The 72,089-nt window shown below is 41.9% G+C and overlaps 2 protein-coding genes and 2 long non-coding RNA genes across 29 annotated transcripts in view; 1 reads left to right on the forward strand and 3 right to left on the reverse strand.

Annotated features, from left to right (window-relative positions):
- Positions 1 to 574, reverse strand: part of LOC111271485 (muscarinic acetylcholine receptor DM1-like) — a 2,502-nt gene extending 1,928 nt beyond the window's left edge. Inside the window, exon 1 of the mRNA XM_086972938.1 lies at positions 1 to 574. This exon is cut by the window's left edge and continues 515 nt beyond it. Within this exon, the coding sequence (XP_086829064.1) occupies positions 1 to 574 (574 nt within the window).
- A 23,132-nt stretch (positions 575 to 23,706) lies between these two features.
- Positions 23,707 to 44,675, reverse strand: LOC111271486 (uncharacterized). 20 transcript variants are annotated; one of them, XR_002686895.2, is made up of 6 exons: positions 28,830 to 29,107; positions 27,140 to 27,473; positions 25,688 to 26,959; positions 25,313 to 25,396; positions 24,478 to 24,860; positions 23,707 to 23,871 (listed from the first exon to the last, which is right to left on the reverse strand). XR_002686895.2 is itself a non-coding variant. In XM_086972943.1 (5 exons), the coding sequence occupies exons 1-4, from the start codon at positions 44,438 to 44,440 to the stop codon at positions 24,559 to 24,561; spliced, it is 405 nt and encodes a 134-aa protein (XP_086829069.1). In that variant the 5' UTR covers positions 44,441 to 44,675; the 3' UTR covers positions 23,707 to 23,871; positions 24,478 to 24,558. The 20 variants fall into 20 exon arrangements, 9 of the variants coding, with proteins under 9 accessions (XP_086829069.1, XP_086829070.1, XP_086829065.1 ...); XR_002686897.2 differs by having other exon boundaries at positions 25,688 to 25,770; positions 26,804 to 27,473; XR_015315345.1 differs by lacking the exons at positions 27,140 to 27,473; positions 28,830 to 29,107 and adding an exon at positions 29,120 to 29,355 and having other exon boundaries at positions 25,688 to 25,758.
- On the forward strand, positions 30,170 to 59,296 carry LOC111271487 (uncharacterized). 7 transcript variants are annotated; one of them, XR_015315349.1, is made up of 5 exons: positions 30,236 to 30,460; positions 30,592 to 30,741; positions 33,371 to 33,594; positions 33,893 to 36,127; positions 47,377 to 48,038. It is a non-coding gene; the product is annotated as an uncharacterized LOC111271487 (long non-coding RNA). The 7 variants fall into 7 exon arrangements; XR_015315350.1 differs by lacking the exon at positions 33,371 to 33,594 and having other exon boundaries at positions 30,170 to 30,460; XR_015315348.1 differs by lacking the exons at positions 33,371 to 33,594; positions 33,893 to 36,127; positions 47,377 to 48,038 and adding exons at positions 31,449 to 31,556; positions 32,253 to 33,117 and having other exon boundaries at positions 30,237 to 30,460.
- On the reverse strand, positions 40,643 to 44,392 carry LOC147751988 (uncharacterized). The gene is made up of 2 exons (XR_015315354.1): positions 43,444 to 44,392; positions 40,643 to 41,944 (listed from the first exon to the last, which is right to left on the reverse strand). It is a non-coding gene; the product is annotated as an uncharacterized LOC147751988 (long non-coding RNA).
- Positions 59,297 to 72,089: the final 12,793 nt, after the last annotated feature.

Genomic DNA, 72,089 nt, shown 5'->3' on the forward strand with positions numbered 1-72,089 from the left:
TGATTAATAGATTGAGAACTGAGGCGTTGCTGGTCAAGTAATCCCATGCCAGCCATGTGTCGCAGATAAATGGGCCCAAGTACCAATAGTTGTAGAGCATGTAGTATGTCGATAGCGGCATAGAAATTATCCCTATCGAAAAGTCTGCTATGGCCAAGCTTAACAGAAAGTAGTTGGAAATTGTCTGCAACTGTTTATCCATCTTGAAACTAATCATCACCATAAGGTTTCCCACGATCGTAATTATTGAGAAGAATGCGCCTATGAACACGATAAGAATGAATTCAAGATGCGTGTGAACCGTTTCACTGCCAGCTGTCGTCGAGTTACTTTGCCCGGAAACGTTACCCAACAATGTATCGTTGAGCACGCCTAAGAGAGCGGTAACATTCTCGACGACAGGGCCAGGGTCTAGTATGTGTGGACCTATGTTCGTATTGTGCACCGTCTCCTCGTAGGCCGTCTTCCAAATTTTCGGTCCAGTGAAGTACAAGGGTGTTGTCACTTCTGGCTGATGGTGCGGCGGCAGCGGCGGCGCTAATGAGCTTGTCAGTTTCGTTGAAGGCGAACTCATTGTGATGGCTGGCTTACCGAGAGTAGCGCTAAGTCGGCCTGTGTCTGCTGAGAAGGGCGCTTCTGTTTGTTGGTTGATTGACGGTGTTGCTAATGGTATTGGTAGTCTGTTGGTTTAAGGAACCTTAGCGGTTGTAGCAGTAGTCGTGGTAGCCGGGCTGTTGGCCTAAATGCGCACAACCTCACCTGTCCGGACGAGCCTTGCTGTATAGTTCTTTGGCGGCAGATATCATCCGTGGGACTGCGGCCCGGCGCGCAGTCTGACCGGACCCATCCTCCTTTAAGGCTTTTAAGCCTTTAGTAGCCTAATGGCATCAACGTCATCTGAAAGTCGGAAGGAAAAAAATTATAGAAGAACATTTAGAGTAGGCTAAATATACGATTTACATGTTCACATACCGCAAACTCATCAAGCATTAATAATGCCCTCGTGTCTACCGTTTTCATGTCTTTTGTTTACGCCTATGTCTACTGCAAATAATGATAAATTTACGTGAGCATTCTCAGAATGATACTTTTGGCTTGAATAAGTGACCAAGTTACTCTCATATGAGTTTCGTATTAAACAATGCCGAACTTTTCTTATTTCTTACATTTTAACTAAACGTTATCGGTGACGTGAGTCAAAAAAGCGGTTCATACAGTCAATGTTAATTGAAAATTGGGTCGTCATTAACAGAGGTTGCAAAGCTTCTTAGTGTGCAGTTTTGAAGTCGTTAAACAGCAGAAAGTACCGCCAGCGCAAAGAACGTTTTCATAAATGCATGCCGTATGTTGTACGGTCTTAGATGTCGTTTGACTGGATTGATATGAAAGCACGTTTTTTAAGGCGTGATGCGCTTGCCAAGAAACTGTCGTGAGCAGTAGAGGGGAAAGAAGGGATCGTAGGGATGAACACAGAACGAGAGGTAGTGCTTAGCGGATAGAGGAACCAGGATAACCTATTGCGAGCACAAACAGTAATTGAGCGTTCTTGTATTAGGCATCCAATTGTTTTCTTCCAGCGGTTGTTTTGCCACCACAGCGATCGCCATGTCGCGGTCGATGTACCGCTGCTCGCCGTACCATCTCGATCATTTGCCTAATTCTTGTCTGGACAATACCGATTTTTTTTCTACCATTTACTACTAGCAGCTGAAGCAACAAACGAAACAGCGGCTATAGCGTGAAGTCAAGAGCGATCTGAAGTGCTGACGCAAGTTCAAAAAAAGGTTAGGAATGATTAACAGGCGCTGCTGAGGTCTCTTAACTCTTGTTCTTCGATAAAAGGAGAGCACTGCAAGAAATTTAGGGTGCAACTGAATTGCTGGCTGCCGGTCGGTCGTGGCTGGCCGATATCCAGACAACCATTGGATGTGGGGCTGCTTGCAAGGGGATGAATTATAGCTGGCTACACGGGTAGAAAAACAGGAGCGGCAGGAACACCGGCAGAACGGCGCGGGAACAATAACATCATCACATTGAACAGTGAGCGATAAAGGGAACCAGCAAGTGTGGTCCATTTAGAGCGTTCTCACTGATGTACAGGGCATAAGCTGTGAACGAAATATATAAATTTAGGTGTGCGTTAGATTCTTTAGGGTCGTCTATGGTAAAAGAAGTCATGTGCATTTTACGCGTTTAGCGGGACCCTTTTTCTTTTCGTCTATTAAGTCAGACATCTGCCGATAAATATTGGTTTAAATAGTTATCAGTAAATAAAATCGTTCGTTTGAAATCTTCTGAAAGAATAAAACATCTTGCAAATAACTTGCGAGTCGGCCGTTCTAAACAACCCGCACGTATTCAGCAGGGTGATGTAGTTCTTATGTCTAAAATCCCGAGAACTTCAGCTCTGTAAACGCCTAAAAACGTAAACGAAAACTTTCATCAAAATGACGATAGTGTCAGCTTTTTCACAGGTCTACAGAATGACATGAGGCATGCAAGCCAGAACTGACCGTGACGAGTGCAATATGCAAGAGGCGTAGTGAGTTAGCAATAGTCTATACCCACAGTACACGCAGACCTAATGGAAAAAAGCAGAGGAAATGTTTTTTCTTGCGACGTTTCGTCGTTCCCTCGATGTTAATCCCGCCACCCACTAATCGTAGCTATAGTAATCTAAATCGCCGGCCACTGTTGAGATTTTTGAACGCCTGCTTCGTCCTATACATGTACACACATGGGTTATCTGCACTAAGTGATGAATAATGAGTACTATAACATATCGAAATACACTATAGCTACAAATGAGGCACGATTTAAGTTACATCGTTGTATGCTACAATATGAATGTGCGTATGCTGTTACACAAATAGTAGTTGTCAGAATTTTGAGAGTCACTCGGGTTTATACTCGGGTTTACATCACACATTGAAGAAATTCCCCTTTCAATCTAAGTACTATATATGCATGATACACGGGTTTACGTAGTCGTTTGATACTTTAATTCGTGTTTTGACAAACATGAATTTCACTTACTAAGCCAAGATGAATATTTTGAATGATAGACATAAAGCTATCCGTTCTGCAGTATCGAACCCAACTCTGGAGCTGTGATGAATGGGCAACCCAGGAGCAGCGATACCTATTAGCGGTTTAAAAGTACTTTCTTACCAAGAATATAGTACTGAGGGACGTTTTTTGGCGATTTCCGTGTAGCAAACGCGTACTCTATGATATTAATTAGAAAAATATACAATTTTCGTAACTATTCTCAGCTCTTTCAATAACGACTAAAGATTTAGCGAAAGCTGTAAAGTGTAACCGTGGACGAGCTTTCAGATGGATTTAGTCATGTTAACACAATTCTATAGGTAATAATTAATAATCTCACATGAATGCATAGGCAAAAAAATTGACATAATATCCTGTTAATCGTAGATCTTACCCTCCATGTTTCTGTTTTAAATACAGATCATTTTTGGTTAAAATAACACATATAATAGTTTGCCAGTACTCGACGAATTTCGAATACTTAGTGCCATAAAACGCTCGAGGAAAAATACTATAAATTATTTTTTTGGGCAAATTTGCTTTTTGTTCTCAAAAAAGCTGCGTCAATCGTATAGCGAACGTTTGTTATATAATGAGGTTCATTTTACTGAAAACGATTAGAAGCCAAACTTGTAGCAATCTAACGAGTGCGTCTAATTTTTGGGCATATCTTAAGCAATTGAAACCGACAAACATGAAAGACCCAATCGATCCTGTCCTAACGACAAACACCGCCTTAATAGGTCATGTAAAAGTGTGAAATGCCGCTGGCATTAAAAGGCAAAGCAAAATTATGTACTTTCATATCTATAAGGTAGGCAATATGCAAGTTCCAGCGAAACACCGATCTATTTAAGGATATAGGTTATATGTTCTGTACCATGCGCCTTTATTAAGCTGTATTGCTTGCTACCTGCCCCAGAGGCGTGTTACGGTGTCCTAGATAGAAAATAGTACGCTTGGGAAAGACTGAGGTTAGAATAAAGGGTAAAACCTTTGAGGGGTATGCTACAAGCGGTTTTAGCCCATTGTCGGATTAGCTCTTTTTTCCACTTTTTCTTCTTCTTATGCTTGCCAAGCTAGCTGTGGCAAAGGCCTGCAACGGCTGAAGTACCAGCAGGCCCGCTTTTCGCATTCAGAGGTTTTACGCCCACTGGCGCGTTCGCCAGTGCTCGCGATTCTAAAAGTAATAAGGACAATGCGATGGGAGAGTAGGGTGAGCAAGCTGAAAACTTCTCCTGCCAAAACTACCTTCCGGTCGAGCAGATCCACCCGCATCAGAACGACCACGAACAGGAGGTTTTCTCGCAAATTCCCTTGAGTTTTAAGCCTATGACCTCACGCCCTTTCCTTCTGTCCGTCGTCTTCAGCAGCTGCGCTAGCCAAGAGCGCTAGACAGGATCTTACCGGCGCTCAACCAAACCTTCTGCGTAGAAAGACAAAAAAAGCTTTTCCGTGTTTCGTTGCTAGTCACCGATCGTACTTTTTACTCATGCCACGTCGCACGGGCAATGCAACGACAACTATTTACTATAACTTATTCCATTGTTGCCTTGGGCATAGTTTGAGACAGCCCTAAACCGAATGGTAGGAAAGCACGGACGGAACTGTACTAGCATTTTGCGGGTAAACTATAGAAACGTGCTTAACTGCTTGTAACAGTTTCACACCATCAATTGGTCGCCATCGCCTGGCTAACTAACAGTCCCGGAACATTTCGCCGACATAATCAGCATCGCCAAACTTCTGCTGTAGTATTACGACTGTGGTTCTTACTACAAAAACTGTACAGCCTTCTTTTCCCAGCTGCGACTATTTGCTATAGTGAACTAATCGCTTGTCTATAGAGAAAGCATCTAACTAACGGAGGTCTTGCATCGATCTATCGTTATGACTGTGTCAAAACTGCGTTAAGGCGTATACGCTCATCGACTGTGTTGTTGCTTCATCTAGTCAGTCGAAGTTCGTTGCAAAGGAAACGAACAATATGATGGAACACCAAATATAGGAAGACATCGAGAAAATGCAGAAGTTATCGTTGTAGAGCCTCTACTCGGTCGATGTCGACTGCCCAAACGGATATTTGGTTCACTCAGTAATACAGACACCGAAAGGCTCGAAGGAACTTGGCTAGCACATGCTGTCCCAGGACCGAGTGGCCTTTCGCCCAGTAGCCTTCGTTACGGTAGCAGCAGCGACAGTGGAGTCAACTAACTGAGACGGTGCTATTACGCGTTGAAGTAATTGCAGGTTGCTAGTTAGTAGATTACAAGGTAAAAACGCTTTAAGAGCTCTCGTCTGATACTTAACGTCTTCAAGCGCTATTCGCTACGCTTTTCGTTCGTTGGCTGCATGTTGCAGGGAGAGACGATCGACAGCATCGCCGCTGCTCTGCCGATGGCAAAGGAATGGAAATGCTGAATTAAATGAAATAAATATGAAGCTCTCTATTTCTGAAAGACCAAACAGCATAACTTAGCGGGAATACGACCTATGATAAGAAAACATTGAGTTGACTTCAGAAATGCCATTGAAAATGCGGACGGGCTGACTATTGTCACGCTCTCTGAGAGCTTCCTCGTGAAGTAAACATAAGTGCAATAAACGATGAACAGATCAGCAGCGGTACAACGCCTTGATCCCATTTTGGGTATCAACTACTATTAAGGAGGTCCTAATTTTCCGGAAACGTCTAAAAGTTTCGTCGACAAACGCTACCGTAACGTATATAATGTCAATGCCTGAGACGGAGAGATGGAGAGAACCAAACAAGTGTCTCCGGGTGCGGAGCAGCCCCTGGCAACTTTGCCTGAAAAACGAATTTGCGGAAACAAATAAGGTGAAGACAAAGAATAGAAATTCAACCATTCACTATGTCTTTATTAGCATACCGATATTATACCGGAAATTTATTTGAGAAACAATAACGACCAGGGACGAGAAATAGGACGTGCAGCCTGCAGGCCTCGTGCGAAAAGCGGTGCAGAACAGAATTAATGCCACCTTTCAGAGCTCTCCTAGCGCTATGGGCTGCTGAACGTCACAGGCTACAATGCCCAGTTATGAGCAGGGTGGACATCAAGAACATCCGCTATGGTCTGTAACAAAGCAGATTATTTTAATAGTTTCTCAGAGCAGTAAATAACATATCCTATTTTTATTTTTTTTTTTGCAAGAAAAAACAAGTAACCGCATGAAAGTTTCGAGGACAAACATGCACAATTTTACCACACACTTTTCTTCTTTTGGTAATAGGCCACCTGTGGTATTTTACGTAAACATATGCTACGTGAAAGATGGACATGTATACATAATAGAACGCGACGGAACAGGCAGCGAACGAGGACCAGCGCCGTTAGACCAAACCAAACCTAAACACATCAGCGAGGCTTCGGCAACGGCTAGGAAAAAAACCTCAGGTACCCGGGCCTTCAACTCGTTGCCTATTTTCACAACAACAGCAGCAGTATCATCATCAGCAGCATTATCATCGGCATCAACAATAGCCGCATTTTACTGTTGAGCGGTAAGCAAAAAAACAGCGTGTTTCCCCCCAGAGTTGCGTCCGCCTCAACATTATTGCAACTCTGGTCAAGGCATTCCAAAGCTCAATAGAGATCGTAGCAAATTCTTCTATTCGCCTGGTCGGCCAGCTGCCCAGTTTAAGCTGTAAACCATTACGTAGCAATCAGCAACTTTGCTCTCGCCAGCAGACCAGCTACCCACCAAGTCACTTATCGTAGCAATCGTCTGCTGCCATGCTCCGGGTGGCCACAGTTTGGTCCCGCCTTTCTGCGTTTTAGGCAAGGCAACCCAATCGACGGCAAAGCGAGGCAAACAGCCTTGCCATTGTCGTTCTTGGATCGAGAGAGGCATCGAATTCCGATTTGCTGGTCCATTCCCGACCGTTGCTGATTCCTCGCCTCTCCAACTTCGGCTTTCGGCCGTGTTGGATTCGGGGTAATAGCGGCGGTGAAATCGGCAGCAGTGACGATTGCCGTGTTACCGTCGTCAAGTTCCCAGTCCCATAAGCAGTCGCCTAGCGGTCTGCGAGCAATCACGTTCCTGCCAACCCGGGCCATCCGACAGTCATTCCTTTGCTCATTGCCGTTATTCGAACACGGCCATTGACGAAACGAACTACTATCACATAAAAGAGCATTTTGAATGACGTCGCCAATGACGATGACCATGAATACTGCAAACCAACAAAAAAAAGTAGACGATGCATGCTGTTGATATTACACTGTTACTACGACGACCGGTACTAATCATGCTTTTGACTAAAAATAAATGTGTGCAGTCCAGCCGCATAAATACTGCAAACCAGCGAAGTGGTCATGTTAGCTTTCGACTAGTGGTATCCTGGACCGCCTACTGGCTCTTGATCTATCCATCTAAACCGCGCAAGCATCAAGCAGCGAAGTCACAAGCTTTGATCGTCCGATTTGCTGGAAGCTTACAAAAGGCTTTTTCGATTTCAAGGCTTTATTGCCTCTGCTACTCCTCATCTCTAGCGCATTCAAACGCAAGATACGGTAAGACAAAGGGATAAAGAAAATTAAAGACGACTTAATAAGGGGTTTCTGAATCAACAGTGCCAAAGGATTCCGTGCGGGAAGTTTTCTTCATTTTCGTGCACGTATAATGTTTTTCAGCCTTTTTATGCTTAGCCCTCGTAGCCGTGTGGCCGTGTTAACGAGCTGTATTTCACAGTGAGCACCCTGAGGGGCTCTTTGTAAATCAGTGTGTGTACGTGTGTAAATACCCTCCCATACGACTCGTGCCTTTTAGGGACTCAAACTGATTATCGGGGCAGTCGTATCCGGCTTTAACTTGCGCCGCATCCCCTATCGTTGCATCCCTTTCCGCCCTCGTTGCCATTCCATGTACGAATGTCACAAGGGCAAATAACGAAGCAGCGGTCAAATGGGTTATAAGTTGCATCAAGCGGCTATTCCTTTCCATTCACAATCAACAAGGTGCAGTGAAGTAAATGGACTTTTCTCAAGTTGTTGGACTAAGGGAACCGCCCAGTTAACCTAATGAACTTGTGCCTCAGAGTCTCTCTTAAAGATCAAACGGTAACGGCTCATGACCAAACATATAGTGGGCGTTATTTTTAAAATTCCGGGACCACTATAGCCAGTTGGGTCGAACTGCATTAATAATAGCCAAGGAACCCCCATCAAAACGACACCTGCTACTGACGTCAAATTTCATGCCGCTAACGATATTTGGGTCATCTGCAACGAAACCACAAACAGTATTAAAGAGATGATTGAACACTGCAAGAGAGATTCGTTAATAAGAATAATTAGTCTGCAGTAGAAAATAAGCAAATACATACTGCAGCTGATGCCAGGAAAAAATCACTAGGCAATCTTATATAATTTACTTTTCCAACAAATCATCATATCGCTTCATCTTGGCCGACGACTTCGCATAGAGCGGCCACTATATAGATAGGCTGTATCCCAGTTAGGTTGTATTTCAATTAATACCGTTACGTGAGGCTTCTTTATCGTGAAATAGATATGTAGTAAACAGATGTGGTAGTAGACCAAGTACGAGACAAAAAATCTGGAGGCCAAACGAGAAGCCGAATGAAAACGAACGAACCTTGAGTAATAGCAACAATTGTACTATTAACGGTAGGTCTAGCGACAGCGAGTAGCGGAAGCTCTTGGGACAAAAAATAACAGAGGTTCAATACGTGAACTTTATTGGCGGTTCCACGAAGAATGCGAAGTTTATATTAAGTAATTAAGCTTAGCTGCCCTATATACCGTATGTTTTCCCTCAACGGCCTCGTTGACTCTACGACACTTCCTGCTGCAGGCCAATATAAAAAGAGCAGGCAGAGAATATCAAGGGATAGACGAACCCTCATGAGAAGAGACAAGGGCGTGTATCCATCAAGTGTGTCGTGATCCTCGCGCATGTTGCTCCATAGTTTAAGTCACTTGTGTACGTTTTACCACGCCTCGCAGAGGATTTTTAATGTGAGTCCAGGTCTCTTAGCGGGCTACGTCGAGGCGAGTCGACTGCCTTAGAATTTAGTGGGTTTTAGGAGAGTGAGGCTTCAGGGGACGAAGAGTAAACGGATAGAGGCTCCCGCCCGGCATAGCAAAGCAAGCCTAGAATGGGAGCAGGACTAGCCGGGGAAAATAACGAGCGCCTCAATGTCTTCGATACCCTGCCGACTGGCTCCATCAGGCCTGGAGGTTTGTGAGCGAGACGTCCCTGGTATCAACAACAATGACATGGGGGCTACCGTACAAATGACCGTCACGTAGGACTGGCGATGCCCTGCTCTTTGGATTGGCAATCGGCAAACAAAAATCCCTTGTCGCGTGTTGCAAGGTGAAGGACGCGGTGCCCCAGAGGTTACGGCTGGTTCCGGGCTGGCCCCTGTAAGTTGCCGAGAGCGACTAGGCCACAACCATCGTCGCGAATAAATAACGACTCTGTAGCAAATAGCTCAGATGGGCGATGGCGACCGAAAATGCGCAACAGTTATTCAGTGACTGATCGTTGACAGCCTTCGTGAAAACGAACACACTATTTGCCGTAATTAGTCATTAGTCGCTACACCCTACAACTGATTTTATTAAGCTGTAGTGAGTTAATGTGTTACGTGTCGTGTAGCAAGTATAATCTAAAAACAAGGGGGTATGTTCGTTAATATATGCGAAATTCGGGAGACACAGATACAGCCTTGAGCTGTTCGGTGGATAAAAGCAAGAACTAAAATACCGTACGATAGAAAGACTTAATGGTCTACGTGAATACGGTCGTTCCTTGAACAAACACACAATTTAACTTGAAGTGATGTCCAGGCCTACATAAGTGAAGGACAAATGGTCACGCTGATGTTCTAATTGGGACTCGCAAAAAGCACTTTTAGTATCGTCTGAATTTTATACATGCGAATGACGTAAAGGTACTATAGAGGTTAGGTTAACACCACTTTAACGAATGGCATATGACACGGGTTGAGTAAAATGGAATAAATCTTTCGTTTGTCAGGTTTAGAAAACCAAAATAACGCTGAACAAATCTAATAGAAAATACTTCTCTGCGCCGTTTGAATACATTAATCTAGACATACAAGACGTAGAAGCGTGACGGTTGGATAGAATGTAATAGAATCGATATCATCTGTCATTTGACTTGAAGGTCTAGATGAATAATGTGAGGCCAATCTAAGGTTTCAGTATAAGAGAAATATATATATATATATAAGAGAGTAAGACAGTATAAGAGAGTTTTTTGGAAACGAACGTGGTCAGTTTACTGCTAGCCGAACGTTGCATATGCAGAGTTTAAACAAGGAATAAATAAGACGAATTTTCTAGTAGATGTTGGCATCGGGTTTGTTTAAAGAGTAAAGGGTCAGGCTTCTATTCGCGGAAGTAAAGCAATACAAAAGGGTGTTTTCTAATTAGACAAGGGTTTCTCTTAAAAGGAAAAAGACTCAGAGAGAAGTGACGCTAAAGAGCGCTAGCTTATCCCGATGGTTAGCAAAGAAAAGCGTTCTCTTCAAATATCTCCCTTCCCGTAAGATAGTAAAAGAAGGGTCCTCGACGTATCGCCTTGAGGGCCTCTGGAGATAGGCCAAGGACTCTTCTTTCCGAGTTGAGCGAGGTCTAGACACGACGAAGAGAAATACGAGCTGGCCTCGGCTGCCTCTGTTTTTTTTAAGGTGCGATTAAAACAAAGTCGACGCCGACTTCAGAAAGGATTGGCTGGGCAAATCCACTAGTGGATATCGGACTTCCGAGCGACGTAAAGATTAAAGGTTTTACATTTACTACAAAACAACGTATATAAAACAGCTCGATGATAACAGACGTCGACACAAAGCCACAGGTCTCAAATAGGTAGTCCCACAAAAATTTTGCAGGAATCTTCTAAAAATGCGTCCATCACGTGTCACAGCTAATCGACAGACAGTAACCATATTGTTCTCGAATCTGTTACAAGATCCTTGTTACCAAAAGCTTTGTTAATTGTTTTGATTTTTGGAAGGACCAATTTGAGTCAGTGTTATATCTGACCTAGCCAACACGTTTAGGTATAATAAAACGTATACATTACCGAATTTATAATAGATTTCATTATCTATTATTATGTTAATCTTGTTAGGTCGCCATCCTTCAACGGAGTTAATCAGAGAAATTAGCCTCTTTGGCTGTTTAGTTATTTTTAGAAAAATATCTGAACGAAATTGCCCTCGTCAACAACTAAACAAAGAATCGTGGCCTTTTATTAAAAAAACGTAAAATCTGAAAATGAAAATTTGCTGGAACGAGCATTGATCCTCCTGAATTGTCAAATCGGAGATAGTGCTATCAAAAAAATCTATACCTGTCCCGGCTTATGCTTTTCCTGGATATAATAGACAACAATAGTGAACTAACACAGTGGACATTTTAGACAAATCGAAGCGGCCACGCGTAATCCCCGTCGGCCCGTAACCGCGGCTAAAGTATGGGAAACAGGTACTATTTGTTCAGCTGCGATTTATGGATATGATGGGGACGTACGCAACGAAACGCCGTTTTAATGAATACGGAAATTAACAAAAAGTACAATGGAAATGATCCGTGACTGTTGAAACATTTGGGTTAGTAGCCTGAGTATTTGTTCCAATCTGAAATATTGTAACACACTTGCCTAAACAGTAGTTACGTACTGCTGACGTCAATAAATGAGAGCTTATGCAGGAAAAACATATTAACGAGCATAAAACGAACATTGAAGCCTCTAGGTTTCCGGGACGATATTTCAACATCAAAATCAAAACTACTTGCGACAGGTGACCAGTATTACTAAGCAGGCAAAAATACTTATGCACTAAGCTTTTTGCCCCACTGCCCTCCAACCTTTTCAACAACCTCATTTTCATAACAAGTGGTTCAATAGTTTCCCCTGTTTACATAGGGACCTTAGTGGCGACTTGTTACAAATAACAGGTAGCGGTATCACGAACCGCGTTTTTGCTAGTACAGTGATAAGCAGGTAAAGCTTCAGTAAATTCGTGTTCAGCAATACCGGATTGTCGAAAAGGTATTCGATATTTTTCAGCCTAGAACACTTCAGAGTATACTTTTCGGTAAGTGTGAGTCGTGTCGGATGAGCTGGTGTCACTTAAAAGTTGGCATTGCCATATTTACTAAGCTTGTCTAAATACCTGTACCCAGATCAAAGTCAGAACATCTTGAATATGAGTTAAAGGTTCAGAAAAGATCGCTATGCTTGTACAGTTTTGTTACGATCAAGGCACAAATACTGACCAGGCCTATAGGAAATTGAACGGTCTGCAATCAAGGTGCGTTTACAGAGATGGTTATGTAATTGTTATACTGGATATACGTTCGACGTGAGAGATCGATGCATTACGAAAAAAGTTGATCTGTGAGTAGCCTCTGTGTCACATAGGCAACTATCTGTCATAACACGGCTTAAAAAAAGCTGGCCATAAAAAAGATTCGATATTTTGTTGCCATATGGAATTTACGCAACAAAATGGACACGACCGTATTTACAGCTGCAAAACTCGACCGACGAACAAGACAACTGAGGCATACCCAAGTGGATAATAGTAAAATAAAACAATCAATTATGCGTTCCGCGAACGTTTCTCCACGCACTCCTTATAGCTTGAGGGTCAGCCAGCTAGATAGTGGGACGCCTTCATGATATCCTGAATGGTATGGTGAAAGTTTGTTCTCTTCGTGTATGATGGATGTTGTTGGTTGAAAACATACCGTCAGCCTCATCGAAACATGGCGTCCTTAAAGTCCCTTGACGGGATCCTTTGAAAGACTAATCCCTCCACGTTGATATGTCCTTGCCGCTGCCTCGTACCCGGCGCCAGCTCGCTTGCTGGTTTAAGCCGCTTGAGAGGCGTCGGAACGATTTGCCGTCGTGCGCAGGTTACTGCAGTCGCGTACAAACTACGACCTACGATGTTGGATCTATTTATCTTTCTTTCCAACGGTTAATTCAACTTGTAGCCAAACTGTTTGGGCTAGCTTTATAACCGGCGTCGTCGAGGCACATCATCGCCGTCGCAAAGCTTGAACCTAGATGCGAGTAAACTACACTGTCTTAAACGTATCGGTCTTCTTCGATTATTTGTTTCTTTGGTCTTGGCTTCTTCACTGGGGTATTTGTTGCCGTTTGCACCAGAGTTAATCAGTTGTGTGATTGGTGTATCAGCGGTAGAATGATAATTTCCCATTCACTGCTATCGTATATCCTCATTTATTGTGTTCTTCGCACTCAGCTATCCTGGATGGGTCACTCAGTGCATAACAGCATACCAAACAACACCAACAGTGACGATTTGCTTCATGCACTTAGTCACATAGGCAGAACGACAGACGGTAGAAGATCGACGGACCGACCCACACCCCTTCCTCAACACACACACACTCACTCATCCACAGACCCCCTGGGCGGCTGGTATCACACATACATTGACAGCACAACTTCGTGAAGCATTTGTTCTTAACTACTCCACTTCGAAAACAGAACTGAAGCAAGAGACGGAATTAGAGACAGAGATAAGGTGGGCAGTAGAAGGCCAAAGGAAAAGAGGCGGCCAAAACGTTAGCGCAGGCAAACGATGCTCTCTGAACTTAAGGTGGACGTCGAGCCAAACTATCTTGTGGGCTGGTCACAGGGTATTATGTACACACGACCAGTTGTGCTAGTCATATTAGTCGAATAGTAGTAAGTAGCAGAGAATAGCAGTCAAGCTGTAACGGTGCTACCGTAATTGTCGTCACAACAGCAGAGGCAATAGAATGTGTAATTGAAGTGTTTAGAGAAAAATGTATTGCTAATAATAGAGCTGGTTGTTCTTGCAGTCGTGTCGGACTATCTCGTTCTTAGCTCCGTGGAAGTGTATCTATGATGCTGTTTCGACTGAGGTGACGACCAGCTCCATAGCGGTGTTTTCAAATCCGCGCGCTGCTTCTTCGCTCGTTTTTAGCTACCGTTCGGCGGTATAGGTGGTACTGATGACGGTCGCGGCCGTGGAGTTCGGTAGTAATAATTGAGCCAATCACTAAGCGGTTGAACTGCGCCTCCTGCTCCAACTATTGTTGCTGCTGTTGTCTACGTGGTCATCATGGCTTTCCTCTTGTCGGAGCTGGCTAGGTCCACGATTCCAAGGAGCCAGAGCTGCTGGGAGGAGATGAAGCAGCTAGTAGAAAAATGGGGCTCGGATGGGGGGGCGAAAGTACGCCGCCCCAGATCCACCCCTCGTTTAAGAGAGGGTCGTTAGAGAGGAGGGTTGTCGTATGGTTGACGACCGCGGCGGCGCCGGCGGCTGGAGCGGTGGCAAACGAGCCTCAGCAGCAGCCTAGCGTACACTGCAGGGCCCCAGGGCTGCAGGAGGGTCAGGACCACCACAGGCGAAAGGCACAACAAGCAGGCCGGAGCAGAACGGGTCACAGCCCACAGCAAAGCAAACTACAATCACGCTTTGCTATGGTAGGTTAGCGCTCCTGCCACCGGTCCAAGTATCAGCGCAAGTCTGGCAGGCTGGCACCCTTCTGACGCGACGGATGTATACTCCTATTCCTCTTCCCCGTGCTGTGTTCTGCTGTGTGAACCTCACCGCACCGACAGGCAGAAAAAGACGTTGGACAACTAACGTGTGTAAGCACGAGCATTAGTAGCCGTAACGTGAGAGAGGGTCCGTCCCTGCAACGCATGGCGGCGGGCTACTTCGAAAACCTGGCGGCATTCGAAGAAGTAGCCAGCCGCTGCAGCCGTAACGTTTGCAGCAGAGACGGATGAGCGGACAAGTGTGGCCGCTGTTCGGATTGATCACAACGCAAAAGAACACTTCTCGCTAACGCTGTCTTCCCTGCTGCTTAATGGATAGGCAGATGGACTGGTTGGTGGCTACAAACACCGCAGCATCAAGGGCTTTCTGTAGGTCATCTGTTCGACGAGCAAAACTAGCCAGTGCTTTTAGGGTGCGCGACGCTGTGGGAGATGAAGGCGGAAACGGTACAGCGGGATCGACAGCTAAACCTGGTACTGCTCAAACGACGAATGCTGATTAGTGGGGGCGGCTGGCTCTCCGTATCAGGGCGAGGAATAGCAACAAACATTAGAGAACAGAAGCTATAGCCCCCGGGAATATCACTTTACCCCTTTCCGCTAGGGCTTCTCTCTGCTCTCCTTGCATCGCACCACAATCGTAGCATCAGCCGCGCAGAGTCGGTTTCGTGTTCGTCACTGCCAGCCGTTAGCGGTCGCCAGTAATCGTCGTACCGTTTCTGCCATTATTAGTGGTGGTACTAGTGATCTTCCAGGCGAAGCAGAAGCAACGGACACGGCAAAAAGGAGAAGCCGGCGGTGTCATGCGGCGACGCAGATAGAGGTTTGATAGGTGCGTCAAAAGGAGCAAAGGGGAGAGACTAGCAGGCAGAAGAAGAGCGCTGCTGGGCATAACATCATCACCTCCGTCCCCCTCAAATGATGGACGAACATACGGACAGTGACGAAAGGGACGAGTTGCGGGGTGCAAGCAAGACAAAGGGAAAAGAGCAGGACAACAGAGAGTCAAGGGTTTTGTGTGTGGGAAGTATTTAAATAGGTAATTCTATAAGACATATACAAGTGGGAGCGCAAAGGAAGCACGATGATGCGATTTCCTAGCGTTTCAACCGGCAATCGACGGTACTGCCAACTGAAAGCTAACCAATGAAAAAATGTGGTAGATGGTGACACTGGCATCAGTTCCAATGAAGCGCTAGTCGGCGAAGGACCGATAGCCAGTGAACAAAGGGTAATGCGCCATGCAAACCTAGAGGCTTACTAAGCACTAAGCAACATTCTGAAGTTCAAGTCTCTCTAACTAAGCATTATTACTTACTATTAGTTACCGTTGCCATCAGATCAAAGAAGAGGATGGTCAATGGTAAACAACTGACTATCCAATGTAATAATGTCGAGCACATTTCTAATCTCGACAATTGTTGCTTGTTATGATCTACTATTTTCATTCCACAGTCAGTTGCTGTAGCTTTAAACACCATTCCTACAGTGTCGTACCAGTTCAACGTAAACGCCTTGGACGAGACTCGATCGCTTCTTTCTATAGATGTGCACGTACAGAATAGCTGTACACGTACGTTTGACGCTCTTCCATTAACATACGCATCGATACACCTGTCGCACGGATCCTGTACGCCGTGCCACACTAGGTGCGTAAGCCCTGTTCCGTCCTTTCGTTTAAAGGGTTTGCCCAACGAAATATTTGCGATTCAGACGAGGGGGTCGACAGGAAATGAGAAAAGACCCGGCGGTCAAAGGGAACGACCAACAGCCTCGAGTAATAGAAAGTCGTTTTATTTGCACTAGGTCCGTTGCTTAGTCATACGGCATGTCAAATGTATCTAGGTCTGTGTCAACTCATAACACCCGAGGTAACTCGAGGTTTGAACCTATATACCGATTGTTCGCTAGCGTAAGACTCGAAAGCCAGGACGAAAACACACAGAGAGGACACGCCAGAAGCGTGCCTATACGAGTAGGTAGATAAGTGCATTTGTGTGTGCATAACTTTGAGAGGACGTATTTCTTCGTGTATCTACTAGACATGATTTGTTGGTTATGGGCACCAACAGCGGGAATAAGGTAGACAAGCAACGACTGCGACGAGAGATAGAGGGGGGGGGGGAAACACGGCCTTTTAGCTGGCCACTGGTTCATATGCAACTGGCACTAACGTAATAAGGGAACCGCCTCGGTCCGCCAGTCACTCACCAGAAACAGCGCGAGAGAAAGCATCGGGGAGAAATGGGTACCAGGGACTCTACCGTGATAAATTGTACTCTGCGAAGCTATTCGTAGTACCGCCCTCTAACGTAACAATCAAAGTCACTCCTTACGTAAACATCGCCGCCTTTGCTACCGCCTTTTCTATCTCAGTCCCCACAGACGGCTAACTGTTAGTGTTACGCAGTGCAAATGCGACAGAATCGCAGATGCTCCCCGTTGCCTTTGCGTTAGCATCCACAAACACCGAACATAGACACGCTGCTTCCGTACGACAGACGGTCAGTAAAAAAGCAACAAAACGGCCTAGCGATTGGAGCAGCGAAGAAGACTGCAGCTCGAAGCGTTCAAGTGATGGAGTTCGTTCGCGCATCGAGCGCAAACTAGTTGACAGAAGAAGACATTGAGCCATTGGGAGAGGAGTGAGGCAAATGTCAATAGAGTTAAAAGAACAAATAACGGAGAGACGCGAACAAAGAAAAGACAGAGCAAGGCAAGAAGCGTCGAAGAAAGTGAAGAACGTTTATGACGTGAAGAGGTAGTACTGGCTGCTGAATATAAAAATCGCAGTATAGTTTCGCTTCTTGGCCGTGTTCGGCAACGACAACCAACTCACAGCAATGTTTCCTGCGTCCACCCAACTCTTTCACATGTCTTCCGTCTTCTTCCTTTTCCCTTGGGGGAAAAGAGGAAGCAAGCTAAAGCTTGAATTCAACCCCGCAGCAGGCGGCTGGCTACAAAAACGACAGGGTGGCCTGCTGACGATATAGTAGTGAAAAGCCCTTTCAAGTCGACCGCCAGCTGAGTTGAGACTGCGCTGATATACCAGCGAATATCGTGATACAGAAATATTAACTGTTTTCTTAAGCATCTTACACACTTGTAGCGATACGGTCGGGGACGATCTTTAGGATCTGTTAGTGGGCTGTGCGGAATACATTTAACGTCGTTATAATACCTTTATAAAAACACAAATATAACACCATCTACTTAATGTTTTTGACACAAGCCATGTCTAACAATTATACACCTGTAACAGATACAGGTTATAGAGCAGTGATACAATGTTCTAATTGTGAACACCACCATCAACGACCTCTGTAATTCGTTTGGCAATTATATCAGACAATTCTGCAAGATAAATTGCATTACAAAGTTCATAGAGGTATACGCAAACAACGATAACTTGTTTTCGTTGACGTTCTCGCAAAGTCTCTTATTTCATAATATACTGGTAGAGGCGGAACACGAGTACACTAAACACAAAAATATGCACAACTATGTTCATCTAACCCTTTTTTTTGGGATTAACATTTCCTATAAAACGTACCTGAGTAAATTCTGCCATTAAAGTCCTATACGAGTGCCTGTGTTGAACATGTACTTCGTGAATCTCAGGGCTGAACGCTTCGGGACACAAGGGCCATTCGAAGGACAATAAGGATAACCTGAGAGTATTCTGATTGACTTAACAGTCTCGACTACAAACGTAGGACAATCTGAGAAAGCGCATAACAGGCCTACATTGAGTACTTGCCATGCAATACGATGAGCTTTCTAATGCCATTATTATAATGATAGTACGATGCATTTTTACAAAATCCTTGTTAGCAACAGCTAGCGACGCCATTGGCAATCGACAAATGGGTTTTTGTCGCCAACGACCACGTCAGATGGGTTCGATGGCACCCTAATAATGAGAGATAATTGTAATGATTAGAAATACTGTTACATCTAAAATAACTGGAACTTGTAGCATGTACGTTATTAAATGGTCTTGTTTCAACACCTGGTTATATTATTATAGATTTGTGGCTCGGCTTAACAACTTGTTTTTCTTGATGTCAACTTTAACTTTAATTATTTTTCACATGTATAGACTGTAATTCAGTATCGCAATCGTATTGTTACAAAACATCGACAGTGTACAATAATTATTTCGAGCGGGTTATATTATTTACTAACGACTATGACACATACGTTTCAACACGTCGGTACATTTGCCACACAGTATGCGCTCGTATATGCAGATGCGATAAGGTGTGCCTTACGTACCATACTATCTCTTCTTAATAGCTTCTTTAGACTGGACATATCAGTTTTAAAATATAATTGTTTCTCGCATAAACCGAAAAACAAAGTCATTAGGTGAATTTGGCTCGGAACGTATAACTTTTACGAGACGATGCTCGTACTTATGCTAGGATGTTATTACACGTATTCGTAAGTTCTAGTGAAAACTATTGGGGTTGAATTGTTTCTTTGCTTCGTAAACAAAATAATTCCTATAGAAAACTTCCTAATTCTACCTTAAACTAGACTTTTTGTATGACGAATTAATAGTAGAACTATTAGCGGACCCAAACTGTATTTTTGATACATTCATTTTAATTACATAACTTTAACAGCATCTATTTAAATGAACCTTTTTTTTGTACTGCAAAATCTAGACATGCCTGCGTTTGCTGTCCCTTTGAATTATTTTTAAAAATCTGTATTACGAATTTTTCGAAAAAGGTCGTCAGATTGTCGTCAAAAAAATGTAAGAAAACATAAACAACTAAAGATGGAAAAGCGCCGACTGGGCCTTTTCTCAGTAAAGGTCATAAACTTGTCTAGGTCTTTCTTTCTTCCTTTAAACAGCGCTTGAAGTTGCAAGTTCATCCGAGATATCTTATCGGATCTTCGGGAATAGCAAGAGAATTCAAAGAAAAATATATGTATACACGACAAAAATGAACAAGAACCCCTTTGGATCTGAGCATTTTATACACGGTGCGGCAAAAATTGAAGAACACTGCTTCGCAAAAAATATTGATGGGCGTAAGCTTTACCCAAGCGCGTTAAGTTAACGCTTTCTATAAAGCTGCTGCAGTACAATAGAACACTATATCTTAAAAGATGGTGTTTTTCACCAAGAGAATGGCGCGAAAAATCCTTAGATATACATGTTTGCCAAGCCACTAGCCGCCAGGAATTCTAGCGTCTTTACTCCTAACAAATTGAAGTGTTACACGGCCATCAATGTGAAATTATTAAGATCATGAAGCGCAAAGTTTTGCGCCAGCAGACTCAACTTCAGTATACCAGAGCCGTGTGCAAAACAAAGGAATCTAAGAAGATCAAAGACGCCTCCCTATCGCCGTACCTCTCCTCTTCTGACCCTCAGTATGTTATAACCTATCGACGAAGTGACATTTAGCGAAGCTCCTTTGCGACCTCTTAAGCTGGCCAAGTTACCGAAAACCATGTATTATTTAGCATCATTATAATGTGACATGCTCCACATTGTTTTACCTAAACTTTTTAGAAACAATTCTAGACAAGAAAGACATTCATAGAGTTGTATGTAATAATACTTACTAGAAATTAGTCTCTAAGGAAGAAGTAACTTTTTCTCCGCTAGTCATCTCTGGCGACAACTGTTATGATCCTAGGTACTCAGTTTATGAGATTGGCAAGCGGAGATATCCATCTCTGCTTGCCAATCCCATAGGTAGCAGGTAAAATTTAGCAGTAAAATCTTCTTTTTTCAGCAGTACAAAGCTACTTAAGCGTATCGTCTTTGCTTTATTGTGCTTCCTGTTCTTTGCTACCAAGCTAGTTTAATCTACGCTGCAAAAAGTATAGGTCAAGGGTAATTTCATATATAATGTTGGATATCTTACGCTGTGATTCATAGCTCGGGGCAATCTACGTCGGAGAATACCAAGTAACTAAACGCTAAGATGCTTGCTTTAGGTACACTACTTGAGGCTTACATATAAACGCCTTTGCGCTTACATACATAGAGATATAGTGCGAAATGAGCTGCTCGTTATTTTAGAACTTCTCATCTGATTTTAAAGAGATTATAAGATTTTGTTGGATGAAACATTGCGGTATTTGCCAACCTACACGAAATTCGTATATACTACGAAGGACTGACAGCCTAGGAAACCCTATTATGATACTAGGAAACGATGTCACACCGTTGTACCACTCGATGAGAAAGACAAGCGAAATATAATACCAAACCTTACGTTACATAAATGGTACGTGGCTATTTCATCTGATTACGGAGCAGATATAATAATAAATCCAGCAACTATAAATATATACCTAATGTGTTCTATCACTTTCTAGTGCTATGAAACGCCGATGCAGAATGGCAAAACAACGAGCGCTGTTACCGAAGTTGTATGAAGAACTGAATGCGTTAACTCTAGTTTTACGTGAAAACCCGCGCTCTCGCTCACACCATGGAACGCGTACTCTTAATAGATCTATGACAATGAAAATAATAAGACACATATGTCGGCTGACAGCTCTCGTGTATACGCCCACATTGGCTTCTCTTGATTATATGTAGAAGAACCTTTGTTTTGCCCATATATTTCATGTGTATGTGCACAAGGCGCGGCACCCAGATCGGAAGCACTGTGGCGGGCTGTTTATCGTAGCCGACAAACGTTCGTCCGGTACTCTTGGCACTGAAACAAGTCAGTCCTTCGAGAACCAAACAGGAAACCCATCACGCCGTTTTTGCAATGTGAGCTAAGATTACCCACTATCCAATCTCTTTGTGCTGGATAAACCCTAGCAAACTTAACCACACGTTTTTCCCGAAATTGACGCTCTACATTTTCGTGCAGCTTTCCGAAAAATCCGAGGAATATGCTTATAAGGGAGACCAAAAGATCCCCAATAACGTTCGAATTCAAGGAGCTAAAAAAATCATCACAATGGCCTGAATGCTCCTTTGATACACTTGGATTTTTTATACAGGAATTAACGGCTTTCCTAGAGAGGGAAATATCAGTTGCCACTTGGGTCGTTTTTCAAGCTTTAGCGGTTTTGCCATATCTTGCACCGTCTAGACCTTTTGGCCATTCGGAATTCTTATATTTTTGGAACTTTGAAAAAGCTGCTATTATTCAAAAATGTAACTCCACTAGGTTATCTGCCGCGTATTCAGGCAACACGAACGGCTCTACACCTACCAGTTTCGTTTGGTACATAAAGATTATTGAAAAATTACTTGCGGATTAAGGGAGGATTATTCTGCAAGCAACTAACAGCCTCAAGTACGGTGGATGGTGGTTATATTGAGTACACGTGATCATCTGGCCTATTAACAAAAAAAAAATTAAAATTTTTGCGTTTGTTTAGATACAGCCTTAGAAACAAGGTATAGGAGAACGTTTCAATATAAGCGCCGTACACTGTATGTATATGTATATACATGCATATATATGCTACATATATATGTGTAGAGGAACATACATCAGGTCGTTCCGAATAAAATGCGATGTCTTTTTTCAAAATAGCGCACCTTCTATAGGGAAACGCTATTTTTGCATTGGGCACTGTATTCGAAGTGTGTTTTTACATAGGTAGCAGAAAACCGGTGACAAAGCTCTTTAACAGTGACCGCACATCGGTAAACGGATACAACTGAGCTGGTCTGGCAGCATTCTAACACCGCTGCAAAACTTTATGGTTTCTGTTTGGAGGTGTGGTGCGTGTTTTATACACACAGCTCTATACAAATCGACTATGGCCGAAATGCGCGAAACAAACTCTACATTGAACAGTCAATGTTAATGAATTGACAGTGGTAAACACCCTTCTTGCATGACACCGTTATACCTCACATCCATTATCGACGATGACAGAGACGCAGAAATTAGGGTTAAGGGCTCCCCGTGGTTTGCCAAACGTTATTTAAAAAAAAAAAATACCGTTTTTTCAATATGTCGTATTTTTCTACTTGTAAAATAGCTAAATTTTAGCATAATATTGAAACTGTTCTTCGAAATAATATAGATGCTTATTGGCCCGATTCCTATAGAAGCGGAATAAGTAAGTTACTATTCAAATGGTAGGAGATTATATATTAGTTCATATTTCGACTGAAAATGGATCAACTACGTTTGTCATGAAAGTTTGAAAAGTTAGGGCTTATTCCTAGTTGGACGACCGGATACGTATTCATTAGAAATGTACGTCCCACGCATGTATTTGTACAGGTTCTATTATCCAGGAAAATTTCTTAAAATAGCAAATCTTTGAATGTTTACTGTAAAAAAATATTGTAAAATATGAAAATGTCGGGTAAGAGTGCGACATCTTTTTATATATGTGCTTGCGTGAAGAACAGACTGTCGAATATACATTTGAATAAAAGTCATGTCTGGTCTATATGTAATAAGGGGAACGGATTTTGAGGCAAAGTCGGAAATGGCATGAAGAAATATTCGTACGAAGACCTCATGCACTTAGTTTGATCGTGTATACAATTTTGAAGATCTTGTCCTTATGAACTTAGTACCTTTTTATCTGAAAAATCTTATTATAAGAACATTCGTTGTTATATATTGTTGAAATGATAAAGCTCTAGTCAGAGAAAAAGTGTCGTTTGCATGGTACTCTGATTTGGCCATTTGTATAACTACGAGTTAATAACAACTATAACCTAATTAAGCATAAACGTAAGTACATTGCAATGGAGCGCTCGATTTGGGTTCCTAGCAAATTAAATCGACCCCTTAATCAGGTTTACAATACAAATGATCCTAACGTTATGAATGTTAATGCATTCATTAAATACACAAGTTAGTAACTAGTTTTTTTTTTTTCTTCAGATGACGACAAAGAGAAATTTTTCGGATTGATACGACATCCTGTCTGAACCATATAAACCGATATTCTACAGCTGTTTTAGGCTAGTTTTTAACATGGTTTTTATTCGTTTCATGCGCAACTAGACGCTATCATAGGTTCTGCACACAAATGTTACCTTAAAACATTTATATCGACAACCTTTTTATGCGCTGCCCAGCAGAAACAGATACAGAATGATTAAGTTCAGCATTTATTTAGCAGACGTACAAATATCTTTGTAAGTAATTGGCGACATTGTGAACATGTTACTGATTGGGTAAAAGTACACACATTCGTATCGAGTTGATGGGTGGAATAATCGGGCGTAAAACAGTCCCCGCTTTGTGAAGAATCAGAAAAGATCTGAAAGAAAAATTTGAAGGAAAGATTAAGCGTCGTTATACGACATATACAACATCCTGTTGACAATTGTTTTGCATACACGTCAAATTTCAGCATAATTTCATTAATTATTAGTGCTTCAGATACTTATATACTGGTATTAGTAACGCAAAGTCGCGGAATTGCTAACACCAATGGTAAAGCTGCTCTAATTACTGGCTTACAATTCCTTATTAAATTTTCTCAGCTGTCAGTATTTTGCAAGTTCTAGAGTCGTTTAGTCAGTGGGTATCACATGCAAACTGCTAGCAGATCAATTATATCCCTTCATAGACGATACCGCCCCTTGTGCGTTAACTCTGCCCGGTGCCGTCTCCTATGCTTCCGAGGGTTATGAGGGTTGGATTAAGTCACAGCGGAAATTTGAAAGCTGAGATGAAGACCGCTCTTTGCTTCCTCCGTGCTTTTTGCTATCGAGGAAAAAAGGCTCGGGGAGAATAGATCGCGTTCGGTGGTTGTGGCAGCCGTGTGCCATAAACCGAGTGGGAAATATTAAAAAATTCTCCGCGTCGTTTAATGACACTAATAATAAGGTCTTCTGCTGACTTGGCTTTTGGTGATTCTTACCGACACTGCCAAGCCTGTCAAGCCTCGCAATTTAGTGGCTCCATAACATACGAATCTCTCAGTAGTATTGGCGTATGGCTATTAGTGACTCAAGGACACAAAGCGCGTTAGTCGCCGCCCGACTAAGGTTGAGTAAGGGCCTGGCCTCGGGCGGCCGGACGCCGATGGCGGCGATGACCGCGGTCGCGCTAGCAGTAGCGGTGTACTGCGAGCGGTGGCTCGCACAGCTTGACATCTCCAAGGATGGTAGGCGTCGAATGAAGTCTGTATCAGCCACCACAAGCATCCTGACTAAACAGATAAACCGGACCGCGAGTATGGGGGAACGTTAGTAGAATGCGTGATAGCAACCACCAGGAGAATAAGCAACGAAAAGACGAAGCCTGAAAAAGACGAGAAGCCGAAGGGCCCCAGAAGCAAACATTAAACGGTTGAAAGGCGCTAAAAAAAAGGTACAGTCCGCGCCATGTCTTATGGGTTGAAGGAGTCGTGTGGTTGGGCACTTAACTAAGAACAACAAAAGCGAGTCGGTGATGTGCGAGTGTGTCGTCTCAGCTTATACTCATCCTATGTCGAGTTTAATATTGCCGATAAAGCAAGTAACAAGGAAAGCCGGGTTGGTTATGCATACTCACATGAGTCTGGCAAGGAGGGCAAAAGTCAGCAGAAAGATTCGCGGAAACATTGCCGCGTCAATTTAGAATGTAAACAATAAAACAGAAATACGTGATCACGTAACATCACGGCCAAAAACGGGAAACGGATATCGTATGCGTAACATAGGAACATGATCACAGGAAAGTAACAAAGATAGCGCCTCGACGAGTAGACTCACAAGAATCAAAACGAATAGAACATTCAAAAGAGGAAGGGATTTGCCCTGTCCCTGCTTTCCACGCGACGTGTAGCATCGTTCGACCTGTCGAACTCGAAAACAACAAAAACAGGTTTAGGTAGATGAGCGTATAGTTCGATAATAGAATAGTCTCAAATTTTATCCGTGTGCATATATAGGAACATCCTAATATCGAATAAGGTATCGCACTTAGACGACTATTTACCGTATAAGAAAGGACGGATGACAGAGTGCTGGAGTATATCAAATCAGCTAAGCTTTTCACCTATTCATTTTTCGGATGATCATGATAAATCTTAAAGACGCTTGGCAATCGTCTTTGACGCTAAGAGTAGAGCAATTTTTTATACTTACGCACAATATCGTGGAACGATGCGAACGTACCGATCGCCAACAGCGACACCGGGTCGCAATTTCTCCAAAACCTAGTATACGACCTAATGTTCTAATACAGTTAATGAAAATATAATATATCATCTCTGTGACCTTTCGTTGAGTTCTATTTACCCTTTTAAAGTGAAAACAAAAATGCCTAAGAAAATCTGTAATTACGTTCACATGAATAAACAACCTAACTTAGTATACTAGTTTTTCCGAAGTGGCGGTCCTAGTTTGCTGTTCTTATGCCTTTTTCTTTTTTGTTTATTAAGTGCAAGGCAAAACAGACCGCTACGAAAACCGCTCTTTCTGTGTTGTTCAAGATTTGTTGTCGTTTTTTGTTGTATTTGTCGAAAAGTATTTTTCTCGCTTTGTATACATCGAGTATAGAGAGAAAAAAACAAATTTCTGATAAATGCTTTATTTGCTATTTACAATCCGAGATATTTGTTCTGTACATGGGAAGGGGTTTGTCTAGGTTCTGTTTCAAAAGGTGCTCAAGATAACCTTCGCCGGATTCGAGAAGTCGAATGGAGTATATGTTTCAGATATTCAGAGGTGATATTTATAGATCAGATCTATCAGAGGGATAGATATAAGGCTTGGTCATACATGTAACACGTATGTGTTTTAGTAGCTGCTCTCGTTGGCTTAAGATGAATAGTGAATGTTTAAAAGGCTGTTTCTATCACCTAACGTATCCATATTCGAACGAAAAGGCAAAGTCAATCTTTTGTGATTTGAATAGGTTTAAACAGCAAAAAACGGTTCTTCTTTCAGAACATTGAAAAAAAAACAAAGTAAAACAGGAAGTGGTAAGCAACAACCTAACTTTTCAGACAACCTGATAATTATAGTGTGTTTCATTATTGGTATACTTAAAATGCCATCACCTGTACAATCTGTTTAGATTACAGGTACGCTGTTCTTTCTCCAGTGAAAGTTTTGCAAACGAATAGGACCAAATCATAGCATTTACTGTTCGGTCGACTGCGTAACATCGTCCTGCATCTCGACTATGACAAGGAAGCTAAAACGCGTTTGTCCTTCTCTAAGCGAGCGCAGCTATGGAAATGAGCCGATTATGCCTACCAATATTACTTGGAAAAGGCCTTCTTCTCCGATTCCTTCAAATGTGATTCCAGTCGCTCTTTCGAAATGTATGCGTTTATATCGAAGGCGTTCGTTGTAAAAGACTCTTGTCAGTGTCCTTGTTTGGCCACTTCATGGCAGCAGCACCAGCAGATTCTAAAAAGCAAATCTCGCTTTAACTGCGTTCGGAGTTAAGTGGTGGGATCAATATAGCGGTTCAGGGTAGTCAGAGCTTGAGAACGAAGCTGTCTCTCTGTTTACGTATATAGAGAAGTAAAACGCTCAAAGGGTCATTGCAGTGAAGATGGTCGGCTTAGAAGGCTGGAGCGGGCTTACTTTTAATAGGACGTGCTCTCTGCCTCGTTTTGAGGGCAACACAGCGTCGCGAACTGTCCACTCCTACCTCCGCGCAGAGCCTTCGCAGTATGATCATATTGTGGTTTGATCGTCCTTTGTTCTCCTTTTCTCTTTCATGACCCGCAGACCTCAACCTAAGGCTCATTTAATGTTTTTACTGAGATAGGGCAGTCTCCATAGGTGCCGAGGAAACTGGTGTCCGCCTTATATGTGACAATCTTTCCGCCACTCTTGCGAAAACGTGTCTAGCTGGCTGGAGTGAAAATTTCGGTGCTACCAGTCGTCGCTGACACTTTTCTAAAGGAACTAGGAGCTAAATTAAGAAAGAAGTGGAAGTATTACTGAGAGGAAGTGGCAACGTTATACGACTTGGTCCATATTGCACAATGTTAAGGCATTGCCAGTACTTCCGTACTGGCAATGCCTTAACTCTGTGTGCATGCAAACGTACATCAGTTGTTTAAACCTGTCTGATATGTTCATGGCATTATCAAGTGAGTCTGAGACGAAAAGCTACGACAAGAGGCTATTATATAGAGTAGGTAAGCGAGATCCACCGGTTATGTAGGATCATTTACATAGTACAAATATTTTCTTACTAAACCTGCAGCACTTGTCGTACGAAGTCTCATTGCCAGTATCAGTCAGCCAAAAATGATAGAGAAGTAGATCAATTACTGGAAAATCGAATACGTAAATTGCTACATGTATACAATAATTATCAGTATAGTTCCTCTGACTACATTAGCGGGGCACCTATCCGGAATGTCCAGTTAGCGCGGTCAAGAATTGTTCCTATAAGGCTCAATCTAAGCAGGCGACTCAATAGCCTTTTGTTTTGTCCGGAAGTGGGCACACCCTATACCCGTAATCAAATCATTAAACACAAATTATTCTGATGAAAACTATATCCGTATTATTAAAACGATTGTCAAAAATGAATTAGACAAAGCAGTAATTCTCGTAATAGCTCAGAAAATATTAGGATCGCATTATATTTTACATTATCAGTTGCGTATTGAACAAAAGTGCTTAATTTTAATAAACGAACCGCATTACGTTTTGAATGGGCACACAATGGATGTATGGCCAGATCTGAAAGTAAACTAACGAAATATATCAATTGTTTTCTCTGAGTAGCTTTTCAGCATCCTTGTAGCAGCTTTGCTACCAGTCTAAACCACTTTTCTCCTCGACATTAGCCCTGTAAGGGGCAGGCAATTACGACAGAAGGCGGTGGCAATGATCCACACAAAGCGAGATATCTAGATTCAGGATGATTTGAAGGTTTTGCTTGAGCTGTATCTAGGTGCCACTCCGTCGTTCCCTGTCGTCTTCATCTGTGCCTTTTCCTATTTCGTATCAAAATGGTCCGTGGCCGAGCGCAATGTTCACGCTGTTCAGTAAGTATCTTTTTCGTTTTCGTTCCTTGCCTGTTTTCTCTTCCAACTGCTATTATTACTCTTTGATATTCGAACTGCGGAAGCAAATTGTAGACGAAAATGGGAGAGAACGAGGACATCACAGGCAGACGACCAGCAAACTATCCAACATAACCTGGCTTGACCAGCAACTAAATTAGTTATACTCGCGTCCTCGGGCTTTTCGCCAAACACTCAATGCGTCGTAATAGCTACTTGTAGATGCTTCGTACTGAATTGTTACTCACCGACTTCTTCTCTGTTTGAAAAAAAAAAAACAGCGCCACTCAGGGTTCTTTGGCTTGATGGTTCTTAGCTTTGAACTGAACGGATAGGCCAAGAGCCTGACAAGCAGGAAGAGGAACGACCGGGGCAAACGAACGGAGAAATCCGAAACCTGGCTGCCGCTGCCGAGGCCACTCTTACCGTTAGCAAAAACACGATAGGTAACGTCGTCTAAAAAGAGCTCCCTATCTAGCACGTTTGCCATCCTCATGCTTCTGACTGCTGATGCAGTAAAACAACAGACTGTAGTTACCGGTAGTTGTTATCCCGTTGCCGCTGTCAAAGCATTGCCCAGCGGCTCGGCGATAATTTGCCAGTCGAACGTACGCGTCCACACACTGATAGTAATCGACTTTATGGGCTGACAACACTACTTTCTACAGAGTTAGTTAGTTCAGCGGAATAGGGAACCCCTCCAAATGATGATGGTATTCTACGAATAATTCAGTCTAGTTGGTTAGGCGTATGCATTTGGAGAACATTTGTGTGTGCAGCTATAGTAACGATGTTACCTTTGAACGGCATTGTAATGGAGATTTGCGTGATACCGCCTGTGGGAGTGCTTGGCTGTAAACCAGTTTTGAAAGGCAGACCGTATATGGCCAGAGCGCCCTGGTCGAAGGTTTGTTTACTGCCTTGTTAATGCGATGTCTTTAACAAAAAGTTATAGCAAAGTCAACCGGTAGACCGTGCTATTCCACAAATCCGTTACCTAGCGGAAAATATAATACTTTTGCTAACAGTTGATCTAGGCCGTTAAGGGATATCGATAAACAAAAAGAGTTGCAATATCAATGTACAGTGAATATAACGGAATAGAACGGCACTTATTTGTTATCCATAAAGGTAGACCTAACTTGAAGCCAAGTTATATTATCAGCAATAAAAAGCCATGCATGTTCTCGAAAGCTTTTATGCTGATTCGTCCTGTAAACCGTATTTGCAAAGTTCACAATTAAAGGAGTTTTAAAATAGCGATTACAAAAACGCCCATGGAGACATTGGGTTATAACTTCCTTGAGCGGTGTCTTGTGGATTAAATACTCAAGTCAGCCTTGAAAGGGACACGGATCATACGCATTTGATGGTGGGAGAGGGGGGAGGGGGGCGTATAAACGCTAGAAAGTTTTAACTTTTCCCAACAAAAATATCATGTCATAAATTGATCATTACTTTAAAATTGGACTTGTGTGCCTCTACGTTATTGTAGGGTTGAACAAACTTGAGGCCAAATCTTTCTGTCATACTGCCTTAGTCATGCTATAAGACGTCCAATTACGGAAACGTCTCATAAAGATATGACTTGGAGACAGCCATAAATTTAGCTTCGTCCTTACTATAGGCTTTTTTACTGAGTTATAAATGTGCGTTTTGTCTAACGACAGATTAAACGTCTTGTTTATGTAATATTTAAAACCTATAAGCAACGTTTACTGAATATCATTAGCCTTTCAGCATCTGTTTCACGAGATACACGAACATGTAAAAAGCCTGCTGTCCTAGGTCCTCTATACGCACGTCACATATCGTTAGCGTAAAGTGTTTCTATATCATAGAGCCACTTTTCGGGTCGGCACGATGTCCTTGCAGACTTGTAAGTAGGATTGCACTTCATTCATCGGCCTAATATAATATATATAGCGAGTTGCTTGTTTAGGTCGGTTCGTGTTTCAGCTAAAGTGATCATATCTTTGGCCTAACTGTGTGTACGTTTTTTGGATGAAGTTCCCAGGGGCTACAGTGAATGGAGCGTCGGCATGTGCTATTCCATGCAACGTCGAACAATATAAATAAACCGATTCTATCGTTGAAGAACCTGTCGACCTCGGGAAAGATCCGATCGATTCATGTCGATGTGTATACATCGTCGCCAACGTACGTATTCGTTACTTTCAGTGCCGAAATAACTAACCAATATTTTGAGCCACTGTTTACAACATTCAATTTGAAAATCACAGGCTGAGCTGAGACTTAGAGATTTTGCTGGTCCGAAGTTCTTACTATATAATCAGTGTTACATTGACCTCAGATATACGCTCAAACCATTCGTGGTCTGTATGAGTTCGTGACTAATAAGCCCACTGGGCATATTTTAATCGACGTTTAGAAATAAATCTATTTGACCACTTGAAACCAAGCATCTAGCGATAAACGATCACCCGCTCCCTTTCAACTCAACTAAAGTCTGAGCAAACTTTATCAATACAGACAAAAACGATGCTGTTGTGAAACAGATTCACAAATGCCAAATTTGAGAAAGCTCAAACGCCTTGAAATATACTCCCTCGTCGAGGCCGTCTTGTGTCAGGTGCGGTGAATACCAGGCTTTGGTTATCACTTCTCCTAACGATAATAATAAAAATAATAATTCATAAATAGAAATGCCGTGGCCGATGAGAATCCCCTACCGTAAAAATAGACATTTTTCCATTGGCAGGCACCGATAATCGTATTGTTTGCTGCCTGTTGCATATCTACTTAGACGGCATTGATTTGCAGTATCACAAGCCTGAAGTTAACTGGTATTAATAAATATTTTAAGTTCTACGTCCAATACTGTTTTTAATTGTTGCTTGAGATAGCTGGCTCCTGGCAGGAAATAGAGTGTGTCTGTGCGCGCCTTCAAACCTCGATTGTATGACGTACCCTGAAGTTTGGTGGGCGAATACGATCTTACTGCATCATATGGGGTATTTAATTTTCATTAAATTAACTCTCATAGACTCTATGTAATTCATATCCGCTAGACCGCTATATCTTTAGGCGCTAAAAAAATTCTTCCAGTTCTAGAGACGAAAGCGAAGGCGTTTAGGCGAAACTCGTTTCACTTCAGTGCATCAATCTTCCAACCAGAGCAAGAACCTGTAATTATATCTTTGTCCTAGTGACACTAAGTTATTACGTTATGCGTCTCCCGCAATTGTTCACGACTTTCTCCCACCTTTCTACCAAATACTATATAGCATCTCGTTAGCATATAGCGGCTGTGGTCCTCTCTTGAAGCCGCGTTTCAGGTCCTTGATTCGTGTCGAAATTGATTGTTTAGTGAATAGAAAAGGTGTAAATCGGTCGTGGTAGGTCCGGCAAATAGAAAGGGTACAACAGAACCTTTCATTCAAAGTTAAGGAGGGTAGCCTTAATTGCGTCTATCATATATGGCCTCGCATTATCAGACAGCAGGATGGTCTGACCTCGTTTGTCGAATCTCTTTTTTTTAATTGTCCAGTTGATTCGACTCAAACGCAGGCACGACCTGTGTACGCGTCTTTCTTTTTGTTATCGCAGTGTTCCGAAGTTTTGTAAACAACAGCATTCGGTTATCTTGTCGATATCTTTTTGTAAATACTAGTGATCATCTATGCAATTTGTAATATTATTGTTTGTAGTATGTTATCATTTCATCGCAAGGTCGCAAGGGACTAGTGTCTCCTGGAAAAACTTTGCGGAGGAGGATGCAGAGAAATCGTACCAAGTCATCAGGTCTTTCCGTATAAACCTCAGGCCGGAAAAGCGTCGGGGTAATACTACTTCAATAAGCGAAAGAATGAGGGCGCCAGGACCATTGAAAGACTACCGGGGCAGCGCAAAGTTATGAGAACGAAGGTTTGTCAGAAGGCGCAGCGGCTGCATGTACTCTGTGCTTTCGGAACACTCCGTTGCGACAGGCACGGGCATACAAGGAATAGGCGGATGCTGCTGCTATTCACGATGGCCGATTGCAACGGTTTAGAGACGTAAACCATAAATAGTTACCAATGTGGGCATTGATTGCGTGTAAAAGCTTTAGCCGAGGGCCGTCTACTAACAGGTTTTTGAGAAAAATCTGAAAAATATTAAGCGAAAAAGACAGTACAGGGACGCAGTTGGGATAATAAGTTGGGACACATGGCTACCGTTGCACTGTTATTAACCCCGGTGATTAAAGCGGCTCCCAATCAATACCATATGGTTAGTTCTTCACATGCCTCCATATGCTTCCTCTATATTTTGTCTGGCCTCTTAGGTGCATATTTATACTAACCTTTTTCGACGCAAGAGCCGGAAGCGCTGGTTGCCATTAAGGATTAATGGACAAGCGTTGGACTAGGGAAAAGCTACTGAAATACAATGGAAGCTTTCTTGACTACATGACTATTTTAGTGATGTGTAAATCACTACTGCTATGCGAAACCCAGGTTTGATTTTAGTTTCGCAATATTTATATCTGTTCGCAGTTATCATAACTATTGCAAGTCACAACGGATCTTTCTATTTCAAAAAAAAAAACAAAAAAAAAAAAAGTTTCATATAAATGACGCACCGGTATAGAGCCTTGCAAACGTTCCACGTGGTAATGCGGTAAACAAATTGCCTTCAAATACAATAAGCCATGTTTTAGTTTATGTCATAAAAGTAGAATGAGCATTCAGCTGCAATCCTCACTCCGGTAGGGTTCTCAGAGTTACCCTATGTGCGAAACTGCCAGTTAAAATTCGTTACATAAATGTTAATCCGCTGTTTTCAGGGTGTAGTTGAGATGGGTGATGATCGTCACGCACACATCTCTCAAACTGAAGGCCGTGTGTTAGGCCGAATAACAAATAACAATCTCCTATAGTCGTCAGAAAGCGTCGATGGTTTAGGTCGAAAAGTGCGGCCTCTGATGATTGTGTTACGCCCGATAGCTTCTATGAGCCTCTCTGGATACTGGATGCCGGCCCTCGGTGATCTAATTTACGCGCGTCGCAAGTACAGAACCAACATGGCAGCTAATGGCCAACTATACATTTAGGTAGCTTTATTCGGTGTCGACCTTGCTTCTTTTTACATTGTTTCCCTAGACGGGGAATGTCGACGACCGATGATCGAGTTATCCTAACAGCGACCGGAGACCAGTGCTATTTCTCGTTTCGAATTGAACGCGGACAAAGACACCAATATAACGCATAGATAGTTGTATTACAAGCCACTCCAGTTTCTCCCACCTCTATAGCTAACTACTTTTAATAAAAGTCAATTCTATTTATATAATTTAACTTTTTACCAGATCACTGTGACTGAAGATGCCATTGGATTTAGCAACGGAATACTGGTTATGGTAAGAAGTGCTTCGGCGGGTAGCCAGGCGAGACCGACTGCGACAATTGTTACGGTGGTGCTCGCTGCATTTCAACACTCTAGTGAAAAAGGACAATAAACAACGTTAATAGCACGTATATTTCTAGCGGCAAGTGCATCAGTATTCCAGATTAACTTTAAGTTTGCGGAACTATGCTTTGAACCGTTTGCGTCTCTAGAAAAGAATCCTTAGATTTGAAGTAATAAATGACGACGAACATTGAAAGGTGCTGCGTCCTAATTGAGTTCTACTTTCGATCCTTCATATCTTCAACATTCTTCTTTCTCGACGTGTTGCAAACTTATGTAAAGTGATTGGCGTATAGAAGAATAAAAACATACTTTTGTAACTAACATGGTTATTTGCTAGTGTTTTGTCTACGTCCTACGTCTACATGATAGTGTATGAAAGTGCATTTGTGACAGGCAATCGATATCATTTACTTATATCATATAGGATAGAACCGCGATAAAATATATATTTTAGGATACGGGAAGTGATCACACAGTGACTTCGTTGTCTGTGTCTTCGTTTTGTTTCATCTTAATTGTAGTTTCTTCTACAGGATGTCTTCCCTAACACAAAGTTAAAAACCACGTGCAAAAAATACATAACGGTGTTCAGGCGAACGAATTGTTTCCAATAACACCTGTCGTACTCGTAATTTCGAATACGGAGCTCCAAAGAAGAATCGTGTGCTTGGCCTCATGGGTCTAGCTCGTTAAGGTTATTGATAACGTTTCGAACACCTCTCCGTCTTGAATCACATGGTAGTTTCCGCTACTGGCAGGTGGCCTCAACTCTCCGTAATAGCTCTCTACTGGCGAAATGTTAGCTTAAGGAAAGATACCATCATTTTATTAGATGCATTATCTCGAACACAGTTTCAGTGGTCACTACCACAACTGGCAAACCACCTTTGTGTCATGCTCAAATATCTAACGGCTGTGCTATCAACCGCGGCACAAGCAGCCGATTCTGTAAATTTATGCCTACTTTTATTACTATTTTCTTTATTTTTTTTTAATATTTTTAATTATCGCAAACACATTAGTTTTATCGACTTGGAGTTACGACGTATGAGTCTCTGCACTCCGTCTTTCTATTTAATATTCTCGCTACCGCCAATAATTTGAAAAATCCTAAAATCAAAATCATCAAATTTCCACCCTCGTACCTGCCTTTGAAGAAGTTGTAAGGGTAATTACTGTGTTTTGCCAGTCTTTTTCATTTTTCATTGCCAGTCGATTTTTCTAATGTATTGGTATGTCTGTTGGCTGAGTTAACGCCGTTTCACTTCAAATCTTTCGGGTTTTTAGCAGAAATGGGCATATCTCTTAAAAGAAAAAAACTATTTACCTGCAGTATGGGGTCCTCTCATTTCCCAATTATGTAAATTAATTTTTCTATTATTGATTATATTTAGCCTAGTTGGGAACTCCTTGGGAAATAGCTGAAGGCTAATAGCAAAGATGTACATTTTAAAATGAGAACTCTGAGTTCAGAAGAGTTCTTACTAAATGCGGCTATTTGATTCTACCAGTACGAATGAAACGGTTGCGTCAATGCATACGAGTACATGTTCTTGCAGGTTAGGACCACAGGGCCTAAGGTTTCAGGACTAGGTTGCTGTCGAGGCTACCAGATAAAATACATTGTGACAAAAAAAAATGTACGCAAAAACCCTACCTCGCTCAGCAGTTCGGTTTTAACTCTTGTTTTTTAGTTTCGGACGTTGGGCTGTTTTGTATTAGATACAGTTGAGAGCTAAATTAGCCGCACAGATAGGCGTGTTGTATGTGTTACATGCTTCCATGTTTTCTCGCATCCGTTTGATGTTTCCCACCTTACGATCTTACATTCGCCCTAAGAGCCGTCGTAAATCGACATCGTATGTATGCGATTTTCAGTACACAATTGCATGAAGAGTTTATGCAGATTAGCTTGTACTAAACGAACCGAATGATATGGAAACTACGACAGAGGTATATGCTGAAAACAGCAAAAATTTTGTAGATGCCGCCGCGGCACATGGACACCTGGCTGACGCTGGCCAAATAAGTTTCAAGATAATCATGTTGTATGCATGCGTATCCGGGCACGACCGGGCATAATGCCACAGATCCGGTTCAAATCAGCCTGTAATGCAGCCTTTGACGGTCGGTAAGTCAAACCTTGTTAAAGTAGTCAACCTTATGGTACGGCAATGAAATTGCTCCTAATTTCTGTTTCCTTTCAGTTGATTAGTTTTATAATATAGGCGATGCGTAAAAGGCATATGCATATGTTGAAATTTTTGAGGTTTTGGGGGCCGCCTCTTGCGGCTTAGACTGTACTTTGTACCAACTTCTAGGAAGAAAGCGCACTCAGTTGGCACCTGATACCCTGCGTTACCGGGGGAACTCACTAACAGAAACACGTCGAGCTGGCTAATTATTACGACATGCTTATTAATATTCTCGTATAGTATCAGACTATAAAGATTCGTGCTACAATTGGCAGTATCTTTTTTTATCAGGTAGTTTTTGAAGATTATATATCGTCAAACAATCAGACCTTTCTATTAAAATACATTTTTATAGGATCTTATTTATGAACGTACAGGAGCAAAAAATAACGGGACGCTCATCGAGTCTAAGGAAGCGCTGTCTCCATGTTGGGTGGTTCCTGTCAGGTTTTTTGAACTGACGACTAATCTGAAACAGTCTGCGATATCAATTTACGAAAATAAGGTGTCATGCCACATTTAAGGTGCTAGCCGAAAAAGGGGGTCCTTTACTCTTTTAAAGGGGGAGCTACTCTGTTTCGCCTTTGTTGGACATTACATTAGCTAAATATTATCGGGGACAACATTAGTTAAATAAAGTGTTTCATGATAATTCTTTAGTTTGTTCCAACTGGCTTTAGTAGATGGCAAAGTCTTGGAAGCTTCTATGATAATGTGCAAAAAGAGTTTTCAAGCAAAGGGGCCTAAGTAGTTTTTCCTCGAGTTGCAATTGTATTTATTATATTTCAGTTCAGCCCTTTTCGTCCCAACAATTAGGCAAGATAACTTCAGGAATTCGCAACATAAATATGTAGGTCATTGGCTAAAGTGGAAACAAAAGTAAACAAGTTCAAAACTTTTTGCGAGAGAGCCTTTACACAAAGGTAACAGTTGATCTGAATAAACGCTGCCACCATAGAAAATACAAAGGATTTTTTTTAAACTAGTTTACGATCACTAATTAACTATGTTATTTATTTTTCGTATACTAAATGTCGCTGAGCTTTTATTTAGGCCTAGGTCCTCTTGTCTCACAGGGCACATGTGAACCAAGATCGTCTTGAGTTCTCAGATCCGTCAGTAGTATTGGCACTAGTGTTCCTGCTTACTCTCTAGATAGTTCATTTGTGTTTGCTGTTGAAATAGCAGCTTTGAGGGCCGATGTATGTAGGTTTACTTTCATGTACCTTCATATTCAAAAGTCTGATCAAGTCGCCAGTGAGCGGCCGTGCCTTCAGTAACGGCAGAGAAATAAGTGGGGATGTCCCCATCTGTGTGAAACTGACTTTGAAGCATATACCAGCTGGCCCATTGATCAATCATGTTAGTGTCTTCATTACATCGGTACCCAATCGTATCCGCCTTTATCATGGATCGTTTATCGTTTGTACCGGTGATATAGTTCGGCCAATTCAGCGAGAAGGTCTGTCATTTGAAACGAGTAAGGCGTGCTATAAACCGTAAAGGCAGGAATATCTTTTTGTATCCAAGCAGCGGTACACTACGCATGCGCTACTACAATAGTATCATATATATATATATATATATATATATATAGCTTAGTAGCGTATTAAACTCGTATGTACAATTACAGACCAATCTAATGTACACATGTATCCATTTAACGTACATGACCTTTTATAACTAATCCAGACGCGTCAACTGTAAGGCGGTGCACAAATAAGCTCGACAATTTAGTATATCATGTCCACTTTTCATCCACGATTGTTCTACATTAAAACTAAGCTACAAACCCATATCCATGGAACACTTTTTAACTACTTTAGTCGCTTACTTAATGATCGTATCTATCTCTGTATAGTACTCCGAAATGTTTAATCATCATCATCATTCGTATCACAATACAAACTTGATTAGCCATAGTCTACACAAATGAAAAAAAAAAAAAAAAAAGTAGGGTAAAAAAAATTAGACCACGTTTTTACATTTTTGTGGTGCATGAATGAACGGTACTTTTGAATTGGCTAAAAATCTATTATAATAAAGATTAGATTAACGCAAATAGAGAGTCAGTGGCAATTTTTTGTTATTCAATAAGTAGGCGAAATAGTTTTGTTGTCTATTACGATTATTATAGGTTTACCTCTAATATTAGTTTGGATGAATAGCTCGAATGTGTGTGTCTCCAGTACCGGGGAAAAGTGAAGCAACATTATTAACGAAATGAGCGATTTGTTCCATTTGTTATTGGGAAAATATAACCTGTTAAAAAAAATACGGCTGTTTTTTTGCATTACTGTTCGATATAATAGCGCAATGTTTGTACGGTATTAAGATCGACGGGCTAACGCCTCGGTACATCGTTGGCTGATGCTACGTTTAGGTGTTCGTCATTTAGAGTCTAGCTAACATGACAGTTATGATAGGTTTGATTTATTTTTTCCTTTTACGTAGATAATTTTAAAGAATAGACTGAATAGGTACTTTATCACAAATGTAATATCGTCGTACGTATAGCAACTATATGAAAGGCAATTTCATTGTACGTTTAAACGCATTTTTTTCTTTTTCTATCAATGAAGCTGCTTTCCTAGCTATTCGTCCTGCTATTTCGAACTGAGATACGGTTAGAGTTCATACGTATAAGACAAGGAGTTCGACTGTTTCAGAACCAGTTGCTACGGCACTAAGCGAAGGTTTGCGATTACAGACTTGTTCAGGTATGGGTGAAATATAAAAATGTATTTTGGCAAGACCCTAGCATCCAGTTACGACTATTTGCGGCGTTATTTGTTAGTATGAGCGATTAAAATCAATTCTAACGAATCAGTTTCGGTCGAAATATGGCAATACTGCCGTTTCTGTCAGGAACGTAAGAAGGATGTATGTTCCACGGATGTATGACATGCTACAGGCCAACATGAATAGATAGCTGGCTATTTATCTTTGCTATCGCATAAGGAGATCGTGAGAAAAAACAGAACCTGACACATTACCTTAACGCTGTAATATTCTATAGATTGTAGTAGGATTATTATCACTTAGCTAAAGAGGATACGTTTTCTTGAGCGATCATTTAAAACAGGCTTGTGTGTACTGGACGATGAAATGTTGAATGAACAGCTAGAATGTATAACGGCCCTGACATGTCCTAATTTCAATCGGCCTAATCAGTGCTTCATATTTTCATACTAACAGCCAATGGTGCAACGCTAGAGTAGGCCACGCCACGTTAGACCTGAGCTGATAAATACGACGGAAAATCGCCAGTATTGAGGTGAATAGTTACTCCTCTGGACGGAAAACTGATTCAGACCCTAGTTGCCATAGGGCAGCAGCATCCTATGGCCTAGCTATATTTATTGTGTTATAAATGGATGTATAATATGCCATTTCAGCTTAGTAAGAAAATAATGTACAGACAAAAACCTGTCTCTAGCTAGAGCATAGTATACGATAAGGAGTTGTATCGATCCGTCAAAATGACTCACTAATGATCTAAATCACTGCCAGCCGAGTATAAAATAGAAAAAAAAAAACTTGCACTCTAATAGCTGTAGATCTGTCTTTGATTTTGTATATAGATATTGTAGAGATATGCAGTTACATCAGATCAGATCAGATCAGATCAGATGCATTTTCTCTACAGAAATACTTCGATTATTTTTTTTCGAAAAAATAAGTTGTCTATTTTTGTAATAGATGAATTTCTATGAATGGTCGTTGGCGCCAGTGTCAAAGCTGCCCGTATTGAATAAGTGGGTACTATCGTAACTATTAACAACTTCCACTTAAAGCTCAACAAACCCGGAAACAAATTAACAAATATATCTGTTGTCTTCTGAATTGGTTCTTGCCGAATGATCAAAGGGTTTAGGTTCTGAGACAACAGAGACTATTCAATCTAGACTAAAAAATATGCAGAAGTCAGAAATAATAAGTAAAAGCGCAATGAATATTCGGTTTGTCGTCGCCAATCATAAGTAGCTATTTGGCAAAGCCTGTTTTATCTAATCTAACTTGAATAATCTACGACATAAATTACTGCTATTGATAACCCACTATTCGTTTTTTATCTTCCTGGTATTTAAGTTATTAAGCACTACTTAAGAACTCTGGGCAGGATTGCTTAGCTGTATCTCCAGTAGACCCATGAGATGGCACAGTAGCAATGTGATACATTGTGATAATTTGAATTTAGCTTTGGCCACATATCAATGATTACTATGGTAACGCTTATAGAAATCGGCGTTAGCGGCCTGCACCACGCTGCTCTTTGTTGTACTTAATTGTGTTACCTTATCTAATTACTTACTTGATTGTTTCAACATGAAAAAAACGTTCCACGCTGTGCAAAGTCATGTAGCGATTACATAAAAAAAAAAAAAAAAAAAAAAAAAAAAAGAGATAGATCCAGAATTGTTCGCTTCGACCAAACAAGACCCTGGGTGGAGACTTCCGACCATAAATTCTATTTTCATGATTGTCTACTCATATAAATTACGATCAAGCATCACCATTTTTAGTTGCTCGCCTGCGCATAACTCCATCTAGGCTCACTAGGTAGCTTGTACTGCTACGCATTTACGACAGGACGGCACGGTGGAAAGCTATTTCCGTGAAAGCTTGGTTATTGTTGCCATTCGATGTCTTCCGTTCCGTCCGAGGGCATTTCCTAAAACACTGTGCCGGATTGGCCTGCAAACGCGCACTCCTGATTGGATCGTGCATCCATTCTCTATTACATGTCGCGACTTCGTGATCATTTCGTTCTATCTCGACGACTCACAATTTTAACTAGGAAAAATTACGGAACATAACGTGACCGACATCTGGTCCCAATCGCAATACTTACTCCGGTGCCGATTTAGCTGTTTGGTCAATAGTAATAATAAACGCATCCCGGTTACTTTATTCGAAAGTTTCGTGGCGTAAGAACCTAACAGGCAGGTCCTGCTTCACCAGATCATAAATCAGAAGTAACGGATGGCAGGAGCAAGTCGATCACAAACGCTGAGACGATCGATTCTCTCATAGAGTCGCTAGGAAATTACTTGTTTGAGGGTTACTCGCAAACAATCGCATAAAGTTGCTGTTGAAAGAACAAGAGGTTTTACAATCCGTATTGTGTTTGTGTTGACAAAGCTTTCAACTATGTACACCCTTAATTTTATGCTTCATTGTTGCTATACAACATCTAACAGCTTCATTTAGAACAACCTCGCATATGAATCAGATCTAACTAGCGCTGAAAATTTGTTGACCGCAATAGATACAGTATCAGCTTTTGAGCGATTACCCATGTCCATAAAAAGTTTGAAGCGACCGACCATCGTATAAAACAGCCATACGTGTTAACAAGTATACAGGTTAACATAGACAATGCCCTCCTATTTTGCAACGAGTTTATTTATCACAAAAACCCCGTGTTGTGAGTTTGTATTTTCCGCTCAGAAGGCTGTGTGGCCCAGGCCAGACATAACACTTTCGTTCTTGAGAGTAACCAAAAAATCCTGCCAGGGTGAGATTTTCTTTCCTGAAAAACTACCACAGCATCAGTGCGTCACTCTCTGTATGACCATTTATCAATGGCTTAGGCTTGCGTCGCATTGAAACGTGTGGTAAGAATAGGTTTCCTTCCTGAACATGTTTTCATTACACTTGATTGACCTTCGGTGTTCTGAAGCTCCGCTAGGGTTGAGCAGATGCTTCCTTGTGTTCATGATAAGGCTCCAGACTTTACGCAGTTTAACCTGCGCGGAAAACAAAAGCAGGCTTTTTTTAATCGGCTGCTAGCTAAAGAGTTTTCTAACCGAGGCCTTTCATGATCGATATCATATGCCAATAACACAAGAAAAAAGTGAGTGGTCACGGTGAATTAATATATAGTTAAAAAGTTTCTCTTTATCGGTGTTCTTCCACGTGTCGATTCGTATGTAATTTACGATCGGCAACGGGCGTTTGAAGAGCAACTCTGACCGACAAAAATTGGGACTAGAAAATGAGATAGGGAAGGATGCCTGACACTTGACCTGAATGATGTTTACATAGAGTATTTGCGTATGTATGCATTTCTGTGTGAGCCGTATGTGATTTCTATAGCGTGCTGTTATTTAACCATACTTGTTTGTTTAAATTTAACCAGAAATGTTTGTTTAAAACATTCCTTTAATTGTTTATATTTTCCGTCCTCTATTTTTTCTAATAATTTACGAATAATCCATCTACTGCTTGAATGGCTCTTATATCGATGCGACTAGAAACAGTATGTGTACGGGCTACCGTGATCTCTCGTACCGTTTAACTGTTCGTCTGCTACATTTAAGTTTGTGTGCCGTATAAATGAAGACAAGTGAGTCTTTTCTCAGAGATTTGATTACCTAAACGCAGGATGTGCTTCAGCCAACGATTACACTGCTTCGCTAGCAACGATATTTCTATGGACTTTTAACAAATTAAATGATCTACGGTTGCCGGTACTCGTGCGTTATATGCACTTTATCTACATTAGACGATCAATTGTAAATAAAGTAACTTTATAAAATATATTCTACCAATATAGCCAAACAGAATCAATTTCACTTTATATGATTGACATAACCACCTTACAAATAATGGTTCGACAATGGTGGCCCTGCCAAATTTGTGTCTCTATACCAAGTTCTAGCTTTTGCACCTGTTGATAATGTTTAGCGCGCGTAATTGTTGCTCCGAGAAAGTATCAAACTGGGGCTCCATTCCTTAACTTCAATAAGCTACTAATGACAAGTTAACAATGATAATTACTTCTCGAAAGGAAAGATTTTACTGCTGCCAACGCTCATCATAGGATTTGCCATATGATGTACGCAAGTTGGATATTCTGCCATTTTGTAAACTCGAGTTATACTACCGCACGCCATACAACATGTGGCACTTTAGTTATGTATAAAGAGCACCCCTTTTTTTAAGAAACTGCTTTGTCTCTATTCGCATGGTCGGTTGATTAAAAAAGTCGAGATTGTTTCATAGTGCCGGCTCAGCTACTTCCTGGCGTGAACCTGAGGGTCTGGGGGCAATACTCTTTCCAGCTCCATTTAAGTCGCCCCTTTATAGTTCTGCTTGATATCGCCGCCGTCAAAGGAACCACCGTATTCACACGCACATAGGCTCGTATAAAATACCTAACGGCCACTGACGCTTACGGACGGAATGGGTACTATTTCTTGTAAGAAAAAAGGCTTATAGTTATGTAAACGATGAACGCGCTTACCTGAGAAGGCGGTAGCGTTGATAACAGTGGCTGGCATTGGCAGTTCCTGTAAGCTTTAATCGTGCCGCTATACGATATACGCTAAGTTCTCAAAATTTTGATGTCTCATCAACCGCTGGACTGCCCCAGTAACATCAAGACTAAGCCCACCACGTTAAAACTTAGGACCGACCTGAGGGAGTTCCGATACGCGGCCGTGTGGTAATTTGTGATACAGGTGGTTATAGCCGGAAGTCACTAACGAGGGTGTGTGATTCTCTCCATCGAGCTAGGGAATCTGCTTTGTTCTAACAAAATGGAGCAGTAGACAGAGTAACCAACCGTTCCTCTCGATCGAGTTTACGTGTTGGAGTTACTACATTAAAAATAGGTTTTGACCTGTAGTATAGCTGAGTAGACCGCAGTCGGCGTGAATGGCCACTCGACTTCTGAATTCCAAAGGCTGTATCTTGCTCGTATCCTATTCATATGCCTCTCCTCTGTTATTCGTTATTGGCCTGCCAGTAATCCGTTAACGGACTTCGAGGTCCATAGGACTCACTGGAAGTCAATGCCGCGATCTCCCCTTCAGCGTAACTGGCTCATTGACAGGCCATCGACCAGGCAATATTATATCAGACGGCAAAACAGAAAGAGAGATATAAAGGGAGAAAGAGGCTATGACCTAGCCGAAAACTTTGCATATCGTTGCCGTGAGTCAAATGGACGCGGCCAGGGTAAGCGCGACAGGGTTCGTTCTTAAGCGCGGCTAAATGATTTCTATCCGAAGGTTTCTGACTCAACCAGCCTCCTGCAGCATTCGTTGTCGCAGCGGGAGTTGTGCGGCCAACTGCGGGAACGACATCACTGAACTATGATAAAGAACAGAGTTTGGCAGCCGCTGTAGTTCTCAACTTACGCTGCTAAACTCCAAGTTACATAGACCACCAGCATCTACGTAGTCTATACCTAAAGGCCTCCGACATTTACCTGGGACTAGGTGGCAAATCTCAGTCATGTTAATCCGGTCCACCCATGTTTAGCTTATTCTTATCGGGAAACACGGCGCAAGCAGAGGGCGTAAGCCTATGCCGAAGTCCGCTATGATTTTCATTCATCCGTTGCTCGTTGCTTGGGCCGTGCGCTTACTGAGACTTTGGAGATCGACGACTTGGTCGAATTTGCGCGCCCTAGGGGGTTCGCTGGCGGGAGGACTTTGAAGAAACTGCTTTAGCTGGCTGACGTCGGCGGAGATTGCATAGTGGCCCTCGGCCGATAGAGGTAATAGTTCCAACGAGGAATCTCTTAAGGGGAGCGGGCTGTATGGAAAGGTAAAGATGAGAAAGGATCGTACGAAAGAAACACACGAGCGGTCGCCCGGCATCTACAAGTGCGTAGTGTTACCCGGACCTTTGACGCAAGCGAATGTCTAAGAGTAGCAGGAACTTGGAAAGAATCGATGGGATAAAGGGGTCGGAGTAAGTCAGCCTTGAGCAGAACGAAAACAAAGTGCCCCCACGAGAAATATACACCAAATCGTCACTTCGATCTGCGCCACTATTAAAGTATATTACACTGGCGGCCACAGTTGCATTGGTTTAGATGTTGCCCTTACACATACGTACATATATGGTAACGACAAGCGCGTGAATGTTTTACACCGATAAGCCATGTGTTATATCGACTGTATGGAAAATCAATGCAAAGAAAATACTTCAAAATTGCTACTCGTAGTATGAAACACAAGAACGTAACGAACGGAAACGGACTGCCTGCTTCGTGAGTATGCAGCATGGAGTTAGATGCAATTTAAACAATATTAGTACTAAAAGGATAGGCAAAATTAAGGTACCGCACCTTCTCGTTCAGCAACAGATAAAATGAGAGAAAAAGAAACGAGGAAATTCAACTATAATGACTAATATGATTTGTGTCTAGAACGATAAAACGTGAATGAGTAGACACATTCTAATTGGCAGATGTTTTAGTTTTCAACACGAATGAGTTTCCAAGGATTTTTGCATCCTCGTTTCACCTTTGACTACATCCAATAGGTTACCTCTTCATGTAATAACTCAGAGGGTAGCGTGTTTGAACGGGCACAAATACAAATTGTTTCATGCCAAGAGTCAGCCTTCCAATAGAATGCCTAACGATGCCGGATATAAAATTCGAAACATAGAAAAGTTACCGGTTAGTATAAATGCTCTTCGCAATTAGCTGCAGCGGTACATATGTATGGCATTTTTTTCGATACATGTATATACTAAAAGTCATTACTCATTATTATAATATGCCGCGGAATGTATACGGCGAGAGCACTATGTGTTGGCTATCGAAAATATGTTGACCGTTGTTTCAGCTAAATGGCTTTCGAGCTACGTAGGTCGCATCGGAACTTTGACCGTAGTAGATATGCTAAAATGATTGGAGTGCCTGTATTCAGACTCAGGATAAAGCGTCTTGACGATAGATAAAATGCTTGCGAAGATTCGCTATATTTTACAATTTTATTACGATAAAAGGCAGAATCGCTGCCCAGGCCTAAACAAAAATTGTGCTGCTTATGGCTAACGGAACGCTAGCAAGGCCAAGGATGCTTCTGTCGCTTTCCTTCTGGAAATCTCGCTATTGAAGGTCTTCGTTGAACTGGTCGATCAATTGTGAAAACAGCCGATGAAATCATCACAGAAATTGAGCAATATTTACGCATGAGTAGTCATATGGTCAAGGAATTAAACGCCCACTGCCACACAGGTTTTAGGAAAGACGGCTAAGAAAATAACCTCGATGTCTGGCTGCAATACGAATTTACGGAAAAGAATCCATTTACAAAACCTTACCGGAAAGCGACGGAAATCCAGCCATTTCTAAAGCGCTTGATCACGGGCGACAATAAAAAATACTTCACATATAATAGTAATGTGTAAAGAGAATCGTGTTGCACGGTCCGTAGCAAAGCCCACAGTGGCAAAGCGGACCAGGTTATGTGTTTGAAGAAATAGGGAAGAACCGCCGGGCAAAATATCTGAGGTGGGCCTCTGCCACCACCAACTAAAAAGATTACAACAAACTATTGAAAAAAAAACCGATCAGTAAAAGGTCGTGACATCATCATCGTCTTCAATCACAATGTCAGATCACATGTTTGGCTTCTCGGCAAGAACTGAGAGAAATTGGATTGGAAATCTTAATGCCGTACACCCCGGATCTTGCTTGTTCTGTGGAATTCGCTTAATGGCGTTAATTTCCTCTGAATGGAAGGATGTAACAATCACTCGGCGCAATTTTCCACTCAGAAATCTCTCAGTGATGAGATTATGATGTTTGGAGAAGACCATCGATAAAGACGGCGCACGTTCAGTTTAGTAATGGTCAACACTTCATGGACAGGCCTCTATATATATATATATATATGTAACTAATCATGTAAGTGCCAATTCGAACACGATACGTATTTAAAGCTGATGATCCTTTTTCCTAGCGGCAGTAGCGGTCCTCGTTAATAGCAATGTCTACAAATGTGTTGCATGAGCCTAAAACAGCAATGACAGTCGACCCCTCCTGCGTGTTCCCCGAAAAAATTGGAGGTATCAAAGAGACGTCTGTTATCTACCTCTATATATATAATCTAACCTGTGTGGCATATGAGAGTTTAGTTGGCGTGTGCCATTTCTTGTAATTTCGACAAGTGCGCAAATGCCGTCCATAAAATTACCTCATTCCATGCCACCAACCAGTCAGAATGGCTGTCTCGTGGGCGCTGTCATCAGATACGATTCTCCTTCTGACCACAAACTCCATAAACGCAGGTTAAGCGAACTAATACAGCCGGCTTGGTGGAACAATATTGAATTGTTCTCTTCAGTTTGACAAAAAGTAACATGTTGTCTAGCGCTGCACTCATTCACTAATAAAATTTTTTGTCTGTTCTGGCTCCTATCCCGCGTGCAGGCCCATACGGATAAACAATTTTCTAAAAGAATTCTATTTGTGAGACACAACAGAACTGGACACAATATGAGGAGGGGTCTGGAAGTCCAGGATACCGAAGACAGCTTGCGAGTACGGATCGATGGATGCTACTGATGTGTAGTTGGCCTATTGCTATACGAAACAAAGAAGCGAACTAGCGGATTTTCTCTACAAAAAGAAAGCAAATGCCGCACTACACCCGTCGTGCACTGTATACTAGTATAACACATGTAGAAATACGTTGTTGAAAACATTTCACATACTTATAAAAAGTAATGACGTGCAAAAGCTTAAAATACTTTACCCTTGGTCAATTCACCATATGGCTATGTACGGCGTATTTACGTTCGAATTGAATCGTATCATCCGTCTTAAGAGGACGTCAGCGTACAAAAACGTTACCTAAGTCTCATTTATTTATATTGCTAAAGATCTATAATGAAAATCTAATGAAAAAAACTTAAAGTGATTGGATTATGGGCTCTGTATGTACAAAGCGATAAATTTTTGTTACTATTACTTATATCTCATAATTGTCATATACAGATGTAACCAATACAGAAGTTATGAACTAAGAAAAGTTCCCTTAGCATAAATATATACATAAGTATATAAAAAAAAAAAGTGTTTTTAGCTAATAATACCTGCTGTTGTTTATTGTACAGTAAATAATATATTTAACAAATACTAAACTGGGAAAACATGTTTATATATATACGACACTTTGGCTTTCATACATTTGCCAGGACATTCCGCTAGAGCGATCGAAAGTAACGAACGGGACGCCGTTTAATAAATGCTGTTATGAAAAAACGTGTCCGTTTTCAATGTCTCAAACGTTGACGCATGCTTATTTTCCGGTCTAATGTCCGTCTTATCTGGCCCAATTGTTACCCAGAATAGTCGTAGTCTTTATCAGTTTTTCCTAATCGTTCAAAGGTGCGTTCAATAACATGCGACTATCAATCATCTTCTTTCGTAATTTTTTCCGTATCACCAAGCGATTTTTGAGTACTAATAATAGTGTGCCAGCTATGCCTAGGACAGCCAATCTGGCATTAGAAGCGAAGCGTAACCTGTGTCCACTGTGTGGAAAAACTGGGACGGAATACGCGGTGTTTGGCGTCTACCTATCCTGTCCTGTTTGTTCGCATAAAGACTGCCTATTACGACCACCGCCTCCATCAGCCACCACGCCAGTAATTTCAGCCTAAACGTCGCCTAATACGAATAAAGATTCTGAGCGAAGAGGTCCTATTAAGGACTAGGTTAGAATCGTCATGTTATCATATCTGAAAAAGTTCTCTCACACTAAACAGTAATATTAGTTAATAGAATAGTGTGCTAGTGGTAGCCTCCAAACAATATTTGCTTAATGGGACAATCGTTTTCTCAGGAGCGGCCGCCAAATAAAAACGAAAGTAAAGTGTATCTTCGATTAATTTGATAATTTTTTTGAAGTTTTTTTTCAAAAAAAACTATACGACCGTATCATATCTGTCGGGAAAAAAGTGAATAACTGGCAGAATTGTAGCGGTTATCGATTTTACTGTAGTCGGTATCTTATTTCCCAAACCCAACTGCATTCGATATAATCAAGGCGGTAAGCTCAGATAATGGCGCCCTTGTTGTCCTCTTGCGCGTGCGAACCTTTCACTGATATCTCACCTCTCACATTGCCCAGAAAGACCTTGTTATTCAATACACGTGCACACAGATAGCAAATGCGAACGCCGCTTCTCGTACAAACTAATAACATTGTTTTATCCTTGTTTGGCCAAATACTTTGAGGTTGCAAGGCAAAGTTCCAGCCGCAGGCCTGAACTTTTGCGATCCACTTATGGTGGATGATTATGATAACGTATACTACTCATTATTGTACGGCGGACGTATCTGAGTTACGGTAGGCAGACAACGTAACTTCACTGCTATGAAGAAGCACGCTTCAAATCTATAGAGTAGCTACAGATTCTTTCTTCTTCAGATGTTTGGCGTTGAAGGTATGATTTCGTGTTGTTCTAGTGATACCTCCGACCAACGTCGTGGGGTGTTCTTTTCGCGGTCGTCACTTCGATGAACTCGTTTTGATAATCATTGCCTTTGCTATAACTCATTTCGTTTTTCCCAGCTGCTCAAGTAACCTCACATATATAATCGCCGTTTGATAACATACTTCGCATGTTTGGCTATTAGTGGATTGGCTGCTCTATTTCAACGAAATCATAAGACAATGGTACGATTATGATTATCTTCTGCAAAAAATACCTACAAACAAAGCATACCTGTTTTCTATTCTTCTTCTAACATTTGGCAATACATTGTAATTCTAAAAATTATGTACTAGTTGCTATTTTTTTGCCGCCACTGCTTTTTAAATGTACCCCATGCTGCCCATGGTGTTCTTCTCATTGTGAGTACTTTTCAAATAAATAATCATGGAAAAAGTGTTTTGGGATACAGTTTTTTTTTAATAGCTCTGTGAATTTGCTATATGGGCACGCGCTTCTCTCTTTCTATGGTGGTTTGTCAATGTACAGGGATTTGGCAAGTTTGACAAATAGAACGAACGCAATTCGTAAAAACGCTGTCGGATTATGGCTACAGGTAGAGTTGATAGGGATAAGTACCTCGCAGATGCAAAGACTTTAATGAAAAAAGCTCAAAATACATCGAACTGAGAAGAGAAGTCGACCGATAAGACCAATTCAATCTACCGGCTTCCAATCACCCCATTCTGAGATACTTCATATAGACTGGTTACTTAGAATATTGAAATGTAGATGCCAAGGGGGCTAACTTATTTTACTAGTCCGTTGCCAACGTGTGAACGATTGATATCAGCAACAACTACCAATAAATTGAAATTATTGAGCTGGAAACGTAAAAATAAAAATCTAAAGTTTTTAACCTCTCAGCTCAGGTTACATAGAGTAAAACTTCACCTTTTCCTTCACCTGTTTCCGAATATAGACACAAATAGAAACTATTCTTACGTCAGTATGGACAGTGTCCAGTAAAGAAACAACTGTTTATTTTCGAGACATTGAACCCGGCTTACCGGTTGTAAGCGGTCTCAGTACCGTTACGCCATCTAGCTTGGTTAAACTTATGCAACTCTTTTTTAAGAGAGGCCTAAAATGGTTCAGCCTTGCAAGCCGAGGGGGTCTCGCCAAATTCTACCCGTAAAGAAACTACCATTATATGGGGCCAGTTACTTCATATAGTACTGAATTTGGTCTCTCGTACTCAGGTTTGGTACCCGGACACGCCTCTCGGTCTTCTATATTAACTATAAGTCAGACTTGCCGGTTATTTTATGTCGACCTTAACTTTTTTTGCTCTGTTATAAATGCGTCCACTCTTACCAAGGCTAAAATGTCCTTACAAGCTTCGTTTGAACGCTCGCATTGAAAAATTCTCTTCTTTTTCTGGAATTCATTTGGATTTTTGCGAACGTTTGGTCAGTATACTCGGCAAAAAGCAGACGTGTCACTATCTTTCTAAAGTCACCTATAACAGTCCGTTATGAGGAAAAGTGCTCAATTCAAAGAAGTATGTATATATATATATAAGGTATGTATAGTGGTGAGAACTTTACGTTTTGAGTTTTACGTGTGGCACCGTCGTTAAGGGTTCCACCAGACACATTTTTGAGAGCTATGAATTGGCACTCACATAGGTGTGATACGACTTCTTAAGAAAACTAAATGTGAGACCGGACCTTTACCAAAGAACTAGTGCTCGTTACTTCTCACCTGTCGAGTGAACTAGGTGGCTCCCATTGATGACGCTGAAGTATTCGTATAATGTATAGTGATGAATGCTTTATTTTTCCTCGGTTTTTAAACAAAAAATACTTACAAACTTACAACAGTAGGTTTGATGATCGTGTGCGCCGTACTCGCATTAGTTAGCGATCCGGCAGAAACAACCTCTATCTCCTTTCTAACGGGTTGAAAAATTGACGCCAGTCATAGTTATGTGATTGCGAACCTTGCGAGTGCACCATATGTCTATTTTCGTACACATTACTTACTAGCCGGCCATTTTCAGCTGTCCCTTCACTCGCTACTGGCGTCGCTAAGCCCGTGGAATCGTTATGTAGGCGTGACTTTTTTTTCTTGTAGCGCCGAACAGTGATTAACGATAGGAAAAACCCGCTCTTCTGCTGAAAGTAAATAATAATCAAAATAATTAATAATAATCTAATTATAAGCGAGTAACATGCATGTCTAATTTACGGCGAAAATAACCCGCTCTTTAAAATGGATAGGCCTCGAAAGTGTTCACGAAAGTAGCGTCCGAACGAGGTTATTATAGTTCGCCAGAACAGCCTTGGCCATCATCGAAGAAGTCCTCAGAAGTGCCTGGAGTGCTTCTGTCCAATGATGACATGTCTTCACATCGATTTCTGCCACTGATAACAAATGTTACACCATACGATTTCTAGATTACAGATTTTTTACTAAATGATAATTTATCAGCAATGACGGACTTCCTTATTGTCGTTGAAAGGTACTCATCGAGATCCGTTATCGAAATAATTCTATTGTGAGATATGTGATTTAGTGGGTTTCGAGCCAAGTTACCGCTTGAGCTGCCGCTTCCTTCGGAATTTCTGCGTCACAGATAAAACTGAATTTCCTATTTGTAATAAGTAACTGAGTAGAATGAACTGATCGTTGTGACGTTATCCTACCAAACTCAAAGGATAATACAACGATCATATCAGGGTAGAATACGTTAAAACAAATAAAGGCCAGTCTGGCATTGGCTTCGACAAATCGAATCTCATTACCTACCTTTGTTCACATCAAGTAAAATGCATAAACCCATATATACTTAGATACATTTTGGTCTATTACATGATGTAATAACGATTGGCAGATGTAGTTCAGGATCTAGGTCCTACTTCCGAAGTCAACAAAAAATACAATTATGTTAAGTGAGCACATCTGAATAGTGGTATTATTAAGTGGAATCATATTTTATGCTATAATTACATAATATTGATTCATCAACAATTTGGGAAGGCCATATAACTGCGTTATCGTGCATAATGTGCCACTTATTCAGTTTACTATGCTAGAATCAATCTATGGGCATCTACGAGAATATCAGACCCCATCGAGCAGTATCTGCTGTGTAAAAAGCGCACGATATGATAAACACCAATGTTGCTCACCGTAGAGAACCGAAGTGCCTCTTAAAGCTACCTGTTTAATGAAATATCCTCCGCTTAGAAGATTGACACACTTCTAGCCTAGATTATTCATAACAATTAAGTGAAAAGGATCAACACGACGATTTGAAGTTTGAACACTTCACTGCTCCGTTATAGCGCAGTCGGTAGCGTGTTAGCCTACTAAATTTAGTAACAAGTCGTAACGGACCTTCATGGCCAGGCGAAGGTTATTCGTTTGATATTGAATGCCAGCCGTCTGAGCTCATGATCGACCACTAAAGGCGTCGATCAATATTTAAATTTCCTTAACAGAAGAGCTTTTTCCCTGAATGGTATTACATCCATGAAATAAGATGTAAAGTTTGCGACTGAGAGAACATGGCTACATATACAGTTTATAATGAAACCATTACCATAATCATTTAGACGAATCGAAATGAAGCTTGCCAGAAAGCGGATGAATAGCAGGTGCGAGTGTGGTTTTGTATGAATTTACCTTTTAACTTCTACCGTTGACTTAAGGCCACGTTGCACCCTAGTCCTATCACATTCGCAGAAGGCTGCCGCCCTACAGCCGGCCCGAATAATCAGCATGTCGTCTTTTTGCAGGGACATCCCCAAAAGATCAAATGAAAAGCAAACAAGCCGATGGCTATAAACCGACACCGAAGCACAGATGATGACAGAAGTTTTACGGTGGAGGAAAATACGCGCTACGTACATAGGTAATGAACTCTCATAACATCGGCTTTCATGGGGTGCGAACTGGCATTAAAGCTGAGGCGGAGATTAGAAGAAAACTAGATGAATTTTCCAAGGCAGTGGACGGAATAGATTTTATAGCGGAGGTGGTGTTAGTCCACGGTGGACACTCGAAGTCCCTTGCAAAGCAATAAATAAAAATCCTGCGAGTATCTTTTGGCATGGACAGACGTCATTTCGAAGTGGGGTGAGCAGTTCCTCCCAAATCCTATATACTCTCACTAACCCGGGCGAGCACGAGGGGGGTACAGAAAAGTATGTCAAAACGCACTGCGGCTACTTATCCGTTTCTTTTTAGCGACGAACATTGACTAGTCGTGAAGAAGCTGAAAATTGCTAAGGAATCGAGTGTTGAGCGGATCGGCTCATTTTGTTCTTCTACTTCGTTGCAAGATAATAAAAAAACTGCAAGTAGTTGAGACAACGCTTTTTCTTTAGAACGGCAACGATGCTAGCAAATCCTTAGGTGGTTGAAAATATACATTGGTTTACTTGAACCATAGATAACTTTCAGCTCTGCTATGATCAGTCGCCGCTGCTGTCGCTCCTGTCATAGTAGCGCACCCGTCAACGATGAATCCACTGCATCTGCCGTCAGGCAGAAATGATTTGCTCATATTACTTCCCCTCTTACCTGCACCTTTCAATCCGATATCTTGAGGTTGGTAAGTTCAAGCGTTTTCACTGACCAAGCAACAAAGTCAGGACACCGTTGTCTGTCACTGATGCCAAAATGCAATAGTGCAACATTGCAGGAAATGAAGAATCTTGTTATCTGCCTAGCGAGCATATAGATGCACAAAGATAGCGTCATGCACGTAACCTTGTTCAAAGAGCTGCTGTAAAAGCCCCGAGGCAAAAAACTAGCTAGAGAAAAGCTTTTGCGATCTGAGCGAGGATTGAAAGTAACGCGGCTTCGTGCGTGCACATGAATGCTGATGGACGCTAAGCAAAACGACAGGGCAATAGTCTTTGCACAATGGAACACTGTCCTATCCGGCGAACAAGGTCCCACCGCTGTCGGCGCCACCGGCACTAAAGTCGCCTCCACAATCATATCTCCTCAGGCAGGTCCTCGTATAAAATGGTTTGTGTTGCTTTCAACCCAGGAACGATTTAGTGTTCACAAGAAGCATTACTGTAGCAACGGCAGGCATACGATGAAGCACAGACAGGAATCAAACATCTGTCTGCACCGAAACCACGGGAACGACATATAACAGCGGAATAAACAACGGCTTTTGCGTTAGAAAATGCCGTTTGAATAACAAGAACAGCGCGAAGCCAGGTGAGAAAAAATTATGTCGAAGAGTGCTATTCTCGGTTGCAGGGATCAAAGGTATGGCTGGATGGGATTTGGGAGCAATTGGGTAGTTCAGCAAACGCAGATACCAATCTAATGTACTCGATACCAGTGTAACGATTAATTTCCCCATAACTTTGGGTTCGTGCTGTAGAAATTCGATGGAAGCGCTTTTCGGCGCCTGCTTCTACTAAGCTTTTTGTGCTAAAGTTGCCCAGTCGCCTGGAATACGGCTGCTTCTTCATGCTAAGGTCTTTGCGTCCAGTAAGCAAGAGGAAATACGTATTACTAGAACTATAAGTTCTGCAATAACCTCTACTCGCTGTTCTTGGACCCAACATCTCCACAAGTCAAAGTCATTGCTCAACCAGCCAATGCGAGATCGAACTGTTGCAACGGTGAAGACATCTGCTGAAACGCGTTTGTTCATGGCATAATTCCGTCAGCAGTTTTTAATCCGACTTTTGTTTTCTTAACATGTTATGCTTCTGCAGAGTTCCAGAAATGTAATTTGTAGAATGTGTGGATGACCTTATAAGACGTACATATTCAGCAAATGGATTGCCGTTTCGCGCATTTCCGCCAGCATATCCAGTACTTACGTAACCCTATATATAAACTTAGATATGTCCTTGTCTGGCTGCTGTAGTGTTTCTGTTCTAGCTCCGTTTTTCTCGGGTGTCTGTCGTTAAGACGAAATGGTCGAGTCGCAACAATAACGACTATCACTAAAACGACGGCCATAACGACACGACCTTATAGTTCTTCTCGAAGCAGGCCGTACTGCTATGCATCGTATGTTCGTACTATGCCAGTGCATATGTCAAGACACGTCATGAGACTTGGACAGCTGCGTGTAACTGAAATAAAGGCCGCCAGTGATGCTCCTTACTCCCAACCTTTGCGCCTCTTTAATCCTTTAGGCGCCTCGTAGCCACTGCAGGACGGCTGTCTCTAGATTTCCACGACGTTGAGTTCCTTAGAAGCCGTCGAAGGCCAACTCAATCCAGCCCTAACCCAAGTTAAGTTAAAATCGTAATCAACTCACGTACGATAATCTCTTCCAATGTTCGCAGTCGCTCATTTCCCTTTCTCTAAACCTGTGAGTCATTCGGCCACTATTCCTGTCTTGCATTAAGACTGTCACCGTACAGTCGACACTACACAGCAAACTGAGCAAGGTTTCAGAGTTGTAGGTACGTCTTTCTCTGTTGCTCACAACGTGGCCCTTGTAACTGTGACCGTCAGGAAACCTTTTCGCGGCCGCAGTTGCGTAAGCAATAGAGATCACACCGGCGACAGGCGTGGATAGAAAAATGAAGTATGACTTGCAGCATTGTGGCAGCGACTTCTCGTCATCGGCAACAGCAGCATTGTCACTTCAATGAAGCTGAGCTGAAAGGTTAACCTCGAATAGAGAAAGACGGCTTGGGAGCTGAACGTAGCAAGGTCAAGTGGCGCAACAAACGACAAATACAGACAGTAAACCAACGATTGTTTCCAAATAAAGAAGAACGAGTAATTAAGTTACTAAATACAAAAGATACAGTAAACGTAACAGAAGAGTTTCCATCGCTGTTGTCGCCGTAAAGAAGAAGGTACTAAACCAGTGCTTATACTCGTTCATGCTTCAGTTGCTTAACTTCTAATCTAGCGAGCGTATAATGTGCATGTGTGCATATTTGTTTAACTGCAAATGTATAAAACTTATTTATATTCCCATTTTTATCCATATTTGTGCGTATGTTAAAGGACAGCGTATAGTATCGGTAAGTAGCCATGAAAAAAAACCATCGACATTTATATAGAAGTCATCATTGACGTGGTTGTATGATTGTTTCGTTCCAAACAATATTATTATATTATAAACAAATCGTAGAATTCGGCAAACGAATCTCTGTAAGTGTAAAGTGGCCACGGGAACGTCGGCAAGTCATACAAAAATTTCTCGTTGAGCACCATTTTGTCCTGACCATAGCCGTTACAGGTGATCCACTTTCTTTTTTGCCATGTACCTTCACCCCATATATTCACATTTCTAGTATTCACTACTAACTTTACCAACTCATTTTTATGTCAGGCTGGAGTACAAACGCAACAGTTAATCAAGCCGGGACGCTGCCATCCGTACCTTCAACTACATTTGGTAATCAGAAGTTAACGAGAACCTCAACAGGACACCACATTGCTACAGTAGTTTCGGTGTGAAACTACGACTCTCTGGAAACTATCTTGATGAAGCAAAAAATAACAGTATAACCTGCACCTGTTATACAAAATTTAGTTTGCAGTCATATTACTAAAGAAAATGAACATTCGCTATATAATAGCGAAACAAGCCCCATCTGGTCAAAATTCTACCACTTTATCCCGGATCGCGAGGCAGAAACTATATGCCCACTATAGGTCTCGATGCCGCTTTGTAAAACAGCTGTGTCCTATCCTTCTCTATCCCGTCTTCCCATGTACCTATCTTTTTTTTTTTTGACTTGTATAGAACCGAAATCTGTTGGCTTTTCTCTTCCGTGTCTCCTATCCGAGTCCTACCTAACAAAGTTGCGCCCCGTTTTAAGGTAGCTACATGGATAAAGTATACCGCACAGACGCTACGTCTGTACGACGGTTTGCGTCAATGCAGGGAAAGGGTACTTCACATCTTTCGACTGCTACAGCCCGTTTGCCTCTTTGCTTCTTGTTGTCTGGTTGGAGCTGGGCAGAATTAGCCAGGACTGTTAGTGCTTCTCTGGTACACATCTGTTGATTATGGGCCCTTAATCGTTCTCTGGGGAGCTTCCAGCATACGGGCTGGTTGCGTCTGAAATGGTTGGAACAGGAGAAGGAGAGCAAAGGGGAACAGTCCTCTGTCGAAAGGCGTCGCTAACTCGGCGAGCCAGAGCTGCCCAATTGAGACCAGTGAAGACGAGAGCTACTCACTTAAATAGCCTGCCTAGCCAGCCTGTCTGCTACGAGTATGGCCCTTACCAACGTCTCCTTTCACTCGTCGCTGCCGCTTTCTAGCACTTAAAACATATCTCGCTATTTCCGTTCTCCTGTAACCTCACGGACTTCTGCTGCCATCGAGGTCTTGACCAGCAGCGCACAGCTTCCTGCATCTCAGCTATCCCGGTTATACCACAGGCAGCCAGCGATTAGCTTAGGTGGTGCCAAGGAATAAGCCGTGTATGGTAAAAAGTTTTTGCCATACCCTCTTCGTCGTCCTGACTGGGTTATTTAATGCCATCGAGTCTATGTCCTTGTTAGTCCAGAGCGCCTATATTTCTATACACCCATCTTGTAGACTGCTGCCGCTTTCGCTAACGTCTCCGTCGCTGCTGTTGCTGCTGACGCCCAGCTACCGTTCTGGCAGTAACTAGGTAAGGGACAGTTAAATACGGCTGAACAAGGCGTTTCTCCACCAGAAAGACTGATTCGGTGAACGGCTTGACGCCATCACTAGATAGAGAAGTAGCAGCTGGGTGCGGCTCTATTACCTCCATAACAGGTCTACAGGGGGCTGGTGAGTGAAAAGCCAGCAGGCCATTGGTGCTGTCCGGACCTTCCTGCTTGTACATGCAACAGCTTCTGGGACCTCTCGCTGAGACAAAATACGGCTCGAGCCATAACCGACTTGGGTTAGTCAGCGAACATAGAGATAGACCGGTACGTTGGAATAGTTGCAGTACCACCCTAGCTAGTCACACTGATAGATATTCAGCTACTGTAGCAGGCGCAGGCAACTGGCGATATTCGGGCAGACTCCAATATGCTGGGTGAGCCAGTGTGCGGCCGGAAATACTGAAATGGTTTTCGCAGCAGGCCAGTCATGTTGGCAAGCCGCAAATGTCAAACGGTTTGGTATGCCAGCGACGTCGGCTGATGTTCTAGCCAGCAGATCGTTCAGCTTTCATTGTCGACTATGAAAGCGCCACGGGTTAGTTTGTTGGCCATTTATACATCGCATTACATGTACCCCTGACTTCCATATGGATCTCTCTCACACAAGGCATTCCTCGTATACTGACCTAATTCCCATTTTGTTCCATGTCAATTCTGACTCATTCGCTCTAAAGCTGATATTGTGTTGGTCGTCGCTGAAAGCCATTGTTTTATAGAACAGAAAAGCCAACACCAAGCCATTGGTTAGCCGTCGGTCAATGTTAACAGATGCGTTCGCCTTAAAACTGTGCTGCCGTAACTATATAGCTGGCGGCAGATGTATATATGGTCACCGTCGCAATAGCAGACCTAGCACATAGGAGGCAAGAGTATACAAGGAGTGGACGTAATTGGCAGCCATGGATGCGACACTGGTATTTGATGCGATAATATGGATGGCCAGACTGCTCGTCCGAGGAGAGCAAGATTTGCTTCCTCGAACCCTACTAACGACTCATAAATATAGAATAGAAAATCATAATTACAAAATAGTAAGATTGTAAAGACATTACAAGCTCACGAAGTAAAAGTATTCGAATTAAGCTACCTATATGAATAGGTAGCTTGCAAAGTAAACCTTACACATATAATTGTTTATAGATAAATAAATAAAATCCGTGTGTCAACAGCATGCGAACCGCTTTATGATCAAAGCACTACGCTTTCTATTTTAGGCCTCTTGAATAAATTCATTCATCCATCCAATTCCACCATATCTGTGTCTTTTTGTTACCCACTACAATTTCACGACGTGGTCTTATACTCCTATGCCAATTGGTGGCCGATTCTTGCTAAGACATATTCCGTCCAAAGGCGGCCCTCATGCCAATAACGTTAGAACCGTGGAGCGTCAAATGCGGGTGTTTTATTCCACAGAGCAGCTTAGAAATCCTGATTTTTTTCACTCTTCAATCTTCTTTGCCTTTTTGGATCCTGCCCGTCTTTTCCTGCCAACTGCCGTGTGTTTAAATGACTGGTCTCTGGTGGCCCCACTGACATGTAACAACTTCTAGTAACGCCAGCTACAGTGGCTTCGAGGACTTCGTAACTGCGAATAAAAACTTCCAGTGATTAGGGCACCGACCGGATGAATTTTAGGCCCTCCAAAACGTGTTCGCACATACCCTGTCCATTTTGCGGCTAAGTAGCCTTGCCGCTGCGCTGGCAGTTCACAGTAGTCGACCATAGCAGTTTACCATTGGTTAGTAATTAGTCGAGCCGATAACTGCCGGCTTCACAAGTTATGGCCACGACCATCAACATCACCATAGTCTCAGTTGCTCCATCTTAGCGCAGTTACCATACAGTCGCAAAGCCCTTCATCCGCTTCTCGAGCGATATTCGACGAAGGCCACAGTATACTCCGGTAGTCGCAGTGACATCGTACCGACGGCAGCTTCTTTCCTTTATCACTAGCGGCAGCTAGCGTATCAAAGAGACGCTACTTTGTGCTAGACTGAGCACGAAATGATTAAAGTTTACTATTTGCTTTCGAAAGAAAAAAAATAAGTAGAATACAGGAGCGTAAAACTACATTCGACGATTGGGAGAAGAGAAAAAGATGAAAACTTGTGAGAGGAGGGGGGTTAGAAAAAAGAGAGATTTAACAGGCAACTTGCCGACTTACATACACCTTGTGTTACTTACTAGTACGCTACAAACGAGCGGTAATTGCGTATCGAGTGGATAGGTAGCCCTGACATTCCGACCCCGCACAATCGTACAAAAAACTCCAAACCTAAATACAACTTAGTTCAGGTTCAGGTTCTATTTTTATAACCAGCGTCGTATGCGGGTAAGCTAGATTAAAGATATAAGCTACTACGTATTGTCTATGCAGAAACCATCGGTGTCCAGAATCAATGCCATTAACGTTTTAGCTTTTTTTTAATGTATATGAATTAGACACTTTGGGCAATTAGGACTAATGGATTTTTTGTCGGAGTTTCGAAATAACGAGCGTAAAGGATGATCAAACCAGGCCTGACCGATCAACGAGGGCACAACCAATGGGTTGTAATGTAGATGCAAGGGAAAATGTGTGTATATTAAAAGATTATGCTAAACGAAGGTATCGTGTTTTTATGTTTGTGCCACATGTTTTTAAAGTAAATTATCACGACCATATTGTGAAAGCGTGCCTAAACATTTGGCATAGACCGAATAATGTCTCTGACTAGTGCGTCACGTTTCAGATAATTAAGATCACATATCACGGTTTAATTGCTAGAATTGGTAGAATTGCTTAGACTTCGATAACGAGTCACGAAAATTAGACAGGTTTCTACGCGCTCAAATTAGTAGCGGAAAAAGCTTACTTTCTTCCAATCATTTGACTAGAACCACCGGATGCGCCCGCTTTTGAGTTATTGAAAAGTTAACTTCACATTATTCAGCATAACTATCATATCCTGTATGATACATATTGGAGTCTTGCACCTAGTTGATATTGAATTAGTGACTATGGGGCATTCTTTCCTCTACCCAGAGTCACAGATTTTTCAAAAAAAAATAAGTATTTTCCATTTATCTTGGACCAAGAATACCGGTAACAAATCCGGCTGGATATTCACCTAATCTGGAGTCTTACTTACACTGCCAAAGACTACTGCACAAAATTACGTACTTGCCGAAAGAATGAATAGAAGGAATAGAATAGCTGGACTACTTCAGCAGATCTAATAAATACAAGAATCTCATAAGGTATAAGTACGCTGTTCAACTTCTGGCTACAAAGCTTGCAGTGCAGAAAAGTTCCAAGGGAAGAAGCACCATTAGACATGAAATAAATGTTGTTTATTGCGGTGTTGCTCGTGGTACCAGCTCCGAAGTGAGGATACTACGCTTCTTTTCTCAAACATAATAAGCTTAAACAGTAAACGCAACGATCCGAATTGTCACACAGCAAGTTAGGTTTGGACAGTGGAGTTAAGTTTAACTCATACGCGTCGCTTTCGTGCAATAGCTTATCAACAACCGCCGTACAATTTAGATTTCAGATAACGACGCACAAATCCATATAAATCAGCTGCAACGTGAATTCTGCTAGAAGCCGTATAACATGGATTCTTTGACACCGAGATTTTTGTTGGGCTGCAATAATATCTCCAGCTTGAGTACCCGGGTTCTTAATGCGCTCTTTACCTAGGCAACAACGATTTAATTCGTTACTGGTCTAAGTTGAAAGGTCTGATTTACGACAAGGAGTTTTTTAAACTGCTACCAAGAAAAGCTTTCAGAGTGCGTTTGTTGATCCAACTTGCACCCCATATTACCTTAGGTGGAATTAGGTCACTGCTGTGTTACCTGAGGCTGAAATACTTCCTGTTTTACGCTATCAAAACCTTAAAAAAAATGAGAACAGATTGCAAGGCATGATGCTAGCAAAGACAGAATTTTTACCGCTTCTTCCGATTTCTCACATTGAAACCGTATCACCATTTTACCATGTGGGCGTTGATTTCAGAGGACCAGTGAACAAAAGAGAGAAACAAAGCTGGACATTGTATCATGATTTACCTTTTCTGTAGTGACATGCGAAGTCCACCTTTATTTCACTGGATTTCTTTTCTCGGTATGAGGCGTCCTATCAAGAGCCATTTAGCACATACGTTGCCTATCATATAAATGTAGAATCTTAATAGGAATCAAGGGCTTATTAGACGACGAGGCACCCTCTTGCGTCTATTGACCAATATGTGAACTCGACTCGTCCCACGGAACTAAAACAGATCTACACCCGCTTCTCTGAAAAACCCTGAACGTTTGCTCTACGTAATATACCGATCGAAAATAATACTTACCTAACACAATCAGATAAGGCATTGTAAAGCAACTTTTCCCATGGTTCGTACCAGCAACAGCTTGACAGGGCTTGATAAGCTCTTCTATATACACTAATGATTGTTCATAGATATCGTGTTTATCGTTTCCCTAGGTATATAGATCTATTTTGTGAATATTATGATAAATTGTGGAGTTCAGTTGATCTGGTTTTCTCGTTCTTGATAATAGCTGAATAATATAGTCGTAACGTTGCCAACGTTTATCCTATCATTATAATTTTGCTATCGTCCAGTTATTATTTCTCCACCAAAAGGCAAATGTCTCATAAGTTAAGCTATTGGCTATATCCTTTATAATGTGAAAAGCAGAATATATTTGAAAGCCTAGCCGATATTCGTAGTGCTTTTTGCCTCTAAATAGGTCACTATTGGTCCTAAGTCAAAAAAGAATATATGACACATCTTAAGTTAAAATCCGAGTTTTTCTTTTTGATTTGAAGACATAGAGTGGGTGACGCTAACTTGTCGACTCAGGTCACAATCCTAGTCATTTAGCAAAACTAGTATTTGAAAAATTAGTAGGGCTTGTCAATGAGCTGCAGTCTGATTTAGGCGATTTTTTCGTCTTCGTCCGGTGAGAACTGACGCCATGTATTTACAACGGACGAAACTGTTCTAATCTGATCAGCTGGCGGAGTTGACGCCAGGCTATTGGACAGTCCCCGTAAGCCTGCGAAACGTGCACAGGCGTTTATCCCTCTCAGAACCAGGTGCATCGCTGTTCGCAGGCAGATTGTAGTTATACATTATATGTTATTTCTTTTACTATTTAGTTCTCTTCTCAACAATAGAACTACCCGGTCAAGATTTTCTCGAGGTTGTCTAGACTATCCAGGGCAATCCCATACCGCTGGTGAAGACAAAAACAGCCAATCATGACACATTGTATATTGAAGTCAAAGTTGTTCCTGCAGATATTCTCACTCGATTCTCGATCTATATTTTGCTCTCACCAAGTCACCGTGATACACATCTAGATACCAAAGATGAATTGCTTGCCCATATACTTGTAAGTACATGAATCCCTTATGTTTCCACCGCAACCCATTATCGAACGTCGAGGCTTCTAGACAGCTGTTTGCCAACGGCGCTCACCGAACAACGTAAGATCGTATTCGATGCTCAACTTGAACGCTTTTCGCCTTGCGTTTATAGTAAGCCGCGTCGCCGTTGATATTGACGGCTCTTATTTCTCTTACGGGATGACATGCAGACCAGCTTTCGGTCCCCACTTTACCTGTACCCATTCTGCTTTCGCAGTTTCGAGCGTCAGTCAAATCATGACCCTTGATCAGTTAGCCTGGATAGTTTTCATTCGTATGAAGTTTATTTACGAAAAGGCTATTTGTCTAAAGTTTAAGAGACATTTACGCATTCGTTTGTATTTACCGTGAAACGGCTACGAGCTATAAAACGTTTGGAATTTAACTGTGCCAGTGACACTGCACAGTGTTACGTGTTACGCGGGTTCGGTTCTGTAGGCGAAAATGCAGATCTTTGAACTTTGACTGCCATCAGTTACGGCGGCTACAGTGTACGGCTGTTTGAAAATCTTTGCGTAGGTTTCCAGCTAATCGAGCTATCAATGGAACATTTACTAAGGGAAACCTAACTATAACAATACGTTCCGAGTTGTCTATATTACCAGCTAGACTTTCGCTTACTTTCTTCTCCGACTGGTTTTCCGACTGCCATCTGCAAGCACCAGTCGAGGCGGATCGGAGCACGGGGGGATCAGCTGTACCGTTGACACGGAATGGTAAATACAGAACGTGGAGGCGGACAAGCGAAGGGTAATGGAGGGACAGAGTCGATCGCTCTGTTAACAGCGTTTGAGGATAAGGGCCATTGCGAAAGGAAGGAACGGGGATCGTAGCTTGCATGTTATTCAACTGACAGACAAGCACACTGGAATAAGCCGGATACGCGGCAAATCAACTATAGTCCATGCTACTGGCCGCTATTTCCGTTTACGTCCCCGAAGACGCATTGCGATTAGGTGGAACGATAGCTTTTATCGACCGCACTAGCTTCTTCGCGTTTGCTTCTCTATCCTGGGTCCAAATAGCTACCAGCAGCAGGAGTTGTAGTATAAAGACAACTAACAGAGAGAGAGAATAGCAAACAGTGCGGTGACTGCATGCGTACACAGGGAAGCCACACACGATGTTCCACTGATTCGAATAACGAGTTGCTATAGAGGAGAACAGACAGCTTACTGTAGAGTCAATCGCTTCTGTTCGAATTAGCATAGTACTTTTCCGATCCCCGACCTAGCAATTCAAGAACGCTGTCGCCTGTTGTCGTACACTTTTGACTTCGGCGCCTTGATTGTAGAAGAGACAAGGCGCTAAAGGCCATGCCTTCTGTCTCGGTGACACAAAGCGCCATTCCCGAGGACAACCTGGGCATAACCCGATCACCCTGCAGCGGCCATAAGTAACAAAGGGGCTAATTGTGCCCTAGCGGGTATATCTGGAGACCCCAATGAGATTTCCGTCAGCTGGAAGATGAGAAAAAGGAAGGGGTTAAAACACACACAGCAGAAAGGTTTGGACAGTTGTTGCGGTGCCAAAAGTAATAGAGCCGATTTGCTTATGCTATGCAAAGTGATGGTAACGCTTAATGAAGAGCTAGACACTTTTAAAAGGGCAGTATCCTTCTATACAACTGAATGGGGAAGGCTATAAGAAGCATTATCTAATAGCGTTATGTAGGTAAAATGAAGAAACGAGTAGCAGCGCCGAAAGCGGTTTGAATAGATTGTTAAAATCTGTTTACCTTTAGAACAACATAATGCAGGAGGGAACAAATCATATACATTTGTACACATCATATCCATTGATACGGGCATTATTAGGCTTAACGGTATCGAGACCTTCATAGAGCAATCATTTGAACGAGACATTATGTAATTGGCAGATGCTTAAATCTCTATTAGTCGAAGGGAACTATAATATTATTATTTTTATTATAACCAGATGATTATTAATCAGTGAATGAAGCGCCTGTTTGGGACCACTATTTTGCTTTGAAGGCTTTGGACGACATACGTTGGTTCGCATGACGCATAAGCACTGAACGGTCGAAAACGAGGACTCGAGCAGAAAAACATTTCTCAATAGATCGTATCTAAACCGGAGTGGTATTAATATCTAGCTTATCTCCGGCTTCACAATAGATAACCAGGTTATTTTTGATTGTCGCCGGACTGGGCTCTGCAAGAGGTCTTTGAGGTTCTTCATGCTCCTCGGGCAAAGCCATAGCGTGGAGTTTAGCCGCAATTACGTCGATAAATTATATTTGTAATTTCCTAGGAAACTAAAACATGGCGACCGTGGCCATTAGCAGTGGCACGGTTTAAATACTTTATATATTTACGTATCGACTGTTAAATCGAGATCCATGCTAAATATTTAAACTGAAGCAAAAAAGTATGTTCAGATTAATGCAAAGCGACATGAAAATACATAAAAAAAAAAAAACTTTTTTAGTCTCTAAAAAAGTACATTCGGCCATTGTATGTGTGAGACTTAATATTGAGAACGTTTCAGCTACATGACCCATCTCGTCGATATTGCTTTCTGAGGACTTAAGCCAGTGAAAGTAACTAGCGGAATAAAGCTTAAATGTAATTGGGTAGATAAATATAAATTTATCAAAATTGGTTAACTACGCATAAAGTGGCGACACGACGTTTTTCATGATGTGTTCTTACAACGACTTATTAATTAATGTCAGTTCTAAAGATGAATACTTATAGTTGCGAGAAATAGGGGGCACAAGGGAAGCACGCTGACATGTATAATTTGGGCAGTCTCGATCACGTTCAGTCCACAGATCTGTACATGTACTTAGGTAACTATGCCATACCATGGGCTGCCGCTAGCATTCGCTCCGTGAGCGACGTCAGCCAACGCTATCGTTGCATCCTCACCCTAAATTGGGTAAGAGGAAAGTCCCATTTGCAGTGACCATTCTAAGGTTTGCGCGAACTGCCCGAAGGGCGGCAGTGCCAGCACACGGCGTTCTTCGAAACTAGGGCATATTGGCGCATCGAGCTCTGATTGGCTTAAGTTCGTGCTGGGAATTAGAAGGGACTGGGGTCGAGAAATGAAGAAGCCCCTCTCGTCCTATGCGGACATTTTGCATCAAAATCTAATATTAACAAGTGTATAATAACGGGTAATAAGTAGGCCAGCGTGATCTTACAATCCTGAGCTCCAATCCAAAGCTCTTGAGGTACGTATCGAATAAGCCAAACATTCAGTCGGGTACGAAGGTCCGACCCTCTCGGGGTCAAATATACACGCGAAGATCTGTGCTATCGCTTGTATGATGTCTGTCTTATGCTGGCTAGCCACTATATTGACTAATTAAACCTTTTTCAACAATACGGTCTATTGAAAAGCGGTCTTATCACCATGCAAAGCTCTGTAACTGGAGAGGAATCGGTGATGTACATGGTTGTGGTAAAACCTCAACGGTGCTCGTAAGCAGTAAGAGAGAGAATCAATGATGAGATTTCAAACTTCAGCAGCTCCTATGATAAATAGCTAACTGCTATAGATACGGAAACGAAAATACTTTGAAAATGAAGCGACTTATCCTGTGATAAGCAATATGACTCTAGAAGGCTCGCTCTTAGATGCCAAATTTCCATTAGGTAAATAGGACATTATTTCATAACTTACACTACTTTGTATGTTTCAGTTATATAAATTCAATGAATATGCATATAAATTAAACGATTATTACGAAAAAGCGACGACTTAAAATGTTATGTATGTGGATAGCTGAAATGCATCATAAACATAACATACTTAATACAGAGAGCCATTTCCCAAAATAAGCGTAATACATGGCACTGCTGATGCCGGTGTTGCGACGTTTCTTACATAGAGCATAACTCATATTATCTATTGAATGCAGTAACTCCATGCACAAATTGAGTTCTGTATGTAATTTTGTTTAATAAAACAGTTAATTACTTAGCTTATCTAAGCAACTTGATTAAATACAACGTTCTTAAACTGATAGTTCTGTAAGTAAATTGTATGTAGACGTAATGCCATCACTCTTCTTGAAGAATAGGCACCATTTTTCAAGGTCGAAATGAACGTACATTTATCCTGGGATATCTTAGGTGATTAACGTTCATTAGTTGGCCAAAGTTCCTTCTTTAATTATTATAGCTCTTATTAATTCACCAAAGTCGCTTTCTAAAATTAGTTATCGAACCTAAGTTAAGTTGTTTTCAAGACATCCCTGCTGCCCCATTGAAGTGCACTTGATTTTCTACATGAAAATTGATGAACAAGAGAGCTAGTCTGCTGGGGCACGTACGTGCACTTGGGAATACCTTGAGCTAAACGAGCCACACAGCATACAACCTCTCATAGTTGGCGCTTACTAACGGAACAGCTATCTTCAGGGTATGCCGCGCCGAAAAATCTGTGCGGGGCCGTTGGCCTTTGAGATCTCTAATCTGTACGTGTGTGTGTCAAAAGATATTTCAACATGGTAAATAAACGGTTAATATGAATAAAATTAGAGTGATTAATAATGCATATCTATACTATGAGTTTAAGTTTATATACATATAGATATCACCGGATCTGAGTTATATAAAAAATGATAGCCTTGCTGTAGTATCATATCTATCACATAGTGGACTAACCGCCTTTTTCGATTCTGAGAATATTTAAAGATAACTGTGTAAGCAGCGATAGAGTTAGTACAAGCTGGAGATACATAGGAGAGATTCAGAGTTCTATTGACGTCGGTCCGATATTGACGCGGTAGGCGTTATGTATTCCAACTCACAGCCATTTAGCCAGCCTTCGCCAGTGGTTTTCGCGCATTACACTGCATATATACGCAAACGTGTACCTGTAACTTCTTTCTGCCACTACTAAATAATTGAACTTTAAACGTAGCCAGCAGCCTGAACGTGCTATTGGACTCATTTTTGTCTAGCTTTAAATTTACAGGGGTTCGTTCACCTGTAACCAGCATATGACTGTTTCGTATTGACACTTCTGCGTATTGGCACATTCGAGTTTTTGATTTATTTTAAGACTTTGCTTAGTAACAACGAAGAACGTTTTCAGTCTGTTGCGTCTTGTAGAGCATGCTTTGCTCCGCGTCGTCTTCCCATAGCTAAACCTACTAGCGTAGCGTAGGCCAAATGCGCACTCCTGCAGAAGAAAATAATGGTTTAGTCCGATTTTTCGGTCCTAAACGTCTCATACAGTCAGACAAACTTACTTTCAAGGTCTACTTTCAAGCGTCACCGATAACTGTAGAGCTCACTGTCAGGGAACACTTGTTAGCAGTCTATACTGAACGCTTTGTCGTGCTGCAGGTGTCTTTCAACATTAGCCCCACCCAAACTTCTTCTACACACCACGAAAAGCTCGGTCTGGTTTCGCGGCACGAACGTTTGCACCCTGACATGTCCCTGTTCCATTCTTTTGACAACTAACAGACCAGCCCAAAGTGCTTTCACCAAACCCTTTCGCTAACTAACTACCCGTGAGGTCATGCCAAACAATCCTAAAACTCCAGAGGCAACAGTCTTCGCATTGCCTTCAGTTATTATGACGATAAGCTATGTGTCCACTATTGGAAGCGACCTACAGCGAACACTGAATGGAACAAAAGCTTCGTCAAAGGCCTGGACACACAAACCTGCCAGTTCAAAACCACACGCTTGCAGCGAACCCGGTGGTGATTTAATTGTCTTTGCCTCACGTACGCACATCGTACCTACTTGTAAGCTGTGTGCTTCCAGGAGCAACAGCAGCAACACTAGGCCATTCGCGAACGGCCAGCCCCATCAGCCAGAAGGCAAGGACAATTTGCGGTGTAGGCTTGTGGCCGACTCGTAGACCCAACCAGGGTCTGGTAACGTCCAAGTGGCAACACTGGCAGAAACAAGAGTGGCAAAGGGAAGCCCTTATTGGGAAGCTTACTAGTTTTTCTCGTGGTTCGGGCAGAATAGCCGCGTACAGAGCACATGTTTAGGTGACAAGGGAATAGGAACAGAACAGAGAGCGAAGACTCGTCAACGATGCCGTAGAGCGACCGCTGGGAGTTATATATGTGGCCATGCATACAAGGTAGTTGGTTGCTGCGCACATCAACTATAGCATCAGCCAGATGCTGTATAATGTACACTACACTTATCTTGCTTACACTACTGCCGGTACGAACGCAAATGGCTTCGCCTCTTCGCATTCATAGGGCCCCATATTATACACCACATTATAGAAATGGAAGCATATGAACGTAGCAGATCTATTCCTCTCTCGGGCCCCGATCTTCTGCTGGGCCTTAAAGTTGATCTCCTAAGGAAACAGGTGATAGCAGTCTAAGGAAGCAAACGCACTTTAGATGTACAGGTAAAATATGGGCGTTACGTTAGGTGAAATGTTAACTACAAGCGGTTCTCTCCAGTGGACGTCCACCGACCCCAGGCGGAGCGTACAAAAACGATAGCTAATATGGTCAATAGAAGGGCCGTTTTGACGGTTGATTCTGTCATTTATTATTTTGTAATGTGGTGGGCAAGCATAGTAGCATGAGACGTAAAGAGAATAGGGGAATAAGGACAAGTGGTTTAAATGAAGCGATTGTTATAAACCTTTTTAGAAACTTGAGTACCTCCCAGTACACGGCGGCTGACCGATATTCATGTGCTAGCAATTCGTTGACATTACACACAGGTATAGAGCGAGAAGTTTTCGTAAGAGGAGTCAGTGAGGAAGAAATAGCCTTGCAGCTAGTCAGTGGCATAATAGCAATCATCATCGACCTGTACTATAATTTGTTGACTTCTATGCGATATTCGATCTGTAACCTAAACAGAATTCAGCAAAAGGTCTGTCTTTTCACTCTGTTCTCATCTTTCAAGCAATACTAAATCTGAATGTTCAGAAACGGTAGTAATATATCAGTCTGAGGTACGATGGACAATAACGACGTGTGGACAAAAGGGGGTCCCACGCAAGTTTTCGTGGTGGCTTCAACATCGTTTGTCGTGCCTCAGGGCATTGGCGTAAGGATGAATGATTTTTCCTTATATATTGGATCTTTTCTGTTCGTTTACTATACAACTCGGTCGACGAACGGACCCGTGTCGACCATCTTATTTTTGCCATTGTATAAGGCTTTCGCACTCCCAGCAAGCGTAAATCATAATCTTTTTTGGATCGCTAACTTTCCTGAGCGATTCATCTATTCCTCTGCTCTACAGTGACGTGAAAGCACAACTTTGTTACCTGTAGCATCTCCGTGTAGAAATCTGTCATTGTGGGTTGACTGCATGTTTGTTATTGGCAAAAATGTTAGAAGGCGCTGGGGAGCCGTTGTTCGTTGCACCTCTCATTTTTGAATAAATTACATCAATTAGAGAAAGCTTATCGTTGTGGCTTGAACGCAGTTTATCTTGTTAACCAATTAATTTGTTTTTGGGCGTTCGTTTGCATTTAAAAGAGCTTGCAGTTAATATTTTAGGACAACTAACTAAAGAGAGTTACATAACCCAGGTCCTATGCTACCTCTAAAATTATTTTTAAAAAAGTCTCTACATGGCACAAATATTCCAGTTTTCGGTAGCCTTTTTGACCTTACAAGTTAAATTAAGTTAACACCCATTACTAAAATTTTTTTTTGATTGAAACTATGATTTATTTAGCCCGAAATAAAGTTTTTGGCAATGGTGATCGAAAGAGCGTTTTGAAGCGGCAAAAAGTAATAAAGACACAAACATATAAATATATATATATATATATATATATATTTGTAGAGTAATGTAAAAGTAATAAAGACACAAATATATATATATATATATATATATATATATATATATATATAAGAAACCACTACATTTTTTATTCTTGTGACAATAGGTGGTTATGTTATGCGTTCATCGTCATAACTCACGACTCTTTCTGATCTTTCCATCGATAACGTATGCTGTCTCGCCAGAAGGTAGCGAGGTTTGTCTCCGAAATGTTTTTCATTCACATTTTGATAACTGGGCCAGCTAAACGCGCCTATTTACTGTCTGGCGCATAAGCAGCAATTCCCAGTGAAGCAGACTTTCACAGCGCTACCAAACACGAAATCTAAGTTTTTTTCTTGGATGAAGATCTGGTTAGACTTAGGGCCTTGTTTTCGCTCTGGGAGCCACTTACTTCGATCTCTGGTTCATCTTGATCTACAAATGCCACCCCTCATTGCATTCTGTGGAAACGTTAATTATCTTGGCCGCGTATTGGCCGTTTTCCTTCAAAAATGTCTTCAGATGGTCGTCATCAAACTCCGATTGTCGGCTAGAGCGGAAAGCGTTCGATAGATCCCGAATAGCGTCTCCAAACATGACAAATTATCCTGGAGTAGCCCTTTTAGCGGTAGCATCATTGCCGTACGTAAGGCAAATGTCTCGGGCTGTTTTGACCTCGGCGAAATCCATAGTGCAGGAGGTGTCGAAAGAACACCTTTGGTTTACCCAAAACATCCGTTCTTGAGAAGCAATAGCGTTATAGCACGCTGATAAAGCAGGAGAAACGCTTTCGAACAGTATGTCTTAACAAAAACAAGTGAGTCGAAGTGAAAATTAGAGCTGTTGGAAACAATATATGAAATATATGCT

This window comes from Varroa jacobsoni, unplaced genomic scaffold (assembly GCF_002532875.2).
Source record: "Varroa jacobsoni isolate VJ856 unplaced genomic scaffold, vjacob_1.0 contig00681, whole genome shotgun sequence".
Lineage (NCBI taxonomy): Eukaryota > Metazoa > Arthropoda > Arachnida > Mesostigmata > Varroidae > Varroa > Varroa jacobsoni.

What these genes read in the sequence shown, in the direction of transcription:
- LOC111271486 (XM_022852316.2), bottom strand. Translation starts at nt 29,077, where the DNA reads ATGAGGATGGCAAACGTGCTAGATAGGGAGCTCTTTTTAGACGACGTT. An exon ending in ATCGTTCCACGATATTGTGC is followed by an intron (nt 25,397 to 25,687) that starts GTAAGTATAAAA and finishes CGAGTTCGACAG; the next exon opens with GTCGAACGATGCTACACGTC. An exon ending in TTCTATTCGTTTTGATTCTT is followed by an intron (nt 24,769 to 25,312) that starts GTGAGTCTACTC and finishes TTATCTGTTTAG; the next exon opens with TCAGGATGCTTGTGGTGGCT.